General features: G+C 34.3%; 4 protein-coding genes across 7 annotated transcripts in view; 3 read left to right on the forward strand and 1 right to left on the reverse strand.

Moving 5' to 3' along the window:
• Positions 1-1,996, forward strand: part of pim2 (Pim-2 proto-oncogene, serine/threonine kinase) — a 3,855-nt gene extending 1,859 nt beyond the window's left edge. Inside the window, exons 6-7 of the mRNA XM_067394437.1 lie at positions 1-64; positions 528-1,996. The exon at positions 1-64 is cut by the window's left edge and continues 113 nt beyond it. Of these exons, the coding sequence (XP_067250538.1) occupies positions 1-64; positions 528-676 (213 nt within the window). The 3' untranslated portion in view covers positions 677-1,996. The remainder of the gene's footprint in view (positions 65-527) is intronic.
• A 6,700-nt stretch (positions 1,997-8,696) lies between these two features.
• slc35a2 (solute carrier family 35 member 2) lies at positions 8,697-25,053 on the forward strand. Its single transcript, XM_067394438.1, has 5 exons — positions 8,697-8,953; positions 12,061-12,243; positions 14,180-14,331; positions 17,391-18,085; positions 24,492-25,053. Exons 1-5 carry the CDS (start codon positions 8,872-8,874, stop codon positions 24,523-24,525), a joined length of 1,146 nt encoding a protein of 381 aa, XP_067250539.1. The 5' UTR covers positions 8,697-8,871; the 3' UTR covers positions 24,526-25,053.
• Positions 25,054-27,107: 2,054 nt separating this feature from the next.
• Positions 27,108-54,005, forward strand: bcap31 (B cell receptor associated protein 31). Its single transcript, XM_067394439.1, has 8 exons — positions 27,108-27,218; positions 28,061-28,169; positions 29,554-29,654; positions 30,666-30,810; positions 37,087-37,222; positions 45,443-45,572; positions 47,895-47,995; positions 52,032-54,005. Exons 2-8 carry the CDS (start codon positions 28,078-28,080, stop codon positions 52,068-52,070), a joined length of 744 nt encoding a protein of 247 aa, XP_067250540.1. The 5' UTR covers positions 27,108-27,218; positions 28,061-28,077; the 3' UTR covers positions 52,071-54,005.
• Positions 54,006-61,568: 7,563 nt separating this feature from the next.
• slc6a8 (solute carrier family 6 member 8) overlaps positions 61,569-72,089 on the reverse strand; it is a 40,101-nt gene continuing 29,580 nt past the window's right edge. For 3 of the 4 annotated variants that reach the window (XM_067394440.1, XM_067394442.1, XM_067394443.1), the window contains 6 exons: positions 69,480-69,592; positions 68,351-68,488; positions 67,028-67,130; positions 66,733-66,833; positions 66,423-66,593; positions 61,569-64,444 (listed from right to left, as the gene is read on the reverse strand). In XM_067394440.1, the coding sequence (XP_067250541.1) occupies positions 64,304-64,444; positions 66,423-66,593; positions 66,733-66,833; positions 67,028-67,130; positions 68,351-68,488; positions 69,480-69,592 (767 nt within the window). In that variant the 3' untranslated portion in view covers positions 61,569-64,303. The remainder of the gene's footprint in view (positions 64,445-66,422; positions 66,594-66,732; positions 66,834-67,027; positions 67,131-68,350; positions 68,489-69,479; positions 69,593-72,089) is intronic. The other variant, XM_067394441.1, reaches the window with a different exon arrangement.

The raw sequence follows: 72,089 nt of genomic DNA on the forward strand, positions 1-72,089 counted from the left end.
CCCTTCGAGCGGGACAGCGACATTGTACAAGCCACTCCGAGTTTCACTAAACGCATCTCCAAAGGTGAGCCCACAAACAGAATGGAAATCAACATTCTTAAAGGGACAGTCCACCTAAAAAAATTAAAATTCTATCCTTATTTATTCAGCCTCGTGTCGTTTCAAACCTGTATACATTTCTTTGATCTGCTATACACATACGAAGATATGTTTGTAACTAAGCAGATCTCGGCCCCCATTGACTACCATAGTAGGGGAAAAAAATACTATGGTAGTCAATGGGGGCCGAGATCTGCTTGGTTGCAAACGTTCTTCCAAATATCAGCAGAACAAAGAAATTTATACAGGCTTGAAACAGCGTGAGGGTGAGTAAATGATGACTGAATTTTCATTTTTGGGGGAACTATCCCTTTAAGAGGGACATTTTTGGTTCCCATTGACCTCCATTGTATTGTAAACTGTGGAAATAAACTATGCCTGATTAAACAATGCCAGGTTTATTCAATGTTCGTTCTGTTTCGTTTCAGAATGCCAGTCTCTGATTCGCTGGTGCCTTTCATACAGGCCGGAGGATCGTCCGAGTTTGGAGCAGATTTTGCAGCACCCTTGGATGACGGAGACTTCGGAGGATATCAGAGATTTGCAAGCGGAAAGCAATATTAAGCCAAGCCTTTAAATCCTGAAGGACTCTGGACTCGATTCAGAAATTTCCCACACACTGTTTCGTTTTACACTGGACTTACTGAACTCTAGTTGCTGGCTTCTGGATTCTTTCTTATTTATTTTTGTTTACGTTTGTTTTGTTTTATTCGGACTTGGGAATCTGTGCCTGAAAATAACCCTGGATTGATGCCGTTTTACTTTATGAGTGAAAATTTCCCACGACTACAGCTCAACGCATCAGCGGGAAATGTTACTTTTTTATTTATTGCTGATTATTTATTTTTTTCAGCCACGTACTAATTTATTTCTGCACTCTATGGTTCATGAAGTTTCGGAAGCAGCAAACTGTGTTCGTTTTGTTTGTCTGTTTGTGTTGTTTTAAGTTCGAACTGACTTAAATGACAGTGGGTGGACTTGCAGTTACTGATCAGACTGCGATGATACCTGGTTTTACAGGTTTTTTGCTGTACAGTGATACTCTCTCCCTGTTCTAAGGGGTTTCAAAAAGACGGGATCTGCTTTCCAGTCTTTTGATGGGAGGCCTGGCGTAACAATAATTCAGTCTCACGTGGATCTCTTCCCATTTATCAAGACACACTCTCAAAGAAGGTGCGACAGAAGAGAAGAGGAACATTCCTGTGGATCCTGTTTTCTCTAATTCACTAGATGGATTCCTCAGAGCCATTAGCCAGCTGGCTTTCGGTTTCTGTCAGTATTGTTTGTGAAATACCTGCGCTGTAACTTAAAGAATGTTGTCAGGATGCTGAAAATGCCCAAATATGTGTCATTTTGTTGGAAGTTCCCAAAGGTCAAAGTGTTCACTCATGTCATGAGGGCTTCAACCAGTAACCCACTATTGATGTTTACTAAAAAGGGCCAAGTGAGCTTTTCCTAATTGTTTGATTTCATTATAACACACCAAAGAGATCAGCCTTACTGCTTTATGTGAGGTAAACATGCATAATGCAAAATACATTTGATTTTGATTTGAAATGCGGAACAAAGTTTGTGTTAAATACATATATTTTTTTTGAGACATTGAAATTGAATGCATGTGAATTGGACCTCTCCTAACATAATGTATAATGCATTTGTGTTAACACTGGGGTATTTTTCTTTCACTTTTATGAAATACAAAATCCTTGCCATTTTTGCTTGGGTTAGCACAAAAATCTGCTGTAAATACTTGTGTATTGAACAATGTTCTGTGGCTGTTGTCACATGATGTTTAATTTATGAGATTCTATAAATAAAAATATAGATGTGATATATCTATATTTAAAGAAACATCTGTATTTTCTTTTATATTGCTCAAGCAAAAAAAAAATGAAAAGGGGAAGTGCTGCCACTTCAGTGTTTGATCTAAATAGTGATCATACTTTTCTGTTCATACTTCAAGTTGAGGAGATTTTTTTAACAGGCTTCTCCAGTCAAACCATTCAGGTTAGTCATTTTCGACAAATGAAGAAGGAATGTTTTTAACATGTTCACATGCCGAACTCTGCCCCTGCTTTACTGTAATGACTGAACCAACCTTTCCACATCATTTCTAAATCACCTGAAACCGACACCTGACTGGATCAGTAGACACCTGTTGGTCTTCAAGCACCTTTTTAAATTGATCTTATTACATCTAATGAGTGAAACATATCCTTTAAATCTCATTGGATCTTTATTTAGAAAAATGTATATTTAGATTTTCTATTGGAAAAATTTAAGAATGATGAGACTATGGTGCTGCTGCCCCCTATTGGTCATTGTGGTGCAAAACAAATCTGGCTTCTTTACTGCACCCATCCAGGATGTGTTTGCCTGTGGTGCATCTCTTTTCTTCCTCCAGGTTAACATGTAGTAATGTATTGGTAGGATAGTTCAGATAAATACATATGAAGCCAAGGAGGATAACTATGAATGTGTATCAGTTTGGGATAAACGAAAAGGGAAAATAAATGTCAAAACAAAAAGGTTTTTGAAAAGAAGAAGAAAATTCCCACGGACAGTTAGGGGAAGTGATTTTGTGGGACATCAATAATTCTGACCTCATTTGTGTGCTGTTTTAACAAAGTCCCTTTAAGGCTAAAGTCTTTGGTTTCACTGAGCAGTGGTGGGGAAATTATCATTAAAGGGATATTTCACCCAAAAATGAAAATTCTGTTATCATTTTTCAGAAAATTACAGATCGTTTTGCTAGATAAGACCCTTATTCCTCGTCTGGTACCGTATTCTTCAAAAAGCTTATGCTGTATGTCATACGCCTTCTCTATTCAACTTACGGAACGATCGCGGCACCAGTTCCGTATGACATACAGTGTAAGCTTTTTTGAAGAATACGGAAAGCAGAAGCACGTGCAAGGCGATCATTTGTGTTTATAAAGCATATACAGTTGTATTTTTTTCGAAAATGACAGATCGTTTCACTAGATAAGACCCTTATTCCTCGTCTGGTATCATTTAAAGCTCTTTGAAGCTGCACTGAAACTGTCATTTGGACCTTCTTCAACCATCTGGAGGCCATTGAAGTCCACTATAAGGAGAATAATCCTGGAATGTTTTCATCAAAAACCTTAATTTCTTTTCGACTGACGAAAGAAAGACATGAACATCTTGGATGGCATGGGGGTGAGTAAATGATCAGGAAAAGTTTATTTAAAAGTAGACTAATCCTTTAAGCTCTGTAATCATTACAGATTGATGGGATCGCTCGAGTTTGTGCTCCAATTTTAAAGATGACGATGGCAGAGGAAGGCAGTGAGAGTCCAAACAGAAGCACTGACGATAAAACATCATCCCGCAGACAGAATGACGGTAAAAAAAAAAAAAAAAAGCAAAAACAAACATATTTTCATCAGTATCTCTGGATTTTATGTGTTGTTTTTACATAGTACTAGGATAGTTTAAAGAATACCATGGTTCTTTTTGCATTCGACCAATAAAAGTACTAAAAAGTACCATGGAAAGGAGGATTATCGGCATGAAAAACGAAAGTTGTGAGTGCGACCGGTTTTTCCCCTTTTGTGACGAATTTACGAGTGAAATTAACTGCTTTTTTCGAATGAGGAAAAAAAATGTAGGGCGGGACTTGATTTTGTCTATCGGGAATTGATTGGATCGTTGGAGCGTTGTAGTTTGCTATTGGTCGATCGCATGTGAGTGACAGGATGTCCCGCCCTCGCGCTCAAATCACCACAGAAGAGAATATGGAAGAGAAGAGGGAGGGGAAGATATTTTGATTTAAAATTACGAGGGGCAAATGCATTTAAAGAAATATTAATGTGCACTAATAAATCATGTATAATAAATAAAGCAATATTCTATCTAAAAAATAAAAATTGGAGTTTGATTTCATGGTGACTATATTACCATATTAGGCAAATTCTGATATGTACAAGATGGAGTCTTACAGTGTGGGACTGTCATCAGTTTAGGACAAAAGAAGATTCAAAAAGAATAGATTTGATAAATAAAGAAACCAGATTAACAGTTTTTGAAACTCATTTTCTTCATGTCTAATCATATTTTTGAGAAGATTTCTCAGGAAAGTGTTTGCTTTTCGTACATTCTAGTATTATTTCTTAGTGAATGGCATTGATAAATGAACTTGTTTGCCAGGAAATTGTTTCTACATGCAGCAGTGTGAATGAATCGTCTGTCAGCATAATGCTTTACTGGATTAAGCAAACATTCATCTGTTTAGGTGTGTCTTTAACTGATGATAATAATTAGCTACATTCAGAAAAGTGAAAGACATTCAGGGAAGCTGGTGTTTGTCAGTGTTCAGATCCTCACAGTACATTATTTCCAATCTTTACAGATGCATTTGTGCCTGTAGAAACAGGTATATGATAACTAAATATCCCTGACTTTTGTCTCATGCAGTTAAGATAATGAAGTTCATCAGTCTGGTGATTCTGGTGATCAAGAATGCATCTCTCATTTTCAGCATCCGCTACCTTTGGACACTGACTGGGGATAATTTTTTGGCCACATCTGCTGTTGTGATGACAGTCCTCACCTGTCTGTTTATCATCATGATGCAGAAGACAGGTGAAACATGTTCCTATATTGCTTGGGTTGGCAGAACGATTTTACGGTAAATACATGTGTACTTGGACAATGTAATGTGACTGTTGTCATATGATGTTTTTATGATGATGACATTTAGATTTGAAATTTCAATTTTGAAAGAAACATCTGTCCTCTTGATCATTATATGTTTTCTCAAGATAATAAGAGACTAAATAATGGTAAATGAATAAGTCAAAAATATATGCATGTATTGGCTTTTTGTTTGTTATGCAAAATAAAAAACTATGCAATTATGATAAAAATTTGTCTTTGCCTTTATTTTTAATGTATTAAGTCACTTTAACAAATAGTACAATCAAAATAAGCTGGTAATAAATCTGATCAATGTCAAATTTTATTACTTATGAGGAGAAATGTGTAATTATATTTGTGCAGCCTCAAATGATGTTTAAAAATAATCTAACCTATGAATATTTCTTCACTATAAACCATATGTATGACATTTCAATACGTTTTATTAAAATTAACTAACAATATTACATTATAAAATGCTTAACTTTAGACTCAGTTGTGATGTCTTGTGATCATAAGACTATGCAGAAAATATTGTATGCTTCTGCCATCTAGTGGCCCCTGTAGAGCAACACATCATCCTCCTGAGAGACAGTTTCAATGGTTTATTTTGTCATATTTAAAGGCACAATATATAAAATATCCAAAAACCACTTGAACAATGTTATATATTTTGTTGACTTGTGTACTTACATTATCCCAAATGTTTCTAAGAATGTTTAAATCCAGAGAAATAAGCAATTTTAACCAGGACTTGGACCATGCAACCAACACCAAAGATGCTTAAATATATTATGTTTTATTAGACAGGTGAGCAGCTGTTTGGACACATTCATCGACAGAAAACTAATCATGTTATATTGCTCAACACAGTAAGTCTTATTGTTTACATCTAATTTTCTTGTTTTACTGTGAGTACCATGTTTTTAACATGCCTTATATTGATCTAGCTTACTGCAGTGTGCAATAAGTGTCTCATCGCAGCCGCCGAGTGAACGCAGAGTAGCATTATAACAACTTTCAACACACAAATGTATCTAATATAATAAAACAGCACTGTGTTACACTATATATGCTTGACCAGAAAAAGCGGAAGCAGCGACTGTGGCATAATAAAAGCTCAAGCCGTGTGTCACACTCGTTTCTCATTAGCAATCCCTCCAGCGGCTTCGTTTCTGCTCCCACATCACTCGGTCCTGCTCAGCTTCATACAATAGTAACGTTAATAATCTCATCCATGAATATGATTTCTGCCCGACTCCCATTGGATTCATTTCCACCGGCTGTAGACGTGAAGACAACACTTCCCATGATCCCACAAAATCAGGGCATCATCAAGCTATGCCTTTGTTTTGAACAAGCGACCTCTAGTGGTGAAAATTTACATATTGTGCCTTTAATTATTGTTGAGCTGGTTTCTTTTAGTTACCTTTGTTCTGATCTTTTGACAATCTAGTGGTTTATAAACAGAACTGCGTGCGTCTTGCGGAAGAACATTGTAGCCGGAGATACTTCTCTCTGTTTATGTCAATGACGAGTCACGCAGGTACTGTGCTACTCCGCAGTGGCACGACCCGAACCACTCTAAAATAGTCCAAATATAAACACTTTTTATAGGTGTACCGTAGTGATTCAGGATAAGACAAAAACCCTTGGAAAATGGATTCATGATGTACTCGCTAATTATATAATTGTTGTACATTTTGAACACACACACACACACACACACACAAAAGCTATGGACAGCAGCTTTAAATAATATTTTTTAATATACTTTTTTTTTTTTTTTTTTTTGCGCAAATAGCACAGTAATCAGAGGTGTAAAGAGTACCTTAAACCGTACCTGAGGAAATGTACAGACACCTTACCTTGAAAATGACTCAATTACAAGTTACAAGTAACCAATTCCAACCTGACTTGAGTAAAAGTCTTAAAGTATCTGATTTTAACAGTACTTGAGTATTTTACTCATGCTGAATGTAGGCTCAGAGATGCACTAGTCTAGAGAGCCGGTGAAAATAAGAAACAATTTGTAAGATGAGAAATCATGTTTATTTTCTAAAATCAAAATTAAACTGAACTCAATATTGCAATAAATCAAGGTCGACACAACAGCTTCTTAAACATCTATAAACTCTCAAGTCTTAGTTGAGCTCAAGTGCACAAAAAGGCCATAAGTAAACCAATATCTGTCAAAAAAGGTCTCATCAATGTAGCGGATAAAGAAAATGATGTTAAAGGTGCCCTAGAATCAAAAATTGAATTTACCTTGGCATAGTTGAATAACAAGAGTTCAGTACATGGAAAAGACATACATTGAGTTTCAAACATCATTGTTTCCTCCTTCTTATGTAAATCTCATTTGTTTAAAAGACCTCCGAAGAACAGGCGAATCTCAACATAACACCGACTGTTACGTAACAGTCGGGATCATTAATATGTACGCCCCCATTATTTGCATATGCCAGCTCATGTTCAAGGCATTAGACGAGGGCAAAACATCTGGATCTGTGCACAGCTGAATCATCAGACTAGGTAAGCAAGCAAGAACAATAGCGAAAAATGGCAGATGGAGCAAAAAAAACTGACATGATCCATGATATCATGATATTTTTAATGATATTTGTGAATTGTCTTTCTAAATGTTTCGTTAGCATGTTGCTAATGTACTGTTAAATGTGGTTAAAGTTACCATCGTTTATTACTGTATTCACAGAGACAAGAGAGCCGTCGCTATTTTCATTTTTAAACACTTGCAGTCTGTATAATTCATAAACACAACTTCATTCTTTATAAATCTCTCCAACAGTGTGTAATGTTAGCTTTAGCCACAGAGCATGATCCGACGCATGCATGCAGTATGCATGACGAACATCTTGTAAAGATCCATTTGAGGGTTATATTAGCTGTGTGGACTTTGTAAATGCACTGTATTATAGTCGAGAGTTCGGGGGTAGGGAGCGGGTGATTTAAAGGGGCCGCAGCCTAAATCAGTGCATAGTTAATGATGCCCCAAAATAGGCAGTTAAAAAAATTAATTAAAAAAAATATATGGGGCATTTTGAGCATTAACTTCACAGATACATTCAGGGGACACCTTAGATTTATATTACCCCTTGTAAAAACTGGTTCTAGGACACTTTTAAGTAAAATTAAATAGTCAAAGTCGACTTGCACTGGACGTGCTGGTTTCAGCCTTGTCAGCAGCTGCAGTCATGACCTCATCTAATAAATCAAACACTTGTGAATCAGAAACTACCTGCTAATGCAACTCACATTCACGTAAAGTAGCCTTTTTTGATAAGTTTGAGGAAGTAAAGGCAAAACGCACAATATATAGTACCTTCAATGCCCTTGGCGATATCGCTTCTTTATAGCAGAAAAAACTGCTGCAGAAAAAGTTAGGTGTCATGCAAAATGTAATCTGTAATTGCATTACTCATCCAAAATGTATTGAAGTAAAAAGTACATTTACTTGTTTAAAAATGCAGTCAAGTAGAGCGTAAAAGTTGTGATTATCTTTGATACTCAGTACAACTACAAAGTAGCCAAAAAGATATTAAGTATAGTAACTAATTACATCAAATACTTTACACCTCTGACAATAATAGTATATATTATTAAAAAAATTGTTTTCCAAAACAAAGCAGAAAAAAGGTACTTCCATTACCATCTGATATATCTCATGGTAGTACCATGTTTTGTTTTGTTTACCACGATATATCCTTTCAAAATACTACGGAGGAACCATACTAATACCAAAGTTGATATTCAAAATGCAACGCTTATACCATAGTAATTTTGTGGTACGTTTGTTTAAATTCGAGCCTGCACGCGGCGCTAAAACATTTCCGTAGTTCAGAACGCGATGAAGCGAAGAAGACCGCGAGCGCGTGTGATTGGTCGATCCTCTCGCGGACGACAACAGGAAGTGATTGTGTGTTTGGGGACGTCAACACTTTTCCTCGAGCACCTCTGCTCTGATCATTCCGACCTCGTTCACCGCATCTGCGAGCTGTTTAATGGAGCAGCGGTGGGGAGATTATCATTAAGCTCTGTACAGATCGAGAGGATCGTGTGAGTTTGTGGGCAGAATTAGGTTCATGTTTGATGATGATAATGGCAGCAGCTGGCAATGAAAGTCCAAACAAAAGCACTGAAGATAAAACATCAGCCCGCAGACAGAATGAAGGTAAAGAAACATAATCTAATCTTCAGTATGTCTCAGATTCAAACACCTGTCTGTCTATGTTTTGACTGTCTGATCAAATGCAGTGAAGTATGAAAATATAACATGGTGACCATAGCTACCACCAATGAAAGCGTACGTTACTATAGCATTACCATGTTTTTTTAGACTTACGCCATGGTAATGTTTGAAGTACAATGTAAATAAGATGCTATCTGAATATGGTATTATTATATTGTCGTTTGATACCATGACTTACCAAAAAAGTACCAGTATGTTAGAGCAAGTACATGAGTATGACAATCATTCAGGTATTTAGCAAAGTATAAAATTAAAATGCAAAGATTGTCATGTAAGGCAAGGCAAGGCGAGGCAATTTTATTTGTATAGCACATTTCATACACAATGGTAGTTCAAAATGCTTTACATAAAGAACAACCAAATACATAACACATAAGAAATGGAAATAACAGTAAAAACAGAGAATTTCACTATCTGGATGGAAGAGTTAGGAAGTTTCAGAGAGTTTTTTGTTGTCCGTCAGAGCGGATCTAAACGGATCTTTCTCATGCAGAGGGATAACTGTTTATATTTGTCAGGTAGCTGTGCGTTTAAACCATACCCTTACAGACAAATATTCCTGGACTAACTCTGTCAGAGCTCCATCACTTGGGTAAAGTTGGTTTTATATTCGTACATTCGGACAACCGTATTCAATAGCCTTGTTAATCACACTACATTGGACATTCACAAGTAAATATCCCATTAAAACAATACTTGCCTATTTTGATCGACTGTGAAAAATGTTGTAAGTTGACAGTCGTTGGTTGTCAGTATCATGCCGCTGCTTAAAATTCGCAAACATTAATTTATTGCACATTTATTGGAAAGTCTAAATTCATCAGAAGTACGAATGTGCGAATATAAAACCAACTTTACCCAAGTAGCTCCATCCAGGGATAACAAATGCTTACTTCCTAATTCTCTCAGCTCTTTCAACCAGACGGCAAGATATAAATGCATTAACAGTCAGAAAATAAAAAGATCATACATAAAAGATATAAAATGCATTAAAAATGAAATACAAAAATAGTATGTATAAAATAAAGTACAAACAGTTCGGACATAGCACAGTGCCCAATCAGTAAATGCATAGATAAAAAGATGTGTTTTGAGTTTTGATTTGAATGTGGCTTGAATGTAAAGTTGATCTCATTAATTTACTATGGTATCTGTAATAATTCTGGATTTTGTTGGAAACTAAAAATGTCATGCCACTACTATGATTTGCTTAGATGTGTACAATAGTATTTTTGAATTACTATGTATGGTATATGACTATGGCAGTCAATCAGTACCGTAGTGTGTAGTATTATTATTATTATTATTTTGTTATACACTACTTTTTTTGAGGATATTGGTTACTATGGTACATTTTTGTTCATGGTAGAGACCAAATAATGAAAATTAAGAGCAAAATACAACACGTTTTGCCCCTTTTTTTGTCCCCATTTATCTTCTGTCTTTTAACCCTCTGATGTATAAATTATAAAATAACAAAGGAAAACTATTTGTTTTACTAAAAACAAAAAATACAATCATTCCCAATTAGGGCTGTCAAGCAATTGATCGCGATTAATCGCATACAAAATAAAAGTTTGAGTTTGCATAATATATGTGTGAGTACTGTGTGTAATTATGTATATATAAATACAAACACATTCATGTATATATTTGAGAAATATTTACATATTTAAAGCATATATTAATTTATATTTTTATATAATTTATATTATATATAAATACAAATATTTTGTACATAAATAACATTTCTCTTAAATATATAAATTAATTTGTTTGTATATATATATATATATATATATATATATATATATATATATATATATATATATATATATATTATGCAAACTCAAACTTTTATTTTGTATGCGATTAATCGCGATTAATCGTTTGACAGCCCTATTCCCAATTGACTTTGAGAGTGTTGCACATTTGTCCACTGCAATAAAAAATATAGTTTCATGAACAAACATTAACAAATTAAAGCTAGTTAATGCATTTGGTATCATGAACTAAGAGTGAATTTTTTACAGCATTTATTAATCTAGGTTAATTTTTAAGCTTAATTCTGTGTTAATTTCTACATGTGTATTGCATTCATGAACAAATATGAATTAACAATACCATATTTTTAAATCAACAATCTAGATGAATAAAACCGGTAATTGTTAGTTCAAACCTAATGCATTAACTAATGTTAAATTGAACCTGCTTGTACAGTGGTGCCTGATTTTTTTTGCACTAATTTCTCTGCTTTTGAATCTGTGTATGTGTAAAAATGCTAAAGAAAATTGATGCCATTTATTAAAAGGCATAATCGTGGCAGTGGTTTGCTCTTGTAAACACTTTGAATTTCCTCAGTCAGTGTATAAGCTGTGCTGCACAAAGAAACATTTTATCCTGTCCAACCAATGTCGACTTGTAGACATAGGACCTTTTCATATGTCCTCATGTGTCTTACGGGTTTTGACGGCGTGGCAGAAGGCGTGTGATATGTCTTTCTGTATTTATGACATTCTTTGCAGAGGAAAAGACCTCAACATGTGGAAAACTGGCTAAACAGGATCACAGTTCCTGTTCATCATGTCTATAGAAACCTGAGCCTTTTTGTTATACAAGCTAATTCTGGGAAGATTTTGCCTTTATTTCTGTCTTTAATTTTGTCTTCTCACATTTTAATGTAATTTTAGTTAGATAATGTGTAGTTTTGGCCATTTTGGTACCCGGTCATAACAGTTTTCCAGTGAACTGCATTGATATGTTTCTGTACCCAGTGGTGTGAATGAATGAAGTGTCTGTTAGTAGGGTGTTGGCACCGGATTGAGCAAACTTTCACCTGGTGTCGACGTGTATAGGTGTCGTAACTGAAAAACCAAGCAAAACATTGACTAGCTGCATTCAGAAATGTGAAATGCTGACGTCAGCGTTCAGATCCTTTAATTCAGCCTCCAGTTATTCCAGTTTCACACTTTAAGTGAAAAACCTCCTCTATGTTGACTAAGATATTCTTGTTCTTGTGTCTTTTGCAGTCAACAAGAAGTTGAAGTATATCAGTTTGGCAATTCTGGTGATCCAGAATGCATCGCTCATCCTCAGCATCCGCTACGTGCGGACGCTGCCGGGAGAACATTTCTTTACCACATCAGCCGTGGTGATGGCAGAAGTTCTTAAAGTCTTCACCTGTCTGGTCATCATCCTGATACAGAAGAGAGGTGCGTTCGCTGGAGTCACACTGTGGCCTGTTGTGATGCAGTCTGTATAATTTTAAAGGGTTAGTTCACCCAAAAATTTCTCTCCCAAAAATAATCATCATGTACTCACCCTCATGTTGTTCCCAAACCGTAAGACTTGAATTCATCTTTAAAACCCAAATGAAAATATTTTATTGAAATCTGAGAGGTTTCTATCCCTACATCAGTCTACATAGCTACTACTTTGACACTTCAAAAAGTTCATAAAGAGATGGTAAAACTAATCCATATGAATTTAGCGGTTTAGTCCAAATGTTCTGAATACACTCGATCGCTTTATATGATGAACAGATTTAATTTAGGCTTTTATTCACATATAAACATTGATCAATCTGATATGGTAAACGGAAGCTCAATCATGCTTGCTTGACGTGTGAGAACCAATGAGGTTCATTCTTGTGTGAAGCTCTCAAGAACCAATGAGGTTTTGTTGTGCATCAAGTATTTATGCTTGAGCATCTGTTTATGTTCGCTGATCAATGTTTATATGTGAATAAAAACCTTAATTAAATCTGTTCATCATATAAAGTGTCTTTTCAGAAAATTCAGAAAACCGCTCCATTCATATGGATAGTTTTAGGAACTTTTTGAAGCTAGGAAAGTGGTAGTTGTCTAGACTTTCAATGGAGGGACCGATCTTCATTTGTGTTCTGAAGATGAACGAAAGTCTAACAGGTTTGGAACAACATGAGGGTGGAAATAATGGCAATATTTTAATTTTTGGGTGAACTAACCTTTTAAGTTCAAATATAGTTTTAATAAGATTTATGTCTCCTCTCACAATACTTTATTTTTGAGCAATATATATGTTTATTATGAATTAAAATAAATGCCACTTTGATATTTTAATATTCTCTTCTAATGCAATTACACTCATATCATACATATTAAGTGTGGCTAAAGTGTCCAAACATTTTTTCTGTATAGTTTGGGGTCAGTCTGATATATATATATATTTTTTTTCATATACTTTTATTCAGCAAGGATGCATTAAGTTGATCAAAAGGGTCTGTAAAGACATTTATAATGTTACAAAAGACTTTGATTTCAAATAAATGCTGTTCTTTTGAACTTTCTATTCATCAAATAATCCCCCAAAAATGTATATGTATCATAGTTTCCACAACAATATTAAGCTTTAAAATGTTTCTTTTTGTTTTTGTTTCAACATTGACAATAATAAATGGTTCTTGAGCAGCAGATCAGCATATAGAATGATTTCTGAAGGATCATGTGACACTGAGGACTGGAGTAATGATGCTGAAAATTCAGCTTTGATCACAGAAATAAATGACATTTTATAATATATTGAAATAGTAAACAGTTATTTTAAATTAAAATATCACAAAATTACTATTTTACAGCCTTGGTGAGCATAAGAGACTTTCAAAAACATTACATTTTTTTTAATGGTAGTGTATGTAATAACAAAACTACTAACAAAAAACCTACACTACTACTACTACTTTTATTAGTGCTGAAACCCTATTGTAATTGTAAGGATTTTTATTATTATTATTATTATTATTATTATTCTCCGCTAAAACTGATCACGCAGCCCAAACCGTAAGTGCTAGAGACTTGAAACTTGGCCAAATGATAGTCCTTAATTTGGGGAGATCCTCAGAAGTTATGACCCAAATTGGCCAATAGGTAGTGGTACAGTGATCAAATGTGCGAAATGGCTCATAACTCCTAGACCGTTTGGCCCAGACTCAAGTGTCTTATATCATTGGAAAGCTGAGTCCATGATGAAAAAAAAAACCTATATCTTTTTTGCCATTTTGAATTTTGTCAAAAACCTACTTTTGCAATCTAGTTATTATTATTATTATTATTATTATTATTGCAACAGTGTGTCTAATAACACTGTCTTTTCTAATTTTTTGTAATGCAGGTAATGTGAAGACCTTCGTATCGTTGTTGTATGACTCTATAGTCGTACAGTATTCAGACACACTGAAGTTAGCAGTTCCGTCACTCATCTACACTTTACAGAACAACCTGCAGTATGTGGCCATTTCCAATTTACCAGCAGCCACTTTCCAGGTAAGACTGCTCCACAATTTATTCATGCCCCTCCTCTCTCCTGATTTTCACTTCATATATGTGTCATATTGTAAAGTTTTATAACCTTTTAAGTTTGCTTATTATTTTGTTAGTCATGGTTTGTTACACCAGAACTGTTGTAATTTATTATTGCAGAATTAATTTCTTTCCTCTTTTTGGATCAGACAGCCTATTTAGTTATCTATTATTATATTATTATAGTATTTAATAACATTTTCGGTTTATTTTATTTGAAGTTTTAATATCTCTGTTGATTTTATATATATATATATATGTATGTCCTTTTTCTCCAAAACACGTTGGCCACAATTATTGGCACCCTTTTATTCAATACTTTTTGCAACCTCCTTTTGCCAAGATAACAGCTCTGAGTCTTCGTCTATAATGCCTGATGAGTTTGGAGAACACCTGAAAAGAGATCAGAGACCACTCCACTCATTTTCTTTAGGGTTCAGGTCAGGGGACTGAGATGGCCATGGCAGAAGCTTCATTTTGGGCTCATTGACACATTTTTGTGCTTGTTTTGATGTTTGTTTTGGATCATTGTCCTGATGGAAGATCCAATCACGGCCCATTATTGTATTTCTAGCAGAAGCGGTCAGGTTTAGATTTTTTATCTGTTGGTATTTGATAGAATCCATGATGCCATGTATCTGAACAAGATGTCCAGGACCTCCAGCAGAAAAATAGGCCCAAAACTTTAAAGATCCAGCAGTATATTTAACCGTGGGCATGGGGTACTTTTTATCCATGTGTGCACCTAACCCATCTGGTGAGTTTGCTGCCAAAAAACTATTTTTTTTTTAGTTTCATCTTACCACAGAAGCCGGTCCCGTTTGAAGATCCAGTCTGACAACTGAATATGCTGGAGATTGTTTCTGGATGAGAGCAGAGGATTTTTCTTGAAACCCTCCCAAACAACTTGTGGGGATGTAGGTGCTGTTTGATCATTTTTTAGGCTTTCTGAGACTCAAGACTCAACTAATCTCTGCAATTCTCCAACTGTGATCCTTGGACAGTCTTTGTCCACTCAAACTTTCCTTCTCACCACGCATTAGGACAATTTAGACACACGTCCTCTTCCAGGCAGATTTGTAACATCTTTAGTCGATTGGAACTTCTTAATTATTGCCCTGATAGTGGAAATGGGGATTTTCAATGCTTTAGCTTTTTTCTTACAGCCATTTTTTAATCTTCTGCTGCACATCAGAACTATATCTTTGGTTTTACTCATTGTGATGAATGATTACGGGAATTTGGCCTTTGTGTTTCCTCATATTTATACTCCTGTAGAACAGGAAGTCATGGCTGGACAATTTCATGCTCCTAGTCACCCTGGTGTGCTAAAAAATGTAAATATGAATGGGAATAAACTTCAGAGATATTTTACTCATAAAAATTCTAGGGGTGCCAATAATTGTGGCCAATGTGTACTGGAGAAAAACATTTATTTCATAATGTGTTTTTTTTTCCTCCCCCACTTTCAATTCTTTTCCTTCAATGAAAGGTTACATTTTTGCTAATTTTATGTATTAAAGATCAAAAGGATAAACATTGCAGATTTATTTTTAGAGTCATCTTTGATCATATTTATCAAGGGTGCCAACAATTTTGTTCATGACTGTGTGTGTGTGTGTGTGTGTGTGTATGTATATATATATATATATATGTATATATATATGTATATATATATATATATATATAAATATATATATAAATATAAATATAAATATAAAATATAAAATATAAAATATAAAATTAGGGCTGTTGATTTAACATGTCAATTTAATTAATTAGGAAAAATAACGTGTTAAAATTATTAACACATTTAACACACTCGTCCCATCCCAGACCATGTCATCTTACATTTCATACAGTTGAGTTGATTGATGATGAACATGAAGCAGGGCAACAACAGTGTGTTGGAGCCTATAGAATTCAATTCAGTTCAATTCACATTTATTTGTATAGCGCTTTTCACTATACATATCATTTCAAAGCAGCTTTACAGAGAATGCATGTCAACATTACCATTTAAAGAATGCAGTTAGCAAATAATGTAATAATTTAGGCAATTAATTTACAATCACTGTTAGCAGTTTAACTGAAGGTAGAAGCAATGAGCTCCTGAAAAAATGAATTGCATATTAACAATAATTAGGTTATATAGAAATTTGGCAATGTGCATGTTGATCCAGATGATTGCGTCTTCTGAAGTCCTCGCAGTTAGAATGACCCTAAAAGATGACCCTCAAAAATACACCTGTATGAGTTTTTTTCTCATATTTATATCATATAGTTTAGCAATATCATATGAGTAATGAGCAGAATATCACACGAGTGCTGTTTTTGTCCTGAATAGCACTTATGCAAATGTGATATTGATTATTGATTTGTTCAATAAATAAGAAGTTAATATTGTTATATTTTAGACACAATATTGTCTGCTTTTGCTTAATTTTGCCAATTTAAATATTACCCATAAAGCCAGAACAGAACTTTTGTGCAAATCCGAGCAACACATAGCAGTGTTTTGTTACTGAATGAACCGCGTTTTGAGCATATTAATCGGGTGGTCCATTCATATAGAGAGCCATTTACTTATGAATCAGCAATGTGAACGAATCGAATGAATGACTTACTCATTTAGACATTTACCACCACCTACTGGCAGTTTCTTTAGAGTATAATTTCATAATAAAAAATATATATATATTTCCATATAAACAAAAAATCCATTAAAGGTACTCACCCTCATGACTTTTGAAGCCTTTGTTGAATCAAATAAAATATTTTTTTTTCTAAAGCTACTTTTTTGCAATGTCTATGTAATGCTTTTCTCATTTAACACAATGATGACTTTTAATGATCTTTTGGGGGTAATTTCTCAGCCAAGTAAATTATATGCAATTGATGTACACAAAATGTAAACATGTTTTTTGGTGAGAAATATGTTATGTTTAGTAAAAACAAGTCTTAGTAGATTTGAAACTTATAGAAGATTGCAATTATATGCAATTAATTATTTTTTTTTGTAGGTCACATATCAGCTGAAGATCTTGACCACAGCATTGTTTTCAGTGCTCATGCTACGGAAGAGTCTGTCTAAAATCCAGTGGATCTCACTAGTGCTGCTGTTCGCCGGTGTGGCAATCGTCCAGGTCGAGCAGGAGGGTGGAAAACAGAAGGAGGCTTTGACCGGCACCAACCAGAACTACGTCAAGGGCCTGGTGTCCGTTATAGTCTCTTGCTTGTCCTCCGGGTTTGCCGGCGTTTACTTCGAGAAGATCTTGAAGGGCAGCTCTGCCTCGGTATGGATGAGAAACATCCAGCTCGGGATCTTCGGGACTCTTTTGGGTCTCCTCGGCATGTGGTGGAACGACGGCGCCGCTATTGCTGAGAAAGGCTTCCTGTTCGGATACACTCCCCTGGTGTGGGGCGTCATTTTCAACCAGGCGTTCGGCGGCCTTCTGGTGGCCGTTGTAGTAAAATACGCAGACAATATTCTCAAAGGCTTCGCCACCTCTTTTTCTATCATCGTGTCCACAATCACGTCTGTCTACCTCTTCGGCTTTCACGTGGACCTGATCTTCACGCTGGGCGCAGGATTGGTCATAGGAGCCGTCTATATGTACAGTCTCCCCAAACCAAACACCAGCACTTCCAGCACCAGCACACCTTCATCCAGCAACAGCAATGGAAGAGACTCGGAGTTGGATGCTTTCCTCCCAAAGTCAGTGCTGGTGAAATGAAACGAGCCACCTAAAGGCATCTTATCTGTGTCCCCTTCCATTAATCGCTCTTTACCTCTCTCGGTGGAAGTCCTAACTCTCTCCTCTTTCTCATTTCTCACTGCTGCTGCGGGTTTGGGTGCTTCTGTGAACACTAAACCGTACGGTTCAGTCGTTCATGAACGTGGCCGTTGGCCTTTATTTAATTCATTTGGAAAGCACAAACCAGAAAGACTTAGACATAGGTTTCCCTGTTTTAAGTTTTCTTTTTTTTAATACCAAAAAACAAACAGTGGCATTTTTCACTTTCGTAATCTGGGATATCTGTTGAAACTCTTTCCAACATCTTCACCTCCCTTCCCTGTTTGCCTTAAAAAGCATTTTCCTGTTAGACAGCTCGATCTTAGAGGAAGAAGATGTGAACGTAATTGCTAGGCTACTGCTGCTGAGCAGAGGAACATCGGGCTGGTTTGACTTGAAAACTGGGTGAATCTCCCAAAACCTGTAACTTCTACATTTAACTGAAGAGTAAAAATGATTCTTAAATGATACAAATGATTGCATTATGAAATTTAAGCACATTTAACTCAAAAATTTGTATTACTGCAATGCAGAAAAATCTCAAAATCAACATGAATTAAATGTAAATAATATCTATTTTTTGCACTTTATGGTAATATAAATTTAGGAAAGGAATGTGCTTATTTGTTATGAAAACAATGCAAAAAGTCATCTTAAATAGATAGTTCACCCAAAAATGAAAATGATCCCATGATTTACTCACCCTCAAGCCATCCTAAGTGTACATGACTATCTTCCTTCAGATGAACACAATCAGAGTTATATTAAAATATATCCTGGCTCTTCCAAGCTTTATAATGGAATATAATGGTGCATGATTTTGAAGCCCAAAAAAGCACATACATCCATCATAAAAGAAGTCCATACAGCTCCAGGGGGTTAATAAAGGCCTTCTGAAGCGAAGCGATGGGTTTTTGTAGGAAAAATATCCATTATAAACTTCCATAACCAGCTTCCGGCAAACATATGTGCGCAAGTCGACTTACGGCAGAATCGCAACCTCTGACGCTTATGGATATTTTTAAATAAATAAGGATATTTTTCTTACAAAAACCCATCGCTTCACTTCAGAAGGCCTTTCTTAACCCACTGGAGCTGTGTGGATTTCTTTTATGATGGATGAATGCACTTAATTGTGACTATGCTTGGTAGAGCCTGGATATTTTTAAATATATCGCCAATTGTGTTCATCTGAAAGAAGAAAGTAATTTACATCTAGGATGGCTTGAGGGTGAGTAAATCATGGGATAATTTCCATTTTTGGTTGAACTATCCCTTTAATGGTTCACATAATGCTTGGTTTAATTTTCAATTTTTTTTTGAAAAATATTGTTTCAAATTTCTTTAATTGTGATTTTGGTGTGAAATTTTACCCAGGTAAATCATCTTGACCGGTTTTGTGAGATTCACCCAAAGCTACTTCTACATGCTACAAGTTCTTTGCCAAAATCATTGGCTTGTGTAAATAGAGAAAAAGAAAAATAGTGGTTGAGAAAAGCTGTGTGAATATCTGCCATGTTTAAAGCATGACAATACCTCATGGCAACACCTATAAGGTTTGTACAGTGGCAAAGACCTTGATTCACTCATATCTGTAGCAGTAATGTGGCACTTTGTCGCCTGCATGTTGAGTTTGAGTGATTTGGGCTGAAATGGTGGAGGAATCAGATAAAGGGATGCTTCTAAATCAGCTTGCAGGGAATTATAATATAAGTTACATTAATCTCAAACATTTTTCTCTGCAAGTTCTCCTTACCCATAATGCAATGTGTTAAGCGATGCCACCCTTACAGGGCATGTCTGAAAATGAGCACTAATTGACATTGAGCTCCATTAATGCTATTAAAACGTGTGTTAATGTGCTTGAAATCGAAATATTTGACGGACACTCACTTAACACATTGTTTCCGTGTTGATTCTTGCTTTACCACCAGCTCGTCTTTGACATTTTCAGCTCACAGCTCTTTTCTGTGCCTAACCTGCTCATTTTCTAACCAAATGGCATCTTTGTGAAGGCTGTTGTTTTCTTTGTGTGTGCAAATGCGTGTGTCTGTGTGTGAGGGGGACTAGTTTTGCTTAACCAACAACTGGTTAATGCTGTGCCTTTCTCAATCAACCTGTGAATGAATGATAACTATATATGTTAATATAGTTCTTACACTGTACATAATATCAAAATACTATATCTTCTTTTTATGATGCAAAAAAAGTGAAGATTTGTGGATTTATCTTATGTTATGTATTGTACAAACAATTTTGTGCACATATTTGATACAAATATGCCAAAACTGTTCTCAGTAAATCCCCACACACCTCAAGAGAACGTCCTGATATAAAATGAATGTTTTATTTCCTTTTTTTTTGCAGTAGTAAATATGCTCATCAGAGCACATATTGAAATTTGGTGACCAACAGGTGATGGATCATGTTGTGGTTTGGTAAAAAGGCTTTTGTTGCCCTTAAAGGGTTTAATATGCATGTCAGAATTCATATTAACTGGGTTAAGTGCTGTAAAGTAGATTTTAATTTTCCACTGTTTTGGATGAAGAAATGTGGCCCGTAGTGATTTGGTGGTTTATATAAGCACTGATTGATTTTTTTTTTTCCAAGTCAACATGAAATCAGAATTGACTCCATTTACTTTCTTATTACATGCTGCTGTTCTTAATGTGCAAAAATGATCTGTGCACATTATTTCTAAGAAAGAAATGTTTGTTTTATCTAAATGTTCCCCATTTTTGCCACTGGTTAATGCAGAAATTTAATGGATACTTAATGTTATTGTAATAAGTATTAACACAAACAGCAAATGGCAATCGACATAAAAAAAACTGCTTTCCCGATGAAACTAATACCTTTTGGGATGGTAAAAAGGGTTGCAAATAATGTTTCATGTTGACTTTAATTGTAATGTTACTAGTTCCCTTCAGCTATAAAGTTGATAGTAGATCTTAAACCCCATCATGGGATTGTTTTTAGAGACTTTTTCAGAAACTAATGAGCCGAGAGTGGCCTCAGGCAGCTAAAGTGATTGTGTGTGTTTGTGTGGTAAAATATGTTATCTAGATAAATGAGTGTGTCTGTGTGTGTTTGGGTATGAGAGAATTTACAACAAGCCATTTTCTGACACAAAACACTTGTGCGTAATGCTGTCCATCATATAAATCTTTCATATTTGTTTATGAGAGATTATTATGATGGTGTTTGACATGTCAGAACATGGCCTTGAAAAAATATATATCATCATTAATATTAATTAGGGTCACAAAAGATAAAAGCATTTACAGTTAATCACAAAGAAACAAGTACAATGTCAACTGAAAAACTGTTTACTTTTGTATGTTTGGCTCATTGGTGAATAGATCTGATTTTAAGAACTTGAGCTGAAATCGATCGCATGTACAGAAATATGAAACATTGCACATGTCCGGTTGAGATTTATGTTCTGTTTTGTGTTCTGTGACAACTGTTAACACCTCATCATTGCAGAAAGACTGCACAGATTTCATCATCCCAGCTGATAAATCAAGGACGGCCTCGGTTAAGGCACTATGATCAATATTGTAAATAGTGTGTGAAGAGTTGAAGTACAGCCCCTGGTGGCTAATTTCTTATAGTGGCCTCTTTCTTGAGGCTGACAATAAACATCAAATAGAGAATAGAGTTTCTGTTTCTTATATGAGCCTCATTTTTTAAAAAATATTTCTTGTGTGTGCATGTGTGTTAATCCCAGCGTAGACTTAGGTGAATACTTGAAAACATGTCTAATTAATGTCCATTTCACCCCAAACTTAAAGCAAAAACATCCTTTTTTGCAAGAAAAAAAAATTTTGTTTATTATTTTTTAGTTAAAAATGCAGTAGGTGATCTGGGAAATGCTAACGTTAGCCTAATAGCATTGAAAGCATTCGACCCACCCTCCCTGCAAATCGGCGTTCAAAGCCACGCCTCCTCCAAAACACATTGAGCGCAAGGCGGCGCGCGCGCACACACAGCTGCTCTCGACAAAGCGTCACAAGAGACGGCGTTAAATAAATTACCTCATGTCTCAAAGCAGCACATAACATTACAATAATAATGAACGTAAACAACTTTTAGAGAGTTTGTAACTGATTGCTGCAGATTCATTCCGATGTTGATACCGTTGACATGGAAACGCATAATTCCGAGTCTGACTGAACAGCTCCGGTTAGAACGTCACGGGTTGCCATCTCTTTATTAAGGTAACTAGTTATGTCGTGAACGCAGCATAAGCTCGTTGTGTTGATTCGGTAACTGTAAAAGGTGTATCCGCACATCAGAAAAACGCGCTGATGACGTCTGTGTGAGCGGTACGTAGAAACGTATGTTGACAGGCAGGTAGGACATCGTATTATTTCATTCGGACCGAATATAACAATTGGATGAACATTTTATGGTTCTACACCTTCCACAGTCAATATATATTTTTTTACAAAAATACATTTAAACCGTTTAATATAGTTATCAAGATATTAGAAGACTTTCAACCAATATAACAAAAAAAAGTTTCTGTAGAGAATCACCTATTGCGCTTTCTTGAGGCAATAATTTAATGACAATATTCCCATTGCTGTGATTAAAGGGTTTGTTCACCCCAAAATGAAAATAATGTCATTTATTACTCACCCTCATGTCGTTCTGCACCTGTAAGACCTTCTTTATTTTCGGAACACAAATTAAGATATTTTTGATGAAATCCGATGGCTCAGTGAGGCCTCCATTGAAAGCAAAGCCATTCAAACTCTCAAGATCAATAAAGATACTAAAAACATATTTTAAACAGTTCATGTAAATGCAGTGGTTCAACCTTAATATTATAAAGCGACAAGAATACTTTTTGTGCACCAAAAAAAACTAAATAAAGACTTTTCAACAATATCTAGTGATGGGCTGATTTCAAAACACTGCTTCATGAAGCTTCTGAGCTTTATGAATCTTCTGTTTTGAATCAATGATTTGGATCTCCTATCAAACAGCTAAACTGCTGAAATCATGTGACTTTGGTGCTCTGATTCACTGATTCGATTCGTAAAGCTCAAGCAGTGTTTTGAACTCAGCCCATCATGAGATATTGTTGAAAAGTCTTTATTTTGTTTTTTTGGTGCACAAAAAGTATTCTCGTCGCTTTATAATATTAAGATCACTGAACTCACATGAACTGATTTAAATATGTTTTTAGTACCTTTAAGGATCTTGAGTGTTTGAATAGCTTTGCTCTCAATACAGGCCTCAATGAGCCATTGAATTTCATCAACAATATCCTTATTTGTGTTCGAAAGATGAACGAAGGTCTTACGGGTGTAGAACGACATGAGGGTGAGGATGAGATTTTTGGGTGAACTAACCCTTTAAGATAACGTATCTGGATTTTTCACTTTGGGGTTTTTGAGATTGATTTACTTTGTAATTCCCATGTGTTCTTTAGTGACTCTCATTTCTGTAGTTTAGTAATCTTTACACTGAAATGATTATGTAATATTTCTTAAAATCAGCATAAATTAAATGCAGTAAAACAAGTACTACCCTGATGCATAAATATCAATAGTTAATAAATGAGAATTAGTTGATCATGGACTTATCAATCATGATTTTCTTATTGAGCATTTCATACATCAAACTACTGTTCCCCTTTTACACCTGTAAAAACACTTTAAATATATACACGGGCACATACTGACATCAAAAATGTAACCAGAACAAGTTATCAGAGGTGATTTTGCTTAATGCCTGCGTGAGCATGACTAACCACTAACTGATCTCTTGCATAATAACATTAATACAGCCCTGATATATAACTGCATGGCCAGAAGTATGAGGAAACTTGAACAAAACATCCATATGTACTTACTGAACTTTTAATTTCATAAACATTGCAATTGATCAGGGAGTCTAAAACCCTAAACTTTTATCTTTATGGACTTTGTATAAGGGATGTTGTCATGCTGGAACATTATATTAAATTTGCTTATTGATTCTTTGTTCTTGTTAGTAATGGTGTTGTTGAAATATAGTCAAATCTGTTCATTACAAAGGTGTGTCCATGTACTTTCAGTCAAGTAGTGTGTAATGAGAATATATATTAGATTACCTTTACAATATGAGCACAACTCAGATATACATTTCACAAAGAAGCAATGTGAAATCATGTTTACTTCTGTATGGCTGTTCAAGAATGCATAGCGTCTAGTAAATGTGTGTGTGTGTCCACATATAGTTTAGAAACATGTAAATACCAAATTATATATTGTTGCTCTCTGGTTCTCTTTGTTAACTGTGTCCTTTCTCTCTCTTTTCTGTTACCATTAGTTCCAAGGCCCCAGGAAAGAAGAAAGGAAATTGAAAAAAAAAACATGATAGATGAGAAGAGATGATGAAAACACATTGTACAGGTCCTACACTCCTGCCCTATTTCCAAAGGAAAAGATGAGGGTTATATTTCAAGTGCCTTTTTATGCTCACGATATTAACTCCGTTACGACTGATGGTACTTCTAAAATAAACTGTGCTGACTGACTTTATGAAATATCATATTTATGCTGATACCTCACTAATTTTATGCATTGATTTTGTGATCGACTGAAGTTGTAATACTAATGTTAACTGGGAATTCTTTGAGTTTTTTTATGCTGGAACTGGAAAGGGAATGAAAATGGCTTTATCAAACTTGGAATTCAGAAACTGCTGCCTTATTATGAAATATTTTCTAGCTTTTAGTTTTGCTTTTTTTTACTAATAAGTGTTTTGCCATATTGTGTGTTCATTGGTGCTTTGTGTAATATTGCCTTGTGCTTTTCAGCTGTGCTATGTGTGACAGAGTATCATATACTTTAAAAAACCAAGCAAACGTTTCTCTCTCCAAAGTGCACTTTCAGAGTTAAACTTGATTTCATGTTAAATGTTATGTTATATATATATATATATATATATATATATATATATATATATATATATATATATATATATATATATATATATATATATATATATATATATATATATATATATATATATATATATATATATATATATATATATATATAAAATATATATATATATAGGGTTGCAAAATTCTGGGAATGTTCAAAACTGGAAACTTTCCATGGGAATTAATGGAAATATATGGGAATTAACGGGAATGTAAATAATGGGAATAAACAGGGAATTTGCAAAATTGCAGGTTAGCCTATAACAGGGTACTTAAATGTAGCTGAAAAATATCTTGCAGCATAATTTTGGTTAAAACAACCAGATTTAATGCAGTTTCAGTTGATTTGTCACATTCACATTCACACAGCACACTACATACTGCAGGGCCATCAAGGCCACACCCCCTGCATACACTGTGCATTCCCCTAGTACATAACATGCACATTTGATCAAAAATACAGAAAGAAACAGTAGTATCGTGAAATATAACTACAATTTAAAATAATGGTTTTCTATTTTAATATACATTAAAATATTATATATTTCTGTGATCAAAGCTGAATTTTCAGCATCATTACTCCAGTCTTCAGTGTCACATAATCCTTCAGAAATCATTCAAATATGATGATTTGATACTCAGTTATCAGTGTGGTTGGAAAGCAGTTGTGCTGCTTAATAACCTGTGATACTTTTTTTCAGGATTTTTGATGAATAAAAATGTAAAAAAACAGCATTTATTTAAAATAGAACTCTTTTGTAACAATATACTAAAAATTTTGGGGTCTGATTTTTTTTCTTTTCTTTTTTCTTGAAATAAAAATTAATACTTTTATTCATCAAGGATGTGTGAAATTGATAAAAAAAAATGATATTAAAGTGATATTGTTAGAAACTTCTATTTTGAATAAATTCTGTTCTTTTTAACTTTTTATTCATCAATGAATCATGAAAAATGTATTACAGGTTCCAAAAAAATATTAAGCAGCACATCTGTTTCCAACACCAATAATAACTATCAAATCATCATATTAGAATGATTTCTGAAGGATCATGTAATAAAACATAACAATTTCTGCATTAAAAATATATTTATTTTACATATTTATTAAATTAGAATTAATTGAATGTGAAAAATAAATGACTTATTTCATGTTATGACCAAACATAATGTTTATATTTTTGTTTTTATATGATACATTTTATATAAATATTATAAATGTATATACATTTCCCAAAATTTCCAATTAATTCCCATAAATTCCCATTAAGTTTCCAAAAGGGAATATTTCCAAAAGTTTCTGTCCCTTTACAACCCATATATATATATGCCAATGAACCTTAGTCCAACTTTATAGAGAACAAAAAGCTGCATTTCTGACCTAAACATATCATGTATGCATAGTCATTGTATTCTTGCGGTACAAGTTTCGTTTAATATATCTAGATTTTTTTTATTGGCTGAGCAACATTAAAAATGTGAAAATCAGTGGGCATCTTTCAACCTTGTGAACATATAATTGCCTTATCATTTCACAACCCAAGTGAGGGGATCTGAAACTAAATGTTTAATCATTTCAGAAGATTAATCATTATTGTTGTATCTGTGTTTGGAATAAACATTGTTTTGAATGTGATTTGCCTTGTTGATATTAATACAAAATGATGTTATAATATTGTTTGCTTGAGTGGGTTTAACCCCAAAATCCCTGGTCCATTTTTTCACATAATATGGTCTTTGCATCTGGCAAGAATTCCTCTGTCTAGGTGTAATTTTTCACAAGAACAGTCTAAATTTTAAAGGGTTAATTTAATTTAATTTAATTTAATTTAATTTAATTTAATTTAATTTAATTTAATTCGTTATTTTACCTTATTTGTATTTATTTATTTTTAATATTAATGTCTTTTATTTCAATTTATTTTATTTTACAGAGACTTTTACACAAGCATTTTCCCGGTATTGACACGGGAAGTTGTCATGCCGTAGAGTGAGTTGGCACGTATACCGGAAGTAGATTAGAGTGAAGTGGAATCAGGGTGCAGCACAAGTTTTGACAGATTCCTGCAGGCCTTTCTGTGAATATTACCTCTTTTACTTCACATTCTGTAAGTTCTAATACAGCTAGTCATTTAATTTAACTTCAATCATAATCAGAGCTCTTATACATGCGAATAATTGTGTGTGTGCCTCAAATAACAGCGAATTTTCAGACATGTTTATGTATGTGAGTTTGTTTACATATGTTTTCCTACCATTCATACAGATATATATTTCTATTTTTTATCTAGTAGAAAAAAAAGACGTATCTAAATATCTAGACGTTTTATAACGTCTTACTTTGTTCTCATTTACAGCCAGTTTAAGCAGTTCTTGACAAAATACATTTGTAATTCGTTAAATCGTATGTTATATTTGATAAGATTTGTCAATAAATGTTTATTTCTCCATTGATTATACAACAGTTAGGTGTGAAATCATGATTTTCTGCCTTTAATTTCTAACCTATTATTAATTATTTTATAAATATACTTGGTCTTGTTAGTTTTCTTCTCTATAATAAGCGAACCTCATCTCTGTGAGAAAGTGAGTTTGGATGATTTACTACAAAACCAAGAAGTTTTTCCTGTATTTGACATGGTTATTGATCATGTGTCAGTCTGTAAAGGCCTCAGAGATGGTCTCATCTTGTGTTTGTTGTAGACATAAGATGGTGCTGTTGTATCACTTTGATGATTTAATGAGCATCACTACATGTCTTTTTTTTTTTTTTTACATGGTAATAAAAAGGAATGCCTTTACTTTGCTTTAAGGGTTTTGTTCAGACTTAGTACATATTTCCACAAATCTTCTGCCTGTCACATGCTTTATGCTAAATTATGTTTATAGGGCCTTCTAATTAATGTGCATTTAATCAGATAGATTGATCACTACTAATATGTCCCCACAGACTTATAGGTAGCCGCCATGAGTCTTCAATGGACGGCCGTGGCTACGTTTCTGTATGCCGAGGTATTTGCGGTACTACTACTATGTGTCCCGTTCATCTCTCCAAAACGGTGAGTTTCATGTGTTGATGAAATGCATGTTAAAGGGTTAGTTCACCCAAAATTGAAATTTCTATCATTAATTACTCACCCTCATGTCGTTCCACACCTGCAAGACCTTTAAGATAACAAATTAAGATATGGTTTCTGATCCTCTAGTGTAAGCAATGTAATTACCACATTCAAGGTCCAGGAAGGTTGTAAAGACATTGTTAAATATTCCATGTGACTACTTAATGTTATGAAGTGACAAGAATACTTTTTCTGCACAAAAACAAAACTAAAATAATGATTTTATTCAACAGTTTCTTCTCTTCCATGTCAGTCTCCTATGCCATTTGGCGTAGTGAACGCAGTGCAGAGCTTTTGTGTTGTACATCAGAATGCCTTCTCATTATTGGCCGGCTCCTGCGTCAGCATCACACGCATGCGTTGTGCTGCTCATGTGAACGGCATCCACCAATGCTGAGTTGGCGTTCTGGCATAAACACGGAAATGCTGAACTGTGTTTGCAAAGTAAACAGTTTAGGAGACTGACAGGGAAGAGAAGAAATTGTTAAATAAAATTTTTTTTGCACACAAAAAGTATTTTCGTTGCTTCATAACATTAAGGTTGAACCACTGTAGTCACAAGGACAATTTTAACGATGTGTGCGACTCAATCAGCTCCCTAGTTCAGTAGTCAGGGCATTGATCAGGGAATCGGCCACATTCATTTACATGATATACTGATTCACGACCTAGGGAGCTGATTGAGACGTAAGTGAAATTTGTCATGACGTTACTGTGTATAGGGAGAGCAGAAAGCTCTTCGATTTCATCAAAAATGTCCACATAGTAATTTTAATAACATCTGATAGTCATCAGGCTCTGAATTTTCATTTCACTTCTCATCCATTTTCTTCTCTCAGAGCAGTTTTCTTCAACACAGGCCTCTTTCCAGGAAAAATCTCAGAGTATTGCCAGTACTGAAATCTGTCCATTTGTTGTGAAATGAAGTTGTTGTGTTAAAGCCCTAAAATTTGAATGAGAGTTTAGTTGTTGATTTGGATGTTTTGTTTCCAGCGCTACCAGGATAATTAAATTCTGTGCAATGTTTTTATTCCAAAAAAGGTCTTGTGAGGGAATAATTTCTTAATTTGAGAGCATTCACATGATCTGCCAAGGTTGGGACACTTGGTAAACAACATTTTCTTAGAATCACAAAGAAACACTCTGAGAATCCTCAAAAAGAGAAGAAGTGCTTCTCAAAGACATATGTTAGTGTTCCCCTTAAAGTGTGTTGAAAAAATGTAAACCTAATGTTCTTTGGACTTGTTGAGAAAGATTAGCGTTATCTCATGTGCCTTTTTGCCCTCTGCTCATTAAGGTGTTATCTCTGTTGTTGCCTTTGTAGATGGAGCAAATTTTTCAAGTCTCGGCTGGTCACTGTCATAACAACGTACGGAAACACTGCCTTCATCGTCATCATTTGTATCCTTGTCTTTCTGCTCGTAGGTGAGCTTGAAAACACCTTACCTACATTGTTCCCATTAAGCAGTCTTGTTCATAAATGTACATACACCAACACACATGGCAATGAAGTCAATATGATGTTAAAGAGGATGTGTTATTAAAAATACTACTTAAGTCATCCATGTTACAGCTAACTTGCAAAAGCGAGTCATTCTGAAATAATCGCTGTATTCATTGCATGCCATGATGTGCTCATTAGCGTATGACTGGTTTCATTTGCATATTAATGCTTATTTAGTATTCAACAGCTTGGCAGGGTCACACATTTTGTATATGAAAAAGTTAGTTAGCTATAACAGATGATTAACATACACTCCTGTTCAAAAGTTTGGGGTCAGTCAGATTTTTTATTTTTATTTTATACTTATATTATAATACTTATTATAAGTATTATAATATAAGTATTTCATACTTATATTAAGCAGAGATGCATTAAATTGATCAAAAGTGACAGTACAAACATTTATAATGTAAAGATATATATAATGACATTTTCAGTAAGATTTCTATTTCAAATACACATTGTTTTAGCAAAAATATTAAGCAGTTATTAAACTGTTTTCAACATTTATAATAAGAAATGTGTATTTTGAGCTGCAAATCAGCATATTAGAATGATTTCTGAAGGATCATGTGACAATGAATGAAGATTGCAGTAATGATGCTTTGATCATTACAATATATTCTAATAAAATACAGTTATTATAAATTGTAACAATATTTACACATTTATATTTTTTACTGTATTTTTGATCAAATAAATGCAGCCTTGGTAAGCATAATAGACTTCTTTCAGAAACGTAATACATTTGGCAATTTATATGGATTGAGAATATGCAATAATTAAAATAAAAATGTATTTAACTGCTAATAAGTACATTTTGAAAGCCCTACAAACATTGAATTTATGCAAATTCTCTGACTTTTGCATGGAATAAACTCGATTTATGAATGAAAAATAGAAATAGAAAGTTTGTGTTTCTGCCTCTACAGATGCATTTAGAGAAGTGAGAAAATACAGTGTGTCAGAGAAAGTGGATCTGAGCAACAACCCTGTGGCCATTGAGCACATCCACATGAAGCTGTTCAGAGCCCAAAGGAACGAATACATCGCTGGATTCGCTTTGCTTCTGTGTTTGTGAGTGTTTTTTTCCTTTCTCCCTTGCCATGTTTGTCTCATTTTCTGTGAAACTTGCTCCCGCAGGTCTCTCTCGCTTCTGTTTTTTCCCCACCTTAACACGTCTCTCTTTGGCACTGGAGCTTTGGCACTGATTTTCTGAGCGTGATCAGATACACGGTCTGACTTTTTTTTAGTTGATGGTTCCCAACAGATTTTCTGTACAAGCTTATAAACAGAAAATCACCCTGGCTTTCAGAACAGGGTCATTGGGTTCGGCACGTTCTGTCCCAGAGTAGTATTCAAACAAGATGCACAAGTATTTTGATTTTGACCATTTGTTGTGTTGCAGTGCCAGCTGGCAAATAACATATTTACTCATCAAAGACCTTTTTTCACTCTCATGAAGCACTTGCTGAGTGTTAATTTAAGACCCTGGGTGTACAGCTACAGGTTGTTTTCAGTAGGTTTTGTCCTCAACTTACATAATGTTTCTCCAGTGTCAATGTAGCCAAGCCAAGCACTGCTGACCTCATCTGTCATTTGAATGACACCATTCGCAAACTCAAGGATATTCAAGACCGATGAATACAAATACAATACAAATGATGTTCCGTTGTGAATGTTTATCAGTGATGTTCTGTTCAAATATTATCAGGGTTATACCAGTGTACTGGTCATGTTTTGATAAGGATATGCAGTTAAGTAGAACTATTACAGGTGAAATGGCTAACATATTTATTTTGTTTTTACTAAAATTAAACTGTCATATGACGATTAGGCTTTTCTCATTTATCATTTAAAATATGCAAATTAGTTGACATGTGCATATTTGATATCAAAAGGTATATCAAATTCTCAGAAGACTTTTATTTTGGAGCGTGATCCAAAACTATGTGGGATGTAATGGAGTCCTAAAACCCAGAAACTTTGTTCCATCAACCCAAAGTCAATGGGTTTTTGGTTAAATGTCTTAACAGCAATTCACGCTTTATTCTGCGAAATAAAATACATCAGTACAAATACTAAAGCATTTTTATGCAAAAAAACTTGGCAAACTTCATAAGCTAACCTACAGAAACATCATATAAAGATCTGAAAATGCATTTTATGACCCCTTCAACCCCTTAACTGTCATCGTCCCGCTAGCAGGACACTTGCCGCTATTTTTATTTATTGTTTTTTTTTCGTATCACATATTTCAGTAATCATCATAAATTAGGTATCATTCGATATTTAGACAGAAGTTTATTAATTTTACAGGAGAATGCATCAATAAATTTCAATGGATTGTGGGTGACGTCCGGTGTCTTTTTTTTTTTTTTTTTTGGTACATTGCCTAAACAAAATTCCATGGGAACTTTTAATTTAATTTAATTTAATTTAATATCAACTTCAAATTTGGAACACAACATGGTTAGACATATGGCTTTGATTTTTATATAAATTTTTTAAGTGCTTTTCTTCTTTAAAACAAGACCCAAACTTAGGTTTGTATTTCAGAGCATTCTTGAATTAAGTTTGGATTATAAGTTTGCATTTTAACGTCTATGCTCAAAAAGGGTGGTGACAGTTAAGGGATTAAAGTTAGTTAAGAGACATGAGAAACTGCTTTTGCTCGATGCAAGATGTCAGTCACAATGGCGAGATGAGCACCAGTGCCAACTGGAAAAGGTCATAATATCCAACGATGTTCATCAAACATTTCATTTGTATAAGTTTTTATGTTGTATGTTTTCCGAAAGTTGGTTAGTTCAAGAGTCAATCCAACCAAAATCATTATTTTAGCATGTATTATCTATTCATAACTCCTGGCCAGCTTTGTTTTTTTATCCACACTGAAAGTGGAAATGCTGAGGCAATAATGTTCTGTTTGCATAAAATACTTGCCTGTCATGGCAGTTAGCTTTTTTACTAGCACAAATTTATCTTGCATCTCCACCTTGTTGGAGACAGTGTCTTTATTTATAGTAAGTAAAGGTGAATGAGTTGTGTACGTGTGGGGCAGACAGAGCAGAATATGTTGCTATCTTACAGTAGACATGGAAAGAATCTTATGTTGAGCCGGTTAGGGGTCCCCCACACTGTTTCCATTCACAAACCTCATCCCTGGTTACTTAACTTCTCTCAACCCGATTGGCCGGTTTGCTGTTGCACACTGTACGCAACGTTTGAGAGTCTCCCAGCTCTGCATAGCTTTTCCTTACAGGGGTTTCACCATATTTTCTCTGAATGGCATGTTATTTATATCCTGCTGGATGACTACTACATCCATTAGCGATACTACTTCCCTTGACTGCTGGGCTTGAGTGTCGTTTTCATAATCAAACGGACAGCTGCAGGACATGTGATCAAGCAACTGGTGACGGGTATTATATTTAGCCTATGTTCATGGCATTCTCACTGTCCAAAAGGCCATGACTCCTGTTACAAAATGGACCTCTTCCACCTTGGCAGCAAATGCACAGATGCCACAAAGGTGATTAAAGCAGCGCATGATGGTTGGACATGTGCTTCAGGCGTGTTAGGATGCAGTAGGATGAAGTAAAGTGGAAATCGCTGTTCTGTGATTAAAGCAACACGCCGGCGAACACTGCAAAAATAACTTGTTTTCAGAGAATAGATATTGAATCTAGTTTATTTGTCTTACCCCACTGGCATCTGACAAAATTTTGCAAGATTTATAGTTAAAGGAAGAGAAAAATTGCTAGTGGGGTAAGAAAAATACAACTGAGTTCAAAATATATTCTCTAATGTCAGTTTTTCTTCTCAAGTAAATTAATCCTTTAAAAATGTTTGGAGCGTTTCTCTCTCTCTCACTCTTTCTTTTTTTTATATTTTATTCACATGCTTCTGATTATCTTTTTTTCTTCTATCTTTATTGAATCTGATATTATATTCATATAATTAATCATTGTCATCTGAAAAACTCTAATAATCTGCACTTAAATATGATCAAGTATTCATGACACACTTTTTTATTGCACAATAATCTTTTTTTTCTTTTTTTTTTTTCTTTTTTCATACAGCGCTTCAAGAAGGGTCATATTTCACTCCTAAAAAAACGATTAGAGGTTGCCTACATAAAATCAACCCTTTTTTTTAGGACCATTAAGTTTTGAAGCATTATTATGGCATTTAAGCACATTTTGCCCCAGTTATTATTACTATAAATGTATTTGTTCTATTTAAAATAATGTTTTTTTTTTTTTTAAATTGTGAACATACCTGATTTTTGATTTTGAATTATACCTGTTTAGTATATGCAATATTTCTTGTACTGGTTTTAATTTACTATGATTTTAATGAAAATGATTATTTTTGAACAGGATGATTCATGTTACATTTTCATTGCGGTGATATAACTGAAAGTATTCTACATATCGTTTTGTTTTTTTATTTGAGTTAACATGTCTATACTATATAAGCACTTGCACAAAGGGAAAATTACTCATATGTCTCATATTTGCCAAATAAATCATTTAAAATTTCAGAATAGGTTAAAGTGCAGGTCACCTCAGATCACCTTGTTACCTCATACAGTGCATTTGGCCAAGGTGTGGGCTTCTCTTGCATTTATGCAAGTCGTGGCTGTCAGTGGCTAAACCCATCTGCATTTTGGTCACAACAGGCTTTCACAAACCTTGACCCCTTTTACACATGTGGACATTGACATGAATGCGATGCCTGCCGCCTTTAGCCTCTGCATTCAAGCACACGGTTCAGATGTCATCAGCCTGCATCTCTCAGCTCATCTGGTTTTGTGAAATTGTAATTTTAGAAGACTGTCCATGTTAGGTGAGGAAAATAGCCAAAAGGTTTACACTGGCTTCAGGTTGGCATAACCATTTGATATTTGCCTGTGCTTGAGCGGTTGTGACTCATTTGTTTATGCTAATTTTTGTCATGCTGTCTGCCGGTGGTGATTAATGATCATTGATGTTTCCTAGAAGTGTTATGCATGCTTCAGGAGTGATGCTAAGTAACCCAATCTCTGATTTTGGACTGGACCTTTAGTCCTGGAGTGGAGAGATGTTATTCTTGCAGTCCATAGAAATGTCATACAGGCCTCTATGCTCAGCATCGACTCCTCCCTTTCTGTTAAAACGAGCCATATGTTATTCAAATGAAATCATCTGCCAAAGTACTCATACTCTGAAATTCTTGGTGCATTTATTTAATATAATGAATGTATAAATATATATATTATATTATATTATATTATATTATATTATATTATATTATATTATATTATATTATATTATATTATATTATATTATATTATATTATATTATATTATATTATATTATATTATATTATATTATATTATATTATATTATATTTGCTTGTATATTTACACCTTTCTGGCATCTTTATAAAATATATACACTGCCGTTCAAAAGTTTAGGATCGGTAAGATTTTTAATGTTTTTAAAAGAAGTCTTCTGCTCACCAAAGCTGCATTTATTTGATTTAAAAAGAAAAAAAAAACATAAAAATATTATTACAATTTAAAAGTTTTCTATTTGAATTTATTTTAAAATGTAATTTATTCCTGTGATCAAAGCTGAATTTTCAGACTCCAGTTTTCAGTGTCACATGATCCTTCAGAAATCATTCTAATATGCTGAGTTTTCTGCTCAAGAAAATATCATTTTATACTTTAATATTACTGTTTTTTTTTTGTGTGTGTGTGTGCGTATATATATATATATATATATATATATATATATATATATATATATATATATATATATATATATATATATATATATATATATATAATATATATATATATATATATATATATATATATATATATATATATATATATATATATATATATATATATATACATATATATATATATATACATATATATATACACATACACATACACATACACATACACATACACATACACAGTACAGTCCAAAAGTTTGGAACCACTAAGATTTTTAATGTTTTTAAAAGAAGCTTCGTCTGCTCACCAAGGCTACATTTATTTAATTAAAAATACAGTAAAAAACAGTAATATTGTGAAATATTATTACAATTTAAAATAACTGTTTTCTATTTAAATATATTTGACAAAGTAATTTATTCCTGTGATGCAAAGCTGAATTTTCAGCATTGTTACTCCAGTCTTTAGTGTCACATGATCATTCAGAAATCATTCTAATATGCTGATTTGCTGCTCAATAAACATTTATGAATATTTTCAATGTTGAAAACAGTTGTGTACTTTTTTTTCAAGATTGCTTGATGAATAGAAAGTTCAAAAGAACAGCATTTATCTGAAATACAAAGCTTCTGTAGCATTATACACTACCGTTCAAAAGTTTGGGGTCAGTAAGAATTTTTATTTTTTTGAAAAGAAATTAAAGAAATGAATACTTTTATTCAGCAAGGATGCATTAAATTAATCAAAAGTGGCAGTAAAGACATTTATAATGTTACAAAAGATTTCAGATAAACACTGTTCTTTTGAACTTTCTATTCATCAAATAATCCTGAAAAAAATATTGTACACAAATATTTTGTACAATTGTACACATTAAATGTTTCTTGAGCAGCAAATCAGCATATTAGAATGATTTCTGAAGGATCATGTGACACTGAAGACTGGAGTAATGATGCTGAAAATTCAGCTTTGCATCACAGGAATAAATTACTTTGTGAAATATATTCAAATAGATTCAAACAGTTATTTTAAATTGTAATAATATTTCACAATATTACTGTTTTTACTGTTTTTTAATTAAATAAATGTAGACTTGGTGAGCAGACGAAACTTCTTTTAAAAACATTAAAAATCTTAGTGGTTCCAAACCATATATATAATATACAGAAATCTGAAGTAAATTTTACATAAATGTTCTGCAGTAAATGCTTATATAGTGTTTATAAAGTGTTTACAGATTCATTTCTGGGATTTTTTTTTTCCCCCCAGTTTTTTTGTTTGTTTGTTTGTTTTTTGTCTGGCAGGTGAAAATTATAGAAAAGTAACTGGACATGCCTGCTAAACAAGCCAGAAATTTTATGGAATCATTCATGTCTGGAGCACAAATGTTGTGGGACGAGTTACGTAATGAAGTTCATTGTTTAGATTTAGGCGTTTGTTGAAATAATAGTCATAGTTTCTTGCCTTTCTTGCAGGCACTACTAATTATGCCAAAATCTGTGTCCGTACAATGCAGAAATGGTAGTGTAGGCTGAGCTGTAACGATCAGATACACACTGACTGTTTAGTAAATCCACTTGTGTCCGAGTTCATGTTGTTTTTTTTCCCTCCAGGCTGTTGAGACGTCTGGCCACACTGCTGTCTCAGCAGGCTACACTGATGGCCTCTAATGAAGCCTTTAAAAAGCAGGCGGAGGGAGCAAATGATGCTGCGAAGAAGTACATGGAGGAAAATGAGAAACTGCAGGAGGTAAGAGAATCGTGTGAGACAGTGCCAGTCCACTAGTAAAACTTTTTTTAATACCCCAAAGGCTTCCAAGGAGTAGTAACCTTTACTTGGTAGCTGGTTAATGACCAATGGTGTAACTACAGGAAGTTTGGGAAGGACATAAGGACAGGTAATCGTGATGAATGTGCTATATAAAGGAACCTTTCGCCCAAAAATAAAAATTCTGTTATTATTTAATCGCCCTCATGTGGTTGTCTATGATTTAGTGTCTATGACTAACACAAAAGAAGCAGTTGGTAAGCTGCTCTAGTCCCTCAAATCAAAAAAAGAAATAATGAAGTGTTGGAAAGACATGAGGGTGACTAAATGATGATAGAATTGTAATGAAGAGATAAATTGTTCCTTTAATGACTGCTAATCTGTTTGTGATTTAGCTAAAATTCCACATGCACTTCATTAGTTATGATTTGATGTTCTCATGAGTCATTCTGGTTTATTAGGTGTTATCCATCTCTCAGTTCTCAGAGAAACTGTTAATATTATAGTGCTGCAGACTTTATATTTTACCTCTAGAGGGCAGAGTTTCACATTGTCTAAAATGTACATACTATGTTACAGGGTCTAAAGTTAACACAAGTCTAGTGTCAAATGCTAATAAAATAGTGTATTATTTACTTAAGGTCACTGAGCAACTGGCCAGTAACCCAATGTTTTTTTTTTTTTTGTATTTTCATGATAGTAATAAATATAAATGGCTTGAAAGTGTATGGACACTATTAGGGGGAAATTAAATTGACCATAATTTAATATAATTTTGTTTATTTTTTTTAGTAGATTGGGCTTTTATGTTCAAAAGTTCGGGGTCAGTAAAAAAAAAATGTTATGGTTTGAGAGAGAGACTCAATTTATTTGTTCAAAAATACAGTAAACACAGTAATATTGTGAAATATTATGACTATTTTAAATAACTTTGAAAGGCAGTGTATTTACTTCTGTATGTATTTATGGTCAGAATAGATTTTAAAAAATATTTAAAAATGTTACATTTCTAATGTTATGTTCATTTTTATAAAATGGATAGGAATATATTTAGGAAATATAAGAAATATAAATATAAATATTTTGACTGTGATAAGAAGTCGTAGTTGATATCATCTTTAAGTAGGATAGAGTTTTCTAAAGGTTTGGTTTAGTGGTATGTAGCTGAAAGGTTATAGGCGACGATGAGCTTTCACCGGTGTGCCCTTGAGGCACTTTAAACTCATTTGCGTCCGACCAACTTCCAGGGAAATTCAAGGGAGCTGCCAACCACTTTGTATAATTAATATCTGTAAAATAACCAACACTATAAACAATGTAGAGGGGAACTACAGTTCAGTTGATCACTTCCACATTGGCAAGCCTTTTCAAGTTCAGTGAAGGTGCTGAGTGTTATTCTGTGCCTTTAGGGTAGAATACATGTGGTGTTCAGACCACAGACAACATTGATGCCACTCATCTGCTCGTGGCAGCCTTGACATGATCACACTCAGTATTGGCTGTGTTTCAATGATTAGTTTTTTTTGGCACTGTATTGATATTTCTCAAGCATTCTGGTTAGTGTTTGTGAGTATTAAGCTACTGTTGGTAATTCAGCCTGAATGGGTTGACTCAGTTCAAGCTTTGTTTTGGTAAATTATTACAGTATTGTATATACTGTTTTTGGTTTGCGTTATACTTATAAGTAGATTTAAGTTATAAAATGTTCCATTGGCCTTCAAGGCAAGTTCAAAGAGTTCGTTCACCCAAAAATGAAAATCCTGTCATTATTTACTCACCCTCTGCCGTTCCAAACCCGTAAGACTTTCGTTCAACTTCTGAACACAATTGAAGATCTTTTATGTGAAATCTGACGATTTCTGTCACTCCATTGACAGCTACGCAACTACCACTTTGAAGCCTAAATTAAATATGTTCAGCATATAAAGAGATATGGATTAGTTTTATAATCTTTTTATGAACTTTTTGAAGCTTCAAATTGGTAGTTGTGTGGACTGTCAGTGGTTTAATTAAAAAAAATCTTCATTTGTTTTCCAAAGATGAACAAATGGACTGGTGACATGATGACAGAATTTTCTTTTTTGGGTGTAATTGTATTTTTCTCTATAATTATTAGCCTTAGTTTTTTTTTTAGTTTTTGTTGATTTTAGTTTTCATTTATTTTTAAAGTTTTAGGCATGCCAAAGTTAATAAATTAATTGGTATCATTTAAAAAAAACAAACAAACAATCAAAAAACAGCACTACATTTCTCAGCACAGTCTAGTTATTGTTATTGGCATTTTCATGTTTAATGCATGTAATTATTATTATTAGTAGTAGTATTTATATACTATTATAGTATTTATTAATATTTTGCATTAGCGTTTATTTTTTAATTTCCGTTTTTATTTCATTTTGAGTTTTAGTAATTGTGTTATCTGCTTTTGTAATTTTTATTATTGTTTGTTTTTTAAACATGTCTCTATATAGATTTAATATATGTATTTTTTTTATTTTAGTTTTAGTAATTTTAGTACTTCAACTCAAACTTTCAGTTCTTATTTTCGTTTAATGTGTTTTAAGTTTTGTTTTTAATTTTCAGTTTGAATTGTAATTGGTCCTCTGCCTTACATTTATTGACATACTGAATTGTCATTGATCTTGCCTTCCTAGCATATATTTAGCCACTTTTACACTTCACTATCTCCATGCATATTGATGACATTGTAGCCAAGAGAAAAAAGACGCATTGACTGTCAAGACAATGGCAAATGGCTCGGATGTGGTATGTCATTTGCAAACACTGCTATTTCCTTGATATGTAGGTCTAGTTAGTTATTAAAGCCCTAGATACAGCAATCACATGCTTTGTTATTGTCTTTAGCACTTGTAGTTTGCTAGTATTTAGATGCCTGTGCGTGGAGGATGCTGGGATATATCAGCATTGCGTGGCTCAATTACAGTGCTGACGTGCAGTAAGTCACCGCTTTGATCTTTGCATGGTGTCACCCCATGCAGAAGCATGGCACACGTGGGTTATCTCACACACACATACCACCATAATTCACATCTGTCAAATGTTGTAACACCACAGAGCGAGCCATAAACAAGAGCATAAGCCATACTGAATGACAGATGGTGGAATATTTCAATTTAGTAAATGAAGTTTGACTCTAGCAGAATGAGGTCTGTAAATCTCGCTGTGTTCTCGAAGCGCCTGGGCAGGACTTGTGTCCTTGAACAGGGTGTGATGACCTGACCGGCCTCTGTGATTATTTTGCTGCGATTATTATTGATAGATGTGTGTAGATGTTAACGGGAAGAGGTGAGAACAGCACATAAAGGTTCTGCGTTGATCTCTCATCTCTGTTCAGGGTCAGTCCATCCTCTATCACTGTCCCCAAGCAGGTGTTAAAGCGCACTCACATTTAATCAAGCGAGAATAAGATCATGAATTTTGCAAGATTCTGCTTCATAAAATGTAGTTATATTGCAGCTATTAGTTATGTGTAATAGTTCGTTTAATAATTCATAATGCAATTAGCTGAGACAGCTCCTTCGGTAATAAAGCACTGATAGTTTCATGAGGGTTTTTGCAGTTTTCCACACTTTGTGCATTTACTTTTTAGCAAGTCCACTTATCCATCTTATTCCTACGCCCCATGACGCTTTGCACGAATTATGGGTGTAACTTCTGTAAATCTTTTAAACAATCAGTGAAAGGCTCCCTCGCTGAACGCCATAATAAGTTTTTTTTTAACTGGATACAATGAGATGACAATATTCTGCTCACCCTTCAACCATCGAACATTAAAAGGACATTTAAAAGTGTAAAAGCATCAAAAAGGTACTTTCAACAGACCATTAATAACCCCAAAGCGTGATTCTTTCCGCAGCAATAACGGACGGGTTAAATATCACTGTGGTAATATATATCTGTATTATGTAACATACCAAAAACATATCCAAAATGTTCATTAACTTCAGCAATGCGTGATACTATTTCAAAGTGATTTCCGCCATTTTGACAGATAATAAATTGTTTTTACCAGTGAAAACCAACCTGGAAAGAGATGTGAGGATTTGAGGAGAAAAACAAGAGATTCTTTCTTACATTCCAGTGAATTATTAATGGGATATTCGTAAATTAAATTGGGAGAACAGACCACAAATGTGAAGTATATGTTGTCATTTCTCATACAATTACAGTGGTATGCAAAGGAAAAGAAAATAATCATGAGGAAAAGAATGCAGCGACTGAAAAGAGCTCTTGTCATAGATATTCTTGTTATAACATGTCACATTAAAATACCAAGCATTAAGTTTTTCTCATGATGTCTGAAAATAAAACGTGAAGAAAAATTGACAGCTCATTCAGTCTAACTGATGGATAAGCTTTATGTAGGGCAAACATATCATATGAAATGATTCGTTTCAGTCTTTTTGAATGGAAGTTCCCCAAACCGGAAGCGCCACATTCAAACGCAGTAGGCTCGTACGGAATAAGATGGATAATGTTAATCAAGGTTTTAACAGCTTGTAATGAAACTTAAAAAACAAGACCTTCCCCAACCTCCTAGGTTATCTATGAAAGTCTGTAGACTGATTGTTTTATTTGAAGGATGTTTTTGCCAGGAAAATCAAGTCACTTTGGAGTGTGTGCACGAGTGCGAGCACGAGCAATAAATTGCTGGTTGCAGTTCACTTAACAGCCAACGGTGTCGATAATTTCCTAGATTAAGGGGTCGACACAGCTTCTATCTTACACCATTCTACACCCCATTTAAATGTTGTCTTTTCAGCTTGGTGTTTTGTACCTCAGTTGATATATATATATATATATATATCAGTGCTTCCCACACATAGACTTTACTTGGGTGGGCCGCCCACGTATAATAATGGCCGCCCAAGTATATTTGGAGACACATTTTTGCTTTTATTACTTTTATCCTCTTATACTTTTATATCCGCACAAGATAATGAAACCATCCGCTATCGATAAACTAGTCGTTTCATACCTGCTCGTTACGTGTGCGTCAGAACTGTTTACTCCCGCTGACATTCCCACGGGCGCTGCATTTTGCAAAGTCTCAAGGCGGCGCTGTTGCACGTTCTACAAGCTCGTGCAACAGCGCTTCAGTCTGCTTTAAAGTGATTCTCAATCAATGAAAAGTGCAGATTTATGCCAAGTGATTGCTAATGAACTATGAATTATTACAAAGTTTACTTTATTGCCTTTATATAAAATGTTTTAGACGATTGTAAGATCAGCCTGCAATTTTACAGACATTTCAAAATAAGAGTACCTGTGTATTTTGGACTTTTATAATTAAAAGTCACACGCTCAGTTTTTTCTTTTTCTTCTGGGCATTATAGGTATTTTGGTTACACAATAAATTGTATTACATTTGATTTCCATTTAATTCATAGTAAATTATTGTAGTCTCCCCCACAGGAAGAAAAGACTAAGAACATTATTTGACACACATATTATTCATTTTATAAATTTTGCTAGTAAAATCTGTGTCCCATTCACTGAGAGAGACACTATGTGACAGCAAGGAGAACATAGGAAAGGGTGAACCATTTAAACGCTGTAATTTTGCATAATTTACAATGCATAATATTAGTATGTAATTAAATGTAATATGCTATGTAATAAAAATTTCAATTAAATAAAAATACTGTTAAAAATCACACATTATTTGTTTGTCTTATGTAGTAGACCATTTTTGTGCCGTGGTTAATATGAGGATTTTTCACCCGGCTACCACCGCAAGTATATTTATATATTTTATATTTATATATTTTATATATATATATATATATATATATATATATATATATATATATATATATATATATATATATTTATATATATATATATATATATATAAAAAAAAAAAAAAAAAAAAATATATATATATATATATATATATATATATCTCTCTCTGTCGGAAACCTCTTTAAAAACATCTGACCTAGATTTAGTTGTGCCCAGGGCCCAGAAATCATCCTTCTCTTGTGTGACGTGATTTAAAACACTGCCCTAGGTTTGTTCCCTTGTCCAGGTCACTTTGAAAGTGTTTATTCTAGAATGTCCATGTGCCTTGGACTGCATACCTTGAGCGGTTTAACATTAAAATATTTACTCAGTCAGGTTTTAATGGTTTGTGGAACATGTACAGGGACTCATTCCACGTATGAGAAACTTTCATGACCCTTGACAATCTTACCACAATGCTCCTCATGCCATTATATGTTAATTTGTAAGCAGAACAAGAGTATAGCATGTCTGTAAGCAGACTGTTTAGTAAGATTTAACTTCTACTGAAGTTTCAGACAGTGTTTATTAATGACTTCTTGAAATCAAAATTTAGTTTTGTTTTGTTTTTTTGTTTTTTTGTGGTGTTTATTCAAAGTACTAGATGGAGTAAAATTTTTAGCAAATTTTACACTTTGTCTTCATGGGAAAAAATAAACACTGATGACGTCTTGGTTTCAACCCAGAAAATGTGCGATATTTTGAAAAAAATATTAGACCATTCAATACATTTGATAGTAATCAGAAACGTTAGCCTGGTGTGTATGGCTGTTTTGGCAAACATGTACGCTATATATAGTGCGCGTCCATACGGGTTTTGCACAAAAGATGAACATGACGGCACATGCTAGTCGATGAGTTGAATCTACACAGCAACTACATAAATTTATCCTCTAACCATTCAGAAACATCCAGTTTCATTCTAAAAGTTGTAACTTCTTCCTGAGTCTCTCCATCAGTGTCGACTCCGGTTTGATCAATGTAAGGCTGAACACCGTTACTGACAATCCTCATTTTGGCTGCGTGAGATTCTCGAGCTTTGTTGTTGTTGAGCAACCGAAGTGCAAAGTTAAAGCTCCACCCTCTTCTGAAAAGGGGGCTGGGAGCAGCAGCTCATTTACATTTAAATGGTGTGTTTTTGCTCACACCCAAATAGAGGCAAATTTGACAAGCTATAATAAATGATCTGTGGGGGATTTTGAGCTGAAACTTCAGACACATTCTGGGGACACCAGAAACTTATGTTACTAATGTGAAAAGGAGCATAATTGGTCCCCTTGGCTTTAAATAAAAAGAGTATTTAAGTGTGAACTGCATAGTATGCAGTAAGCTGGCTGCTGTTATTAAAGTCCAAACTGAACTCCTGGCTCTCTCAATAAAATAACCAATAAAACAAACAAGAAAAATCTCTAATTAAGCCATGAAGCCATGGCCAACCATTTAGCACACATGCTCTATAAAAAACTTTGTGTACTATTGGAAGATAAGCAGCATAAAGTGATTTTATCAGTAGCAATTGCATTCGATTTTGCTGTTAGACGGTATTGTATTTAACTGCTTATGTTGTTTGATTTGATCAGACCCTTTATTCTGTAGCTTTCCTGCTGTTTGAGTCTACAGACTAAAATCTTCTTTCTCGAGAATGTTTTCTGCAGGTCAGATGTGAATGGCTACAGTTGATGGTTACTCACTAACAGAATCTCCTAAGTTGATGACACAAATGGAGATCATTGATAAACCTAATTTTAACTTGATTGCAATCCCTGGAAAAATAGAGCACTTGATTTGTCCGTAACTTTTAACATGTTAATGAATGGCCTGTGAAACTGTTGTTTGTCCCATTAAAAAGTTGAGCCTAGAGGACAGATGATTAGGTTTTCTTTGAAATGTTGTGCAAGTCTTGCAGCTACATCCCTGTCCTTATGTTTATCTGAAAACATCAGAAGAAAACAGTTTGCGACCCAATTTTACCTGTTTTTCTGGATGAAACTGAATATATCTGGAAATGCAGGAAGGAACTTGTTTTAGTATTAAATAGCTGTCACGGCTTGCTCAATATACCATGTAAAATTGCTCAATATACTATCTATTATTAAATGAAATGGATATGTTGACACATGAAGTACATAATTTCATCACATAATCTACATCCACTTGATATTTTCATGGAAGTAAGTTTAAAGGGTTAATTCACCCAAAAATAAATATTCTGTCATACTCGCTTTATATGATGAACCGATTGAATTTAGGCTTTTATTCACATATAAACATCGATTAATGATATAATCACATGATTAATGACAGAATTTTTGGGTGAACTCTCCCTTTAACACTTTTTGAGAAATAGCTGATTATTGCATGATATGACTAATAGAAAGAATGACTGTTTTTCATCAGAATCTGCGGCAAGCGGGCGTTGAAGTGCCTGAAGTGGGTGGGAAGGCCAAGGGTGGCGTGGAGGAGGATAAGAAAAATCTGACTGAAGAGGTCAGGCAACTGAAGGATGAACTTGACGCAACCAAGAAAGGTACACTGAACCACTCACTTAAAACCACTGCTGTTTACATATGTGAAAAAAGAATGATATATTAATGCTTTAAGTCTCTCGGTGAGTATAAATGGCATAAAGTTTGGCAAATGAACAAATTTCTTTTTGTAGGTTGTTAGTATGAATGTAATTATTTATCCATCAAGATTTGTTTAGATCAGGGGTGGGGAATGTTGATCCTGGAGGGCCATTGTCCTGCAGAGTTTAGCTCCAATCCTAATTAAACACACCTGAAGCTAATCAAGGCCTTCAGGATTACTTAAGTTACAGGCAGTCGCAGGTGAGTGTGTTTTTTTTCGGGGTTGGAGCTAAACTCTGCAGGACAATGGCCCTTTAGTTAATGGAAGGTGGCCTGTGATATTATTGATATTTTTCCCTGCCCTATGACTGTAAATGTCAACAGAAAATTCATTTAAGTGTCATTTTTAAGAAAGATGAACAATTTTTTTTTTAGAATACCCTTAATGTAATGCATTGATGAATTGGCCACACAATAAAACATTTTGAGAATGTTTGAAAGTTTGGGTTCAGTAAGTCTCTCACCAAGGCTGCATTTATTTGATTTATTTGAGAAATTATTGCAATTCAAAATACCTGTTTTCTATTCGAATATATTTTAAAATGTAATTTATTCCTGTGATGCAAAGCTGAATTTTTTTTACCATCATTACTCCAATCTTCAGTGTCACATGATCCTTCAGAAATCATTCTAATATTCTAAGAAACATATTATCAGTGTTGAAAACAGTTTTGCTGCCTAACATTATTGTGGAAACTGACATATTTTTCAGGATTTTTTGATGAATAGAAAGTTCAAAGCATTTATTTAAAACAGAAATCTTTTGTAAGATTATTAATATCTTTACTGACTTTTGCTGAATTGAAGAATTAATTTCTTTTTAAAAGAATTCACTTCAGTTTTGATTTAATATTGCCCAATGTGGATTTAGAGTAAATCTAAATATTTTAGTGTTCAGAAAAATCATTTAGCCCCTCTGATGACCCTGCAGTGAACAACACAAGATGACTGCAGCTGAACAAGACTCTTCACAGAGGAATGAGCTTAGTAAGGTTGATTCCCATGCCTCCTTTCGCATGTACACTGTATTTAGACTGTGCTAAGAGGTTCATGACCCTTTGATGACCCCCCAGCTGAGGGCTCCGTGGGGTGATGGGGTCATCTTGTGCAAAGCACACTTCAAGGGAAGTGCACAAAGCTGTCAATGAGCTTGCAATGAAGTCATTCTATTATTTCAGTAACAGATTTAAGCAGATCAACCCGCCCTTTAAATGTCATGTAAATAAATTAATAGTGTTATACACTTATGTTTAGAGGTTTTGGGTCAGATTGTTTTAAATAAATTAATCATTTTATTCATCAAGATGCCTTAAATTGATCAAAAGTAAAGACCGTAAAGACATTTATAATGTTACAAAAGATTTCTATTTCAAATAAATGCTGTTCTTTTGAACTTTCTATTCATCAAATAATCCTGGGAAAAAATCAATCATGGTTTCCATAAAAGTATTAAGCAGCAAAATGGTTTTCAACATTATTAATAATAATAAGAAATGTTTCTATAGCAGCAAATCAGCTATTACAATGATTTATGAAAAATTATATTTTAAAATATGCTTAAATAAAATTCAGTTATTTAAAATTGTATGAATAATTTCACAGTATTACTGTTTTTACTGGTGAGCGTAAAAGACTTCTTTCAAAAACATTAAAAATGCTTACTGATACTGACCACAATCTTTTGAATGCTAGTGTACAGTAAGTCAATCACATGGTCTCTTCTGTTCTAAGTGGGCAGTATTTGCACAGAATAAGCTGCAAAGTGGACCAGACTTTCTGCTGACAGTCAAATGTCTGGCTCTGTATGTAAGCTTATTTCCGCCACCTAAAAAAAACAACAAAACAAAACAAAAAGGTAATTGTGACTTTTTATCTCACAATTCTGACCTATTTTCTCAGAATTGAATTTTATAAAGTCAGAATTGCAAGTTTAGAACTCACAATTCTGACTTTAGAACTTAGAACTCGCGATTCTGAGTTTATAGAATTGCTCACATTTCTGACCTTAGAACCCGCAAGTCTGACCTTAGAACTCGCAATTGTGAGTTTATATCTGATAATTCTGGGAAAATAAAGTCACAATTGTGGGATAAGAAGTCGCAATTGCCTTTATTTATTTAAAGGCGGAAACAAGCTTCCATAGCTCTGTGATGCTACTGTAACCTGGAGAAATTGAAGACCTGCAGAAAAGTTAATCTTACACTGTTTGATTGTGTGTGCAGCTCTTCAGAAGTCTGACAGTGATGTGAAGGCCATGAAGAAGCAGGCCGAGAATCTCACAACAGAGTACGACCGTCTCCTGGAGGAACACGCCAGACTGCAGGTCAGAGCTCACGCATGTGTCACACTTATAACATCTTTCCCACCTTAGCTCTGCTCTCTACATAGACTGCTAAGGCAACATCCTAACTGAAGCAAAACCTGAAGTGACCTGAAAAGAGTTTAACGATTCCAGTGACATCTCAAGTATGCAAGTTTAGGTTAAACATTCATTCGATTTTTGTTTTTTTTTATTCTGAACCTTATTTGCATTTTGTTGCAGAACTGTTCTTAATTTTCTTTTCTTTTTTATTCGTATTAAATTTTAAACGCTTTTAGAATCCATTTTCATTCATTACAATAAAGTTTATAAAAATGTCTCCCAGGTTGATAGCTCATTACGATTTGAAACTGAGCTACTTTTCTTATCTTCTAAATCATCAGATCAGATTAAAGAACCTGTTCCGGTATCTCATGTAGTATTCCTGCCACTCTGAGACAAGGTCATGAGTTCACTTTCCAGTACACGCATACTGAAAAAAAATATTTGCCTTGATGCAGTTAAAGTGGATAAAACTGTCTGAGAAATGAATAAATGTAACTGCATCAAACCACACGTTCTACGTTTCCGTTTCCAATCTGCCCTGATGCCAGCTGTTCAACTTGGAGTGATGTCAATCTGCCAGCTGAAAGCAAATAATGCAGCTAGTGAACACTAAGGCTACTGTGGCAGCTGTTTTTACAGGGCTTAAAGGTATAACAGTGTTTAAAGAATGGCAGACAAATATCACAGACTGAATCACACTTCACATACTGTACAGTACTATCTGTCCTATATATTGTGCAAGATGATTTCAAAATCACGATATGGTGTAAATAGTGTGTCAGAATGGTCTTGGTTTACATACCATTCTGAAGTATGCATTCATGCATGTTTTTGAGCTCCTGTAGCCAACAGCGTCTTGAGCTATACAAGAGAATTGAAATGTTCTCAGAGACTGTATCAACATACCATTTTATTATGTCCCAATACTGCTGTACGGGATTACTTCAGACTTGAAAGTATTTACCATTGCCATTGTATTTTTCATAGAAGTACAAAACCGTTCAAAAGTATATTATACACTTACTGTGAGATCCATAGTCTTGGTAAAAGAAAACATACCCAGCAAATTACACGCCTATACATATTTTAGGTTTCACGTACACGCAACTGAGAGCAGGCAGTGTACATTGGCACCACTGGCACGTGTCTGGTTGGCGTCTGTTAGCATCTTACAGTGAAACTCCTTAAAAGAATCCTGGAGGATCTGATATCACTATATTGAGTAAAATTTGAAATTTCAAACGTGCTGTCAACAGTCTGTTACTAAATTTACATGTTGAGAGTCAGTTTCACATATGAGCACTGTAGCACCATAGTTGCATTTTGAGACCCAAGATAGAAAGTTTTGCTAAATGCACTTAAAGAATGTTTAATCTTTCTAATTTTTACCATTTATTATGGACCAATGGATCAATACCTTAATAAACTGCAGTATTTACTTGCAAATATATTTTGCTTAAAGACTATAAAGCAAGTCAAATGACACACATGGTCTCCTCTCGATCTAAAGCGGTTTTGTGTGGTGGGTGTTCTGCTTCACTGTGGCTGATAGAAGAGGTGGTAGAAGAGATCACTCACTCTTTAGTCACTCGAGCAAGAGAATCGCTACATTAATGTTTTTTTTGTTGTTGTCATTTTACTTCTCTGTAAACTTGTCAGCCGACTCCTGGAAACATTAATGTGATGACAAGTGGTCTTAAGTGTGTATATGTGAGACAGACAGGGTGGGAATCTGATAGACAGGCTTCTCTCGATTACAAATAAACCTGCTTCTAATAAAAAACTGTGACTCATGAACACATGCTGCAGTTATTGCCGTTACACGCTCAGCAAATAGCAACAAGGTGCTTACTTTCATACACAGCACAGCACTGTAACGCCCATCATGTCATTTTTATTGCATGACATCACTGTTCGACAAAATGTTTTTGGTTTATTATATACACTGATCAAGCATAACATTATGACCACTGACAGGTGAAGTGAATAACACTGATTATCTCTTCATCACAGCACCTGCTAGTGGGTGTAATTGCTGCCTTATCAAGCAGCAGCATTTGTGCATGAAGGCACCTCATGAAACGGATTTCAGACAGGCTTCTGAGGCAGTGTAACAGTTTAATGATCTACAGCAATATAGAGCGAGCTTTGGTGAGAACTAAACAAATACTTAATTACAACAAACTCACAAACTAGCCAGCAAACGCAACTTTCGGACACCATCTTTATTTTTCTAGCTCAACTGTCACAGAATGGAAAGCACAGGATTGTGGGATATCAAAGGCAGCTAATGATACATCTATGCTGCCTTGAAAAAAATCGATCAGATGAAGGTATCTCAGGAAACAGGAAGTGAAGCTATCGTTGGAATCGGATGTGCCTTAATGCCTTCCTACCTTGAAACGTGTCCTCCGTAGCATTTTCCAGTTTTCGGACGCAGCCATTTTGCCCTTAAATTTGATTAGAAGCAGGAAAAATGGGCCAGCGTAAGGATTTGAGTGAGTTTGACAAGAGCCAAATTGTGATGCTAGACGACTGGGTCAGAGCATCTCCAAAACTGCAGCTCTTGTGGGGTGTTCCCAGTCTACACTGGTCAGTATCTATCAAAAGTGCTCCAAGGAAGGATCAGTGGTGAACCGGCGACAGGGTCATGGGCGGCCAAGGCTCATTGATGCACGTGGGGAGCGAATGCTGGCCCGTGTGGTCCGATCCAACAGACGAGCTACTGTAACTCAAACTACTCAAGAAGTTAATGCTGGTTCTGATAGAAAGGTGTCTGAATACACAGTGCATCACAGTTTGTTGTGTATGGAGCTGCATAGCTGCAGACCAGTCAGGGAGCCCATGCTGACCCCTGTCCACCACCGAAAGAGCCAACAGTGGGCATGTGAGCATCAGAACTGGACTACGGAGCAATGGAAGAAGGTGGGCTGGTCTGATGAATCACGTTTTCTTTTACATAACGTGGATGCTTGTGTGTCACTTACCTGGGGAACACATGACACCAGGATGCACTATGGGAAGAAGGCAAGCCGGCGGAGGCAGTGTGATGCTTTGGGCAATGATCTGCTGGGAAACCTTGGGTCCTGCCATGCATGTGGATGTTACTTTGACACGTACCACCTACCTAAGCATTGCTGCAGACCATGTAAACTCTTTCATGGAAACAGTATTTCCTGGAGGCTGTGGCCTCTTTCAGCAGGATAATGCGCCCTGCCACAAAACAAAAATGGTTCAGGAATGAGTTTGAGGAGTTGACTTGGCCTCCAAATTCCCCAGATCTCAATCCAATTGAGCATCTGTGGGATGTGCTGAACAAACAAATCCAATCCATGGATGCTCCACCTCACAACTTACAGAACTTAAAGGATCTGCTGCTAACATCTTGGTGTCAGATACCACAACACACCTGCAGGTGTCTAGAGGAGTCCATGCCTTGAAGGGTCAGGGCTGTTTTGGCAGCAAAGGTGCACAATAAAATATTAAGAAGGCCATAATGTTATGCCTGATCGGTGTATATTCGATATACTATTATTAAAAATTTTATTTTTCAATGCAGTTCCACAGTATAATAATCACAAATATCACAGTTAAAACAATATTAAGATACAAATTAAATTTGTTAACTTTGACAGCCCTAAAAATGCATTCTTTTTTTTTTTTTTTTTAATTGTCATAAAAGAAATTTAAGCCTGTTTACTTGTTCGGAAAAAATGAAATGCATATATACTTGTACTTTGCATTCTCCTGATCTTAATTATATATAACATACACACTTTTACAACCTGCATGTATAATGATTATACAAAATTATGAAAATGTAGTATAATATGAAAAAGTATAGTCTGAAGTAGTCCTAAAATAAAGTATAGCATGACGCATTGCTGAGATTTCTTGTCAGCCACCCCAAATCACCAGTCAAATCTTACAGGATTGTGCAAATCTCTGTCAGCTGGAGATGTTCATCATCTTTCTGCTCTGTCTCTGAATGCAGGCCAAATGTGATGCTCAACAGGACAAGAAATCGGACTGAATGAAGACCATCATGCACCTGCTCTCTTTCCTGCATCCTCATTGGCTGATAGCAGCTCAGCTGGGCTGCGCATCACTGCTCTGGCTGTGCAAGAACAGGGTTCCGTTCTTCATTAATGTGCTTTCCACGTGATTCATGAAAGCCTGCGCAGGGTTTTCATTCACTGTTTTCTTTCTGTTTTTGCTGTGAACTTCTGGTGTTTAATTTTTATTTCCAATGTTTTGGTTATAAAATGTCAGTTTAGAATTGAATGTCCACTGACGTGAGTATTACATTTAATTTCTTGATGCATCACAGTTTGTGTGTCAGGTTGAGCCTCATCCATGAAGCACAAGCAGGGTAAATTTCTGTGTCCAAATCATTGAATTCTACGATTTTACAGTTTACACAAATGCATTCAGCTTATTATTCATAAATGAGGGCCTTTGTTTATACAGAAGGACCAAGAAAAACTTTGTTTTCAGTATGATTCAAACATTCAAACTGCATTTTAATCATTGCTGGTTCTTGCCTTGTGGGGGAAACCTTCGATCTGTCCTTATGAATTTGGAGATTTGGTTGCAGAACAGATGCATGTCTTGGTAATTTTAGATCTTTGATTTACAGGGTACACAACACTTTACACCCAATATGCACTTAAGAAAGAAAATCCCTCCAGTTTACGATCGACGAGCCTCGTTTGTCATTTCTGACTGTTGTGCGTCATGCTATATGAAGATCTCTTTGGTTGGTTGTTTTTTTTTTTTTTTTTGTCCTGGGTGTGGGATTGCTCTTTTTTTTTTTTTTTTTTCTGAGCTATTGTAGAGCAGAGCGAGTAAACTGCTTCTTTCCAGTCCTGTCTGGTTTGAGGGCACTGAGTTGGTATAATCTGATATGAGCCTGGCAGGGCTGTTACAGTGGGTAAGAATGCCACTTTGGCAGGAACTGTAAAGCATCCGCAGCTGATATTGTGTTTCAAAACACAGCGCTCTGTATCTCTGGTCTTCTAGGTATTGAAATGATATTAACATCACATTTGATGGCCACACAGTAGTTTTGCATTTAACATGCAGATACCGTTTGGCAACACTAAAGGTCACCGCGTTCAGGTTCACTTGCTGTTGCTCTGGTTGTTTTACAGTTGGGTTTCTTCGGTTCTCGTCTGGCATGTGTAAGTAAATATCTTTGCAATCTTAGAGCGGTGAGACGTGAAAAAGGAATCAACCGGAATTACATCATAACCGTGTTAAAATTGGGATCTGTGGGAACAACGTTAGCACCGCTTTGGGCTCCCAGGGGGAAAGGGCATCGGGGTTACTTGCAAAGTGTTGGATAATTCATAGTCAAGACCTCCTGGACTGTTACCAATAATAAGAACACGAGGAATGCCATCTGCTACCATGACACTAGTTTACTATTTCATTCGCTCAACGATTGGTTAGATTTGTGAAACGTTAACCAGAGCACCAGTTCAGTGAAAATGTCAGCATATACCTGAAGATGGAAATGGCAAGAGTGCATTTTGACACATGTGCTTTGGCTGTAATGTCATATTGGGTTATTCTCAAAACCGTAAATAAACAAATGATCTGTTATGATACTGTTTAAATGGGCTCTTTCTTTATATGCATTCCTAAATGTAGCTTCTTCTTTCTTGTATCATGTTTTTAACTTTGTGACTTTGTGAAAAAACATGCACTGTTATGTTGGCAATGATAGAATACTTGCCCTTCATGGAACATTGTGTAGTTGTGCCCAATGCTCTGTTCTGATAGCGTAATGCTGTTATCTGCCTTGAATATCTTCAGGAAAGTTACATCGGTAATGTCTGTCTGCATCACTTAACTATGAAGTATTTTGTTATATGGTGATGTGCTTTAGTTGGGATGTTGATAAACCAAACCAATAAATTCTACTTCATCTTGACTTGACACTGCAGTTTCTTTATTCTTTTTAATGTTTTTTTTTTTTTTTTACTATTTTAATAAAGCCTATCAAACCTGTCATCATTCATTCAAATGTACCATAAGTATCAAAAGTGATGCATATGAGTTGTGCCCTATACTTTACTTTTGCAAACGAAATCAAATGATTCATTGAGATAATGTGACTATTTGTTTGTGAAATCGTTACTCTCGTGATCAGGTCAGTATGGAAACTTGTTTCCGCCACTGTATTAAAATAAAAATGGTAATTGCTAATTTTTCATTCAACAATTCTGACTTTTTTTCTCGCAAATGCGAGTATACATCTCACAATTTTGACTTTTTCTCAGAATTGTGAGATATAAATTCGCAATTGCGAGTTATAAAGTCATAATAGAGAGATATAAACTCGCTATTCTGATTTTTCTCTAAATTCCAACTTTTTTTATCACAATTGCGTTTACATTTTGCAATTCAGACTTTTTTCTCAGAATTGCAGTTTTGACTACTTCTCAGCAATTGTGAGATATAAACTCACAATTCTGGCTTGTTTTCTCGCAATTCCAACTTTTTTTCTCGCAATTGCGATTTTTACATTTTGGAATTCAGACTTTTCTCAGAATTGTGAGACATAAATTCGCAATTGCGAGTTATAAAGTCATAATAGAGAGATATAAACTTGCAATTCCAAATTTTTTCCTTGCAATTGGAAATTTACATTTTGTAATTCAGACTTTTTTTCTTTTATAATTGCGAGTTTATATCTCACAATTCGGACTTTATAACTTGCAATTATATATAATAAAAGTGCTGCGTACGATAACCCTATACTACTGTTGCAAAAGAAATCAATTAATTGAGAAAATTTGACGATTTGTTCACAATTCTGACTTTTCGCACAATTGCGAGTATACATCTCACATTTTGACTTTTTCTCAGAATTGCAAGTTATAAAGTCATAATAGAGAGATATAAACTCGATATTCTGATTTTTCTCGAAATGCCGACTTTTTTTCTTAGAATTGTGAGTTTAAATCTAAATTCTGACTTTATAACTCACAATTCTGAGAAAAAAAAATTAGAATTCTGACTTTTTTGTTTATATCAAGCAATTCTAAGAAATAAAGTCAGATTTGCGAGGTGTAAACACAATTACGAGATATAAGCTCGCAATTCTGACTTTTTCTCGCAATTGAGTTTATCAGACTTTTTTCTCACAATTGCAAGTTTATATCTCAATTCTGACTTTATAATTTGTGATTCTGATGAAAAAGTAAATTGTGAGATATAAACTTGCAATTGCAAGATTATATCACGCAATTCTGACATTTTTCCTCAGAATTGCGAGTCAGAAGACTTCAGAAGACTTAAATTATATAACATTTTTTTGTTGTTGTTAGTATTGTGGGGTTTTTGTGATAAACTTTGAAAAAAGTGACCAGTACGCTATTCAAAATGGGTTTCCTGAAAATAGATGGACTCTAAATGTTAAATAAAAACGATTTGTGATTGTTTCTTTCCGTTAAGTGTTTGCCGTGGACTTTATTTCTTCTAGCAAATAGGAAGGAAGCTCTATTCTAATCTCCTCATTTTTTAAGCTGCTGTCAGCTGTGCTGTGATGAGGGTTAACTCATGCTGTGACACTACCTAACCCACAGGTTCAGATGAGTTCAAACACATGATAGTCTCTGTCCGGTAAGAGCACATGGAGGTACTGTATTCGTGAATTAGCAATACATGCATGCCAAAATCATTTGCACAGTTAACATTTATCAAGGTGAAATATTTCATTACCATACACTTAAATTATTTATGTAACTGTATTGTAGTCCTGCAGCAAGAATTTTATTAATTAGCCTTTTCACATATTCGCTGGAGTTGTTAAATCATTCAATTGGCTTTTGCTAAATGATTCACCACGTTGAAATGAGGTCGGACTAAATTGCATGCAACAGATTTTTCCTCCTTACTGTCCTGCACACTTATCAGTATTCTGTGGGTAATTATTTTAGCTGTTGTTATTAAACAGATGAATGCTTGGTCTTCTGTCTACATACCATGGCTAAAATCTGGGCCAAAGTCTCATCAGAGTTGTGAACTATGTGCTACAGACGCAGTGAGGAGGAACACTACTGTATTCGAGCAATAACATCCAGCCGTACACGTGTTGTGTCGAAGGGTGACCTCTGACCCCATGTAGGACGAAAGAATATGGGTAACCAAACGGTTGATGGGCCACACAATTCATCATTGTTTTTGAGTGTAAACAGTTTGCCTTTTTTTTTCATCATGGTTTACAAGCTCATGTAAATGTGTTTAAGTGAGTGGGAGCTGATTTGAGCTTTTGTGCATCACGACTGAACGCCCAGGCTCTGGGCAGAAATAGAGCAAAGTAGCTCAGCTAAACATAGTCAACAAACTTCTGCCAGCCACAGCCCGGCTTAATATGGCAGCTGCGCTCTCCTGACAAACAGGCATTTGTCTTTAAAACCAGTCTGAACCGCATGAGAATCATGACTGGCCCTCCTGCCTGCTCCGGTGAACAGGCCTGAAACAGACAACAACTGCACCGCCAGGAAAAATGATGTGATCCTCTTGAGGACAGGAAAACTGAAACTGAATCTTCACTCAATTATAAAAACTGCACCAATGATGGTTTCACTGTCCACCGAATACCACAGATATAAAGCCACTGTAAATTAATCTGTAACCCTGTAAAAAGAAATAATAGTCAGAAAAATCTAATTTTAGTAAAGGAAATATTTTTTTGAACCTTGACAAAATTTTAAAAAAGTTTATCATATTTGATATATCAGGCTTGTATGTCTTATATAGTACGATATAGTTGTAATATGGAGCTCATACTTGAGGGAAAACCTACTTTCAGAGGCCCAACCTGAGCAAAAATATACAGTCTGGTGCAGTTGCTGATATTTAAGATGAAGTTCTGATAGCTTTTAATGTAAATCAATGAGATCTTTATAACAGTGTAACAGATTACTCGCATAAATACATTATATATATATGGGTGTGTGTGTCTGTATATAATATATCTCCCAACAAAATGATATTTAAATGCTGGTTTTTATGATCAAAGCTCTGTAGTTTGTATTGTTGGGGCCGAAACATATAATGCAATGTAATACAATGTTGATTGAGAAATGACCAAATAAACGTTCCTCAAAAGCCTGATCATATCTGATACTCACATTTTAACATGTTTTCTAAAAAAAAAAAGAAAGAAAGAAAAGAAAAAGTTCAGTCTATTATGTCTAACAGTTATTTAAAGGTGCCCTCGAATGAAAAATTTAATTTACCTCGGCATAGTTGAATAACAAGAGTTCAGTACATGGAAAAGACATACATTGAGTTTCAAACTCCATTGCTTCCTCTTTCTTATGTAAATCTCATTTGTTTAAAAGACTTCCGGAAAACACGCGGATCTCAACATAACACCAACTGTTACATAACAGTCGGGAACATTAATATGTATGACCCCAATATTTGCATATGCCAGCCCATGTTCAAGGCATTAGACAAGGAAAGGCAGTATTAACGTCTGGATCTGTGCACAGCTGAATCATCAGACTAGGTAAGCAAGCAAGAACAACAGCAAAAAATGGCAGATGGAGCAATAATAACTGACATGATCCATGATAACATGATATTTTTAGTGAAATTTGTAAATTGTCTTTCAAATTGTTTCGTTAGCGTGTTGCTAATGTACTGTTAAATGTGGTTAAAGTTACCATTGTTTCTTACTGTATTCACGGAGACAAGAGCCGTCGCTATTTTCATTTTTAAACACTTGCAGTCTGTATAATTCATAAACACAACTTCATTCTTTATAAATCTCTCTAACAGTGTGTAATGTTAGCTTTAGCCACAGAGCACAGCCTCAAACTCATAGAGAATCAAATGTGAACATCAAAATAAATACTATACTCACATGATTCGATGTATGCACACAGCCTGCATGACGAACATCTTGCAAAGATCCATTTGAGGGTTATATTAACTGTGTAAACTTTGTAAATGCGTTGTAATATAATCGAGAGCTTGTGTGGCAGGGAGCACACAATTTAAAGGGGCGGTGGCTGAAAAAAATCAGTGCATAGTTAATGATGCCCCAAAATAGGTAGTTAAAAAAATTAATAAAAAAAATATCTATGGGGTATTTTGAGCTGAAACTTTACAGACACATTCAGGGGACACCTTAGACTTATATTACATCTTGTGAAAAAGCATCCAAGGGCACCTTTAAAAAAAAAATGTATGTGATTTTGCCACTCTTTAATGTAGCATTATGGGTGCAAGTCAATGGGTAATCTTTTCAACTTATAAGAAGTTATAGTATGAAAAAATCATGAATGAACATTGGGAGGATATGTTGAAAAATACTGAAATATACCATCTCATGTAATCACCCAGTCAGTGTTTCAGCTTGTGAACAATGTCACCTGACATCACCTTCACCTCAGAATATATATATATATATATATATATATATATAATATATATATATATATCTGTCATGACAACTCTCGGAGTGTTTGGGGTGGTAATGGATGTGACAATGTAATGTTGATGTTTTGTTTTGGCGGAAAAGATCTGCTATGCTGCTGCTGCTGCTGTAGCAGATCTATGCAGGTGGAGCTGGGGAAGGTGGAGGGTTTCTGAAAGTACGCTGCAAACTGCTACAGCAAATGCTGACCAATAGGGGTGGGAATCTTTAGTCACCTCACAATCCGATTCCAAAACAATTCTTGATTTACTTTTTTTCTTACTAATTACTTAGTTTACCGACTTAAAAAATGCTTACATTTACATATCCTTAAGTATAAGTACTTTTTAAAATAATTACAAATTGAAAAAATGTAATTAAAACATTTGTATAAGAATTTTAAACTAATATAACTTTAAAACATACAAGCAAGTAGCAAATAATAAAGAGGAGCAAATAAACATATTACAAGCAATATACAAACAGTGCTTTCAGTGTTTAAGATGATCTGAACATTTTCCATTCAAGAACTATGAGTGATTTTTCTTTCTCATCTTTACTGTTAGACATAAGCTGCATTCACGCACGGATCTCTTTTGAAATATGAGAAGTAATGCGGTTTGTCCTGTCCGTTTAATCCCTTAAGACATAACTGGCTGTTTACATTAATAAAACTATTTTGAGATGCAAGCACAGCTGCATGCGCGAGCACTCTTCACAAACAAAGCGCGCCGCGCACCAGCATTTGAAACTGAAAGTTCTGTTAGTGAGTTTCATATTTTAAATACACAAGTCCACTGCATTCCAAACGACATAAATGATGACTTTGTAGAGCATTTGTAAGGAAATCGCTCTCTGTGTGTGCAGTGAAGCCCGCAAATGTCCTTGTAATTCGCTTCAACCTTTCCAAACTTTATGGAAGATTATTTTACGGAAGTTTAGAGTGGTGTATGTGTGTGAGGAATTGGAAGCAAGCAGAATCCGGGAGTTTCTAAAGCACACATGTGGTTAAAAACTAAACTCAGAATCGATTCTGAATCATTAGAGAAAGAATCACGATGCTTGATGGATCGATTTTTTTCTCCCACCCCTACCGACCAAGTATTTAAAGGTCGAGCAGCGAGCTCATTGGCTACTAATACAGCAGGAACCAATCAGCTGTGCCCTACAGAGAATGATGTGATTCCAAGAAGGTTGAGTTAAGCACCTATTAGCCTGTGCCATCTAGAGTTTCATAATAAAACACACACAGCAACCCACATCTGTAAATGAGACACAAAAATGGCAATGACAGTTTTTTTCATGGAGTTAGTTTATTGCCTTTTGTTGCTTTGATTTGGGCAGGTGGATCAGCACAAGATCACAGTGTGGAGCATGAAGCCCTTCTTACATGAGAGGGATCCTGTTAGATGGATGGGGCACTAACATACACAGTACAGTTACCTTAGCTTTACTACTGTTAAGATTTAAAAATGGACAACCATGGTTACATCACAGTGTTACAAAGCACAAGAATGAAAGACGTCAAGCTTATTACCAGGTCAACTGTGAAGTTTCAGGACAGTATCATCACCCAAAGCTTTGGACTCTCTCATGAGATGATTCTCTCGAGGGCTGCTTCATCATTCTGTTCTACTCAGAGACGTATTGTAACCGTCTTTGGAATCATTAGACTGAGGCTATTTGAGTTAATAAATGAACATACTTCTGAGTTCATTCATCTGTGATTCTACTGTGCTATTCACCATTCCCTTTAATGATTTTTTTCCTCTCTCTATCTCGACAAACGGCATCATTCGGCAAACCTTCAGTGCAAAGATACTGTCGAGAACATTTGGCAGAGCACACAAAATGACAATATTTTTTTCTTGTTTTGTTAACATGTATTTTTCTAGATAAACATTTCTACTTAGAATCACTATTTAATAACTGATCAACTGACCAACCCAGGCTCTTATTTGGATGGAAAGAAATTTTTCTGAAGCCAAAAATTAGTGCTTGACTTTGTTTGCAGTTTGGCTCGTCTAACTCAAATTGGACTAAACGGTTAAAGGGTAAGGCCTTTGGTAAACCAGTAGCTCCTAATTTGATCCTCCAAGGAGGTCTAACTCAGTCCTCAGATGTCTGAGGGGCACTTAGATCATTTCATTCTCACTACACACAGTCATAAAGGCATGTTCAACTCTATGGGAATCATTGGATGTGCCACCAAAATGGGCAGGGCTAAATATTTTACTACCCATTTATTAAGGGGTAAATAAAGTGTAGGGTTGGGTATCGAGAACCATTTCCAAATTCCCAAGAACATTTGCATTTCGATTCTGCTTTACGAATCCTGTGTTTGCATTTTAATGCAATTTTAAACCATTTAAGCGTGAAGAAGATGTGAAGGGTGCTTGTGCTCAAGCGGACCAATATACGCTAAATTACGTCAATATATCCTCGTAAATGCAGTCGGTTTTGTGACGACAGATGAGAAAGAAAACGCGTGTGTAATATTATTCTGGAGCCGTGTTCAGTCTTAAAGTGACAGCCGCCTAATAAACCTCGTTTATTCATGTTAATCAAAGAACAAATGAAATCATTCACTGATCTTGACTGAATATCTTTTGTCATTTTAATGAGGATTAATGTATATTTTATTTATGAAATGAAAACTATGCAGTTTTATTTTACATTTGATTGAAATTTGTTCAGTTGTATTTATTTATGCTATTCTTACTGTTTACTTGTTTTTAACAATTTCATGTTTGAAATTTATATTAGTCTAGTTGTTTTTGCTTTGGTGTTTTTGTTAAAACTATAGGCGAAAGTGGATCTTGTGTTTTGTAGGCTGCTGATTTTTGTTCATGTTATTCAGCTGCACCAGAATGTTTTTCAAAAAGACAGAATAAATATAATTGATATCTAAATGTTTGAGTTTATTTATTTATTTACCTTATTGGAATCGCAATTAGGAATCGATAAGCAGAATCGGAATCGTTAAAATTCAAACGATACCTAATGAAGTGATTAATATGTTTGTTTGTTTTTTTTTAATTGAAATGGTCTAATTTTCCTCAAAAACATATAACGCAGGTGTTTTTTGGGTATTTTAAAGTGGTATATGAATTAAGCGAAACGACAAAGTAAATGGATTTGCCAATTTAGATGGTTTGCACAAGGAAAACCAAATGGAGCTGGGTGGTCAGCAGAAAATACTGGAGTTTACACACACAATCTAAAACATTTAACAACTGCAGCACTTGATATTTCAAATAAAATCAGATTCATGTGCTATCTGTCTCATATGCCTCCCTGCAACTGCATTTCAGTAAGAATTCCCACTCCCTGTTATCATCTTTATCAAAAGTACATACAGCATCAAACGTTAAAATATAACACACAGATATCATTTATATTTATATGCATATAAGCAAAATAATAGCCTTCACAAAATAAATCTCTGATTTATTTTACAGTATGTAAATCACAAGAAAAAACAAAAACAAAACGCTTTCTAACACGATTAAAAAGTGCTAGCAGATTATTTTACAACAATGTGCAAATGTATTCTGAAGCCTTACATTATGTAGTCTAATTTGTACATTCTGATTACATCTATAACACCACAATGATTTAGTGTTTGAGTTGATTCTCTACAGGGCAGAATTCCCACAGGTCGGAATGAGGCCGGTTTGTCTTGGTATAATCTTGGCTATTTGTCCACAGGTTCTCAACTTAAGACAAATAAAGGCAAAGTTTGGCAACTATGTGTCTATACATTGGCAAAAAAAAAAAACTTGGTGGTTCTAGGTGAAAAACATTTGACTTTGTGATTTTTAATTCTCAGTTCTCTCTTATATTCCCACTATGACTATCTGTGTTCAAACTAGGGCTGTGCAATTTATCCAATTCGTAATAAATTCACGATGTGGGCATGAGCAAATTCTAAACCCGCAATTTGGATTTTTTGTTGAACACAAAAGAAGATATTTAAAAAAATGTTGGTAATCAAACAGTTGATGGGCCCCACTGACTTCCACAGTAGGAAAAAAGGAAGTCAATGGCTACCGTCAACTCTCTGGTTGCCAATATTCTTCAAAATATCTTCTTTTGTGTTGAACATGAGAAAAAAACTCAAACACGTTTGGAACATCTTGAGGGTGAGTAAGTGATGACAAAATGTTCATTTTTGGGTGAACTATACCTTTAAAGACGTCCGGCTAGCGCGTTTGCATAGAAAAACAATGGCTCATTCCAAACCAGGAGAACAAAAATCGATAATACAGGCATTTGCGAACTGCACAGTATAAGAAAAGAGATAAAAAAGGCATAAAGAAAGAAGCGACGCCGTCACATATCAGTTATACAAAGATATGGTGTCCACAAATATCGTCAATAGAGCTGGCTTCCTAATGATATGCACAAGTATGTGTTTGAGGAAATATTGTTCTAAAATCGTGATTAAAATCGAAATCTCAATATTGATATAAAAAAAAAAAAAAAAAAAAAAAATCGAAAAAGTTTTTTTTGTCCACATTACACAGCCCTAGTTCAAACTGTAGATTATTTAATTGTTAGTTAAAGCTATGGGGAAACTTTACAATGATTTTTTTTTTTTTTTTCCATTAAGATTTTAAATCAAACTAAAAATATAATACTGGCACTCAAAATGCAGAACTGAAACAAAAATCGTAAACTTCTATTAAAGTCGGCGTGAAACATGGTTTGCAACCCATGTTAAATCAGTAATGTGACAAGTTATTGATTGCATTATGAAAAATGGGTGTTTCATGTTGACTTTAATCTTCAATTTATACTTTAATTTATTCAATCCTTAACAAAATGCAACGATTGGTTCACAAGCACCTTAGATATGTGCCACTAATTCATTTGAAAGCCTGCCTGTGTCTAATAAAAGCTCTCTAGATGTTTCCAAACATGAATATCTTAAATGCAGAACACATGGAGCAAGCAGCACATTTCAACTGAACTAGGAAGATATTGTTTTTTTATGGCAACCAAAACCATCTCCAGACAAACATGAAGAGAGATGGAAAGTCACGCTCTGTTTGGCACGTACAGTAAACGCTGTGATATCATGCACCAAGTACTGAGGTCATCTGTCTCAGATGAAGACACATTGAGAGAAAGCTACAGAAATGATTTTGCATCGTTTGGCAACTACCAACTTATTGACATGAAATCTGCAAAGACACGTTTAGTTTGTTGGTTAGATCTGTATCTAATTTTGCTGATCCGTTAAACTCAACATCGTTCATTGAAGCATGTTTTGTTTTAGCTTAAATCTGCATTCGATTTTATGAATTAGAGAAAGTGAATTGCTATTTCTCATCCATTGTTCTGGATGTCATTATGTGCCAGTTTAAGTTAAGAATTTTTTCATTTTATCCATGTGATTCTCGCTCAAATTTGATACTCGTGTGTCAATGCAAAGAGACCCTTTTCATGTTCAGGAAAGTTGCCTGTGGGAATTCTGCCACTCTGTGAAAAGATGTTATAGGCTACACTATACTGTCCCCTCCCTCCGAAGACACGCTGATTTCCTCCGGCAAGTCTTGTTATCTGCACTAAACATTGCACATCCTTTTTATTTATTTATTTATTTTTTTAATCATTGTGTATAGACTGGTAGAAGAGGAAGAACATCTGGTAATGTGCATGCTAGAGGACCTGTAGTATGAAATAAATGTAACCATCAATATCCATCAGCTGTTTTAAGACTGTAAGATGATGCAGAATTCCATAAAATGTCAAATAAATACTGATGATTTCTTCAACCAGCTTGCCTTAGGAGGGTTGTCGTAGGATTTCCCTTTGATCTACATAACACTCTCAAAAATGATCACCTTGTTCTCCTCCGTTCCAGGAGACAGAGAGGCCAGGCTTTTAATGTCAGTGTCAGGGGCCATGTATTCGAGGTGATGGCCTCCCCACACTGGTTTGGTCAGACTTTCCCAACGCTGTGTGAAAAACAGAGGAGACAATGACAATTAATGACCATCAAACTAAGCTTTACGTCAACAAATCACTTCTGACTTTTCCATTTAGAGTGTCAGTAGGTGTTCCCACATTATCCTACATTATTTTCTAAGGGTGTCAAAGTCAACATGTTAACGCATGCAAATTATGGGTAATGGATATTTATTTATAAATCAGGATCAGACGGATCAGACGTTTAACAAAAGGAAAGTCATTTGTATTCTTTGTACGGTCGCTGTTTTTTGAATCCTTTTGTAATTTAAATGAATGAGAATATATAAACACAGTCAAACAAAAAATGTATTCAGACACCTTGAATATTTAATTCATTAATACAGTTTATTCACTAGAATTAAAAAAATGGTACTAAAATAGAGTTAAACTGTCAGAAAAAAATTATCTTAATAATGTCAGATAACACTTAAGAAAAACATGGTCAGGTCAAAGTGTCTGAATAATAATGGGTCCCAATATTTTTTATTCAATTTTACTGGTAGTCCACTGTATGAAGAATTTTTGGGTATAATATGTCACAGTTTACTTTATTTTGCTATCGTCACTTACATAAATGAACTATAGTGTCCTGCAACACCTGGTAAAAATATATAAAAAATAATAATTTTGAATAATTTTTGGTTTGACTGCATATATACATATATATATATATATATATATATATATATATATATATATATATATATATATATATATATATATTTTTTTAGATCAAAAATGTGTTTATATTTTACATTAAAAACATTTATTTTATCCTTTCGTAGTTGAAATAAAGCTGAATATATATATATATATATAAATTAGTTGAAAAACTTTTTAAAACCATTTTATTCAGTTTTTTTTATTTTTACTAGTTATTTTATTTCAGTTTCAAAGGCAGTTTTTCTAAAATTACAAAAAAAAAAAAAAATGAAATAAAAATAATGCTAAATTGAAATATTATATACATTTCCAAAATTAAAACAAAAAATTAAAATATAAAAATAGTCAAAATAGTGCTGTCAAATCGATTAATTGCATCTAACATAAGTTTGTTTGTGTGTGTGTGTGTGTGTGTGTATATATATATATATATATATATATATATATATATATATATATATATATATATATATATATATATATATATACACACACACACACATTCATACATACATACATATTACATATTTACAGACTTTTAAGTTAGAAGTGATATCACCCATGAGTGAAACATTCATAGAAAATTGTCACTGATCTTACAAATATACAGTTGTTTTATTGAATTACTGCAGATGTACATTGACTTCCATATTTGCATTTCCTGTGTGTTGTGATGCAGTTTGAAAAATAGTAATATGATAGTTTTTATCCCAAGTGAGACGAGTAACAGAACTATTGCAAAAATGTATCTCTGGCCAGTGTATTTATATAGATATGTTCATATGTGTCATTCCCACATATTGCTAAACCCAAAAATAATCTTTTCTTTAAAAAGTAACTGAATGCCTATAAAAACACAAAATTAATCATAACCACTTTTTTAATTTGATTGACAGCCCTATTATTTTCCATTTTCTCCAGCATCGGTGCTAGTTTTCCCACAACATACATGCCACAACCCTCAGTTGCCTTCTGTGTGTTTGGAAGCAAACACTGAGGGGTGAAGCATTGTGGTCTATCTGCAGAGGAGTGACAACCATTAGCCTAGTTACTATAAATACACACATCGCTTTCTCATGAGTAATTCTGATGCTTTTCAGTGAGGTAACTGACCCATAGTCCAACTCAGATTTTAGTCTGTTTGCACTAACTGCTGTTGCTTTATGTGTTTGTGCGGTTGATAGTGTTAGTCTGGATCACTCAAGTCAACAAATCTACTCTCTGGATGCTCTCCACTCTTATTATATTACAGCTGGTTCATGGGAAACAGAGCAGCGGTTTGAAACATGAAATGGTGCACACCTCTCTGAATGTTCCCTTGGCTCCAGCCAGCTTGTACACGAGGCTAACGGGGATACAGAGCATGGAGGAGAGAGCCAGACACCATCCGATCACCTCTCCCCACCACGGGTACACGTACACATTGTTGTAGGTCAGAGGTTTGTAGTTCAGCAGGTGAAATAGGAAGATACCCTGAAGACATACAGCAACAATGGCATCCATATCAGTCAACAATCTGATTCAATTCTACATGTATTTTAATGGCGCATATACCGACAGACGCAACCTTTTTTAATGGCATGAACAGGTGGGAGTATTTTCCAGCACTCACCATGCAAACACATGGAGTTATAAAGGACCAGCACCACTTCATCCACGGGAATGGCCGGTAACCGATCATACGGGCAATATCGTCCATGAACCTGTCAGCACCTGCACACAGCGGCATGAAGTCAGCACTCTTTTGGGCGTGTGTAGGATTAGAATAGTGTTTTTGTCAGCACAGAGTCCTGCATGCTATTTTTATCTCTTAATGCGGCAAACATTGTAAGATAAATGCCTGCGGGACTCATGATAAACTGATGAGATGTGAGAATGTAAAAACAGCTGCAGGAAGCGATTCTTACCATAAACCCACGCGACAACCACGCATTCCCAGAATGCTTGCCACAGTAGGGTCATTCCACTGGCTGAATAGTAGTCAAAAAGCTGGAAGACATACATCCCTCCCTGCAAATGCAAATATATAGAAAAGTCACAAATTGACATGAAATCAAAAAATGTCTAAATAGAAACAGTGATACTTTTTTTTGTAACAATGCAAGTCTTTTTCTGTCACATCTCATCAATTTAATGCATACTTTCTGAATAAAACTTTCTTTAAAATCATATTTTGACCCCTGTGTATATATATATAGTAGTAAAAAATATATTTAAATATATAAGTTTCATTAAAAAAAAAAAAAAAAAAAAAAAAAAATATATATATATATATATATATAGGGGTAAATAAATATTTAAAAAATTATAATATATAAAAGTATAAATAATAACACACACACATATATTATATATATATATATATATATATATATATATATATATATATATATATAAAAATATTAAAATTAAATATATAAATATATTTATATGATATATTTATTGACCCCTATATATATATATATGATGGTTATGGGTAAATGTGGTGCATTTTAACAAATGTTGATTTGTAGTTTTTGATTATATTATACTTGTTTTTGATTATATTTTACTTGTAATATTATAATAATAACGCACGCAAATTAATAATAACCAATAATATCACAGTTCACTTTTCATAATCCAATCGAATCCCTAGTTCCACCCTACATTATTTCTCATTGAATATTTTGTTTCACAGAATTCTGCGTTTCCATGCAACACTATCAACACCTAAATCAAACTGCAGTGGTCAGGTGGTACAAGTAGGAGCTCTCAGAAAATTGCCAGTTTACAAGTTACGAGGACGTGAACGCTTTTTACAGGTTGGAATCTTGTAATTACATCGTGGCGTGAACGCACCTTAAGTCACATGATGTAAGTTAAATACATCATGAATTGTCTTTACACAACATTTTGTCAGTGTCATCAGTGTTTGAAAAAAACAAAGTCTCACAAATGCAACTCGTCAGGTCGTTATTTGCAGTGCAACTGTCTGAAGTAAACTTTTGATTGATTGTGAGCTTTATGAGTCACATCACTCCCACATCCAGTAGCAATTTTTCATGGAAAATCAGCCTCTGAATGAGGGCATGACGATCTAATGCTCAGTGAAAGGGCTTGGGATAAACCATTATATTCTTATCTGACTAACGGGGTATAACACTACTGACTGTGAGAGAGTAAGATACTGATATTCTCACACCTGACACTAACCCTTATGAAGGGGTGTTTCATTAAAGGGAACTCACCTGTGTAACCATGGAGAGATCTATAATGAAGCATAATAAACAGCAGATCGCCACAGCGATTTCGCGCTGATAGCGCATGTAATACTTTCCAGGGAAAAGATCAAGAATGCCAGTTACGAAACCCTCCACACCAACAAACTGAAACAAAAATAAAAATAAATCAGTCAGATGTGTTATTAATGGATTTGCTTTAAGACTCAAAATATTCTCAGTTTGAATCTGTATTCTATGCAAAGTGGAAAAAACGACCTCTGACAACTAATAAATAAGATATTTTAGTATCATATAAGATATTTTTATTAATATTTAGCATTTTATATATATATATATACAATTAATATATATATATATATATATGTATTTTTTATATATATATATATATATATATATATATATATATATATATATATATAGTCCATTTGTAATTTAATGTTAGTAATTTTGTTTTGTGTTTTTCTCATTTTTATTGGTTTTTGTTTTTAAGTATTTCTATATAGTTTTCATTTATTTATAGTTATTTTAGAACTTTAAGTTAAACTAAATAAAAATGAGAAATGTTCAGAAACTAGCTGAATTATATATATATATATATATATATATATATATATATATATATATATATATATATATATATATATATATTAAAAATATAATAAGATATTTAGTAAAAAAAAAAAAAAGCAACTGCCACTGAGATTTTATTATTTTTATTAGTATTAATATTTTTATCAATTATAGTGTTATAATAGTATTATTTTAATAGATATTATAAATATTACTTTAGAAATAAAGAAGTAAGTGGTTACATTTTTCTTGATGGTATTAAAAATATTATTAATAATAATTATGGTAATATTATAGCTTTAGTTTATAGATAAATATTTTTATAAGTATTCAAATATAAATTAAAATATTCAGTCAGTGGTTATGTTTTACTTGATCTGATGCAAATAATTTTTTTTTTAAAAATAAGTTTTTTTTTTAGCATTTTGTTGTAAGTTTTAAAGCAATAAACAAAATTCATCTCCATCAACATTCTAATAATCATGTTATTTTTTATTTTAGAAGAATTTCTATGGGTGTCACTTCAAACTTCAAACTCTCTTTCAAAAGTTTCATGTGAACTGACCTGACTGTCCAGTCCCAGCAGTAGCAGCATGATGAAGAACAGGGCTGCCCACACCGGAGCCACGGGCATCAGAGAAACGGCTTTAGGGTACGCTATGAACGCCAAACCGGGGCCTGCGGGGAGAAGAGAAACATGAGAGACGCGTCACCACGGGCTACAGGCCGCCCGCAACTCAGACACACATACACACGTACAGCACCAACGGAACAGAGAGAGACAGAACTGAATAAAAGAGAGAGTATGAGAGATAGAAGCACCTGGATGAGGTGAAACGAAGTGATAGCTCGTGGAAAAAAGGGGATGGGGGCATTTCATTTTTTCCTTTTTTATTTATTTATTTATTTATTTTTTAACTGCTCCTCTATAATGAAGGCAGATTTCAATTAGCCATTTAGTTGTTATGAGTGTCTAGCATTTGTTTATTTCAGTTTAATGCTTTTCACTGGAAAGAACCGTAATGTAGTCTAGGCAGTGTCTCATTAGAGGCCCGTAAGTGCATGTTAATATTGAGGGCGTCTAAATCTACCAGCATCATTAGTCATCTGCTATAATACTGGTAAGTATCACAGCACACAAATTTACAATACTGTTAGTTTATGGTCAGACAAATTTAAAAAGCTGGTTTAGTACAAATTTGTGTCTTGAGTTTGTCATCTGTAACATTTGTAAGTTGTTGTGTGTCCTAAAATATAAAGAGACAAAAAATGAATAAATGTAAACTAAACTGAGCTGATAATCAACTGACATGAATTTCTAAAATTAGCTGCTTATTAACTATTTTAAAACAAAACTAAATACTTAAAGGGGTCATATTGTACACGTTTATAATTTAATTAATTAATTCCACCGATACTGTTTGTATTTTTTTTTTTTTTTTTGCAGCATTGTTAAGGTCACAATCATGTTTTATGAGTTGTTTTTAGCTTTTACTTTTAAGACTTTTATGTAAAAAGAGATGTAAAGTTTCTGCACTTGCCATCCATTAAAAACAAACTCTTTGCAAAGCTTGAATTACACAGTGACAGATTTGTAAAAACATTTTTCACTGAAATGTGCTACTCAGAAATGATCAGTAATATTGAGATTCTTCTGCTATACAAAACAAGAACAGCACAAGGTTTCACATATTTTCTACATATTTTACTCTAGTTAGCTCTTCAGCTGTTTAGAAATAATAGTTTATATCAAACATTATTACGTTATTATGACTGGATGTGTTGTGTTGAGTTCAGAATGACTTCCTTTTACAGACTAGTTTTAAATGCTCTTTTTGGACTGGATTTTTAAAGTTTTCATTTAGACCTTGTCTAAAGATAAAATTAAATTTCTCATTATATGACCCCTTTAAGGAACTGCAGAGGTGGGATATTCATACATTGCCAGTGATATATTGCCAATGACACACTGTTTTTACATGACTTTACAACAAATAGGCCTGTCACGATCATGAATTCTGTGCAGACAATTAAAGGGGCTATATGTATTAATCGCTTTTTGCATTGCCAATTACCAAAGCTTGTAATGAAACTTAAAAAACGAGACCTTCATAGGTTGTCAGTGAAAGCCTGTAGACTGATTTTTATGTGAAGGCCTTGGGCGGTTTTGCGGGGAAAATACAAAGGATGTGATGTTACTCGCGCTCCCGAGAGCCTCTCTTCCGTTCAATGACACATGAAATGAATGCTTATACAATGTTCAGTATAATACCAAAAGAACTATTCTGTACTGTAATGTCAATTCATTCAAACTATAGACAGATTCAAACGCAAAAAGACGAAAACAGCTCGTGAGTACTGAATTGAGCTCTCTTTCGGGTCTTGCACTTGAACGGAAAAATGTACACAACAAAGTATGTCAAAATGCCCGTCTTGGTGAGTATTCGTTTAAACACTATCAATTATGTCTTGAACGTAAACAGATGAGAAAGAAAACGCATGTGTAGCAGTATATTGGATCCATGCATTTGGTCTTAAAGTGACAGCGCACTAATATTCCTGCTGCCATCTGTGTTTTTAATGTTAATCAAACAACAAAAGACAAAGAGAAAGTCACTTACGGCTCTTGACTGAATAACTTTGTAGCTTTAACAAGGATTAATCTATTAATTTTGATTTTCAATCTATATTTAATTTATAGAATCTATATTTCACTTATTATTTTCAACAATATCTAAAATTTTGGTGGCTTATTTATTAGAATACAATGGTACATGGGTCAAACAACAACAAAACAAACAACGTTAGGAGTACAAGCAATAGTTGCTGACTGTAGTTCACTTAACGTCCACCGGTGTCGCTAATAACAAGCGTTTCTGAATTCTACATATAGCCACTTTAATTGTCATTCAAATAATTGCGATTAACAATTAAATTCTGTTGTGTTCATGTCACTTACAGTGTAAGCCTAATATGTTATTGTTTTACTTGGAATCACATATAATATAATAATAGAATTATAATAAAATAGGCCCATATATAATATAATATAATATAATATAATATAATATAATATAATATAATATAATATAATATAATATAATATAATATAATATAATATAATATAATATAATATAATATAATATAATATAATATAATATTATATAAGACCTAA

Source organism: Chanodichthys erythropterus, chromosome 9, assembly GCF_024489055.1.
Source record: "Chanodichthys erythropterus isolate Z2021 chromosome 9, ASM2448905v1, whole genome shotgun sequence".
NCBI classification, from domain to species: Eukaryota; Metazoa; Chordata; class Actinopteri; order Cypriniformes; family Xenocyprididae; genus Chanodichthys; species Chanodichthys erythropterus.

Excerpts from the sequence above, each read along its gene's own strand:
- slc35a2 (XM_067394438.1), top strand. The coding sequence starts at position 8,872 with ATGATGATAATGGCAGCAGCTGGCAATGAAAGTCCAAACAAAAGCACT. Across the intron at positions 12,244-14,179 it reads CATCCTGATACAGAAGAGAG|GTAATGTGAAGACCTTCGTA; the intron begins GTGCGTTCGCTG and ends TTTGTAATGCAG. Across the intron at positions 18,086-24,491 it reads TTGGATGCTTTCCTCCCAAA|TTCCAAGGCCCCAGGAAAGA; the intron begins GTCAGTGCTGGT and ends TGTTACCATTAG.
- bcap31 (XM_067394439.1), top strand. The coding sequence starts at position 28,078 with ATGAGTCTTCAATGGACGGCCGTGGCTACGTTTCTGTATGCCGAGGTA. Across the intron at positions 45,573-47,894 it reads ACTTGACGCAACCAAGAAAG|CTCTTCAGAAGTCTGACAGT; the intron begins GTACACTGAACC and ends TTGTGTGTGCAG. Across the intron at positions 47,996-52,031 it reads AGGAACACGCCAGACTGCAG|GCCAAATGTGATGCTCAACA; the intron begins GTCAGAGCTCAC and ends CTCTGAATGCAG.